The sequence below is a fragment of the Sebastes fasciatus genome, chromosome 7, assembly GCF_043250625.1.
Source record: "Sebastes fasciatus isolate fSebFas1 chromosome 7, fSebFas1.pri, whole genome shotgun sequence".
NCBI classification, from domain to species: Eukaryota; Metazoa; Chordata; class Actinopteri; order Perciformes; family Sebastidae; genus Sebastes; species Sebastes fasciatus.
This window is the reverse complement of record NC_133801.1, coordinates 28100432-28169577: the sequence shown is the minus strand read 5'-3', so window position 1 is coordinate 28169577 and position 69146 is coordinate 28100432. Positions and strand designations below refer to the sequence as shown.

The 69146-nt window shown below is 40.4% G+C and overlaps 2 protein-coding genes and 1 long non-coding RNA gene across 6 annotated transcripts in view; 1 reads left to right on the top strand and 2 right to left on the bottom strand.

Moving 5' to 3' along the window:
* Positions 1–32917: 32917 nt before the first annotated feature.
* Positions 32918–46240, bottom strand: LOC141770503 (interleukin-18-like). 4 transcript variants are annotated; one of them, XM_074640077.1, is made up of 8 exons: positions 46205–46240; positions 45565–46114; positions 45337–45405; positions 35160–35235; positions 35000–35014; positions 34735–34872; positions 34375–34514; positions 32918–33214 (listed from the first exon to the last, which is right to left on the bottom strand). In XM_074640077.1, the coding sequence occupies exons 4-8, from the start codon at positions 35224–35226 to the stop codon at positions 32993–32995; spliced, it is 582 nt and encodes a 193-aa protein (XP_074496178.1). In that variant the 5' UTR covers positions 35227–35235; positions 45337–45405; positions 45565–46114; positions 46205–46240; the 3' UTR covers positions 32918–32992. The 4 variants fall into 4 exon arrangements, with proteins under 4 accessions (XP_074496178.1, XP_074496177.1, XP_074496179.1 ...); XM_074640076.1 differs by having other exon boundaries at positions 45565–46216; XM_074640078.1 differs by lacking the exons at positions 45337–45405; positions 45565–46114; positions 46205–46240 and adding exons at positions 40468–40535; positions 40696–40874.
* Positions 46241–56367: 10127 nt separating this feature from the next.
* Positions 56368–58118, top strand: LOC141770509 (uncharacterized). Its single transcript, XR_012594574.1, has 4 exons — positions 56368–56507; positions 57612–57687; positions 57846–57860; positions 57985–58118. It is a non-coding gene; the product is annotated as an uncharacterized LOC141770509 (long non-coding RNA).
* A 2584-nt stretch (positions 58119–60702) lies between these two features.
* The window catches only part of sdhdb (succinate dehydrogenase complex, subunit D, integral membrane protein b), a 10347-nt gene continuing 1903 nt past the window's right edge, over positions 60703–69146 (bottom strand). Inside the window, exons 2-4 of the mRNA XM_074640080.1 lie at positions 68159–68269; positions 65279–65429; positions 60703–62191 (exon numbers count right to left, since the gene is read on the bottom strand). Of these exons, the coding sequence (XP_074496181.1) occupies positions 62026–62191; positions 65279–65429; positions 68159–68269 (428 nt within the window). The 3' untranslated portion in view covers positions 60703–62025. The remainder of the gene's footprint in view (positions 62192–65278; positions 65430–68158; positions 68270–69146) is intronic.

Here is a 69146-nt window from a genome sequence, read left to right as displayed (position 1 = left end):
CCTATTTTTTCTGTAAAGAATAATGCAAATTTGTAGACATCTGATTATGGGTATAAGAATAATGTATAATCTTCATATTTTATAGAAATAATAATATGCGCATATATGAAAAGATAACAACTAGTCAATATGATTAAGATAAACATGTAAGTAATGAATTTGTATTTTGATAAAGATACATTATAAGTAATGAATTGGTATTCTGGATTGATAATGAATTTATATTTTGATAAGGATAATTATATCAGTAATTAATTAATATTTCTGTATGACGGAGATAAAAGGTAATAAATATAGTTAGACAAGGTTAGGACAATTAATTAGTTTAGAGTATAATGTTTTGCTCAATAAAGAGGCTGGTTAATTATTAATGAATGACTTATGGAACAGAGGGTGGGACTAAATAAATGTGTACTTCTTCTCACTCCTTTTTCGAATATGTAAACCAATTAAGGCATCAATTGTTTGACAACTTCTTTTGCTTATGCTTTTCATTGTATGTTAATACTACTTTTTTTCTGGCTGTCCACTTGTTTGTATGATCATTCTCTTTTTTTTATTTTTTATGTTTTTTTTATTTTACAAAATACATTTTTAAATGAAATTAATCAAATTTAGGACTCGAGACCAAGTTACGTGACTCGAGTCCACACCTCTGACTCATGACGATATAAGGTATGAATTAATTAATGATGTATCATGAATTCTTGTTACTCATCATTAAACACAAATGACCATTTGATGATATTATTTGTACACTTATTATCAGTAGTAGTAGTTTTATCTTTGTTATTGCAAACTTCTATTTCTGGAATAATTACAGCATTTTCTTTTTCTGTGATTTTCCTTTTGGGTTTATGTGGAGCACTAGAACAATGAATGCCTGATATCTGCTAATCACACTGTACAACTCACCAATGTATATCACTCATAAAGAGATGTACTAAACATTTTATGGTTTCTGTGGGGGGGCACTGAAAGGTGGATCAGTGAACTGACAACAGGACGTATGCAAGGTTGATACCCTGTTCTTTGTGTTTCTTCTCAAAGGTCGCAGATGTGCAGGTCAGATTGACGGGAGGATCTAAATTGCCCATAGAGATTATAGTAATTGACATGTTCTTTTCTTATTGTATATGGTCTAAAAGCATACTGAAGGAGCTTTACCAGCTCTGACTTTGTGTTATCTATATCAACATGAATGGACAACGTTATGTGTGTATATATATATATATATGGGTGAAACAAAGGACGTGGGTTTTCTGGAGCAGGAGCAGAGGCAGTCAAGTGTAATTGCTCTCTTATACTCATTCACCTCTGTTGCATAGAAACGGTATATCCCTTTAAAACAAAGAGGCCAGCGCCCTGCTTGTGTAAAATCCGACCCAGGGCAGTAAAGTAAAGGACGGCTTCTTACCACACTAGTGGTACACTAACTTAAGATTCTTTAGATTCTTTTAGCAAAGACTCAGTAAATATCGTAAAATCTCACATTTTGTCCATGATTATTATTAAGTCCAATTTCATTATAATAATGCTGATAACAAACAAAGACCTCAAACATCATAAAAAATGAACACACTTTAATGAAATGTACAGTAACATTATAGACATATAATATATACACCCATTACCCTTTTACAGTGTGTTTTCTGTCTATGAAAGTTGATTATAACATATTGATCGCCTAAAAATGTCTTATTCAGACATGTACTGATGTACTGAGCTCCACCCTCTTGTGTCACCTCTGGTTGCAAAAAAACTAAGATGGGAATGGCCAAAAACCAAGATTGTGACGGCCAAAATGCCAAACTCAAGGCTTCAAAACGGCAGTCCACCTGTCATGTGGAGAGTTACAGAGGATGACCCAAACGCAGAGTACAAGCAGGACAGGAAGATCTTTTAAACAAAAGCGAGCTTTAATTAAGCTGACAACTCCAGAACTAACAAAACAAGGAGGGGAACAAAGTACAAATGAAAACACACCAAAAACAAACCGAGAACAAAACAAAACTACAAACCAGAGGGTGCGAGAGTCACGGGCAGGAGGAACACTAGGAACACTAGGAACACTAGGAACACGGAGGAACACTAGGAACACTAGGAACACGGAGGACAAGGGACTGGGAAGACAAGTACGAACCAACAAGGACAGAGGGGAACACACAGGCTTAAATACAGGACATGATACACACAGGTGAAACAAATCAGGGCGGGGCAGACAATCAACAAAAGGCGGGAAAACAAACAAAGGAGGGAAGTAAAACCAGACAAGACACAGGAGGAGTGAACTACCAAAATAAAACAGGAAACACCGGAAATATATACAAATAAACCAAATCCAAAATCACAAAAGTAAATAATAAGAGCTGGCACAGCCAGAACATGACACCACCAACCAAAGATAAAAAATATCTGCAATTAAGTGAATAAGCATATTTCTCCAAATTCCTGTAATGTATGTATGACAAGGAGAGAAACACCAGACGTTCGTGGCCAGTTTCAGGTCCTGTAACAGCACTTAACTCTACAACATAGTGAAGTAATTTTACCCCACTTAAACAGCTATTATGTAACTCATCTAGGAAATTCCCACAAAAACAATTCATGTCTTGCAGCAATCACGACAGTGAGTACAAATTGAACATGATTACTGAAGCATAACTAATTCATTTAAGTTAAGTTTCCATTGGCAAAGCTGTGTTGTGTCAACACAGGAAATTCACCCTATTAATCATCCAAGAAAGAGGAAATGTGAATGTGAAACGGAGGTATCAGCTCCTCTCACTTGAAACAAAAGAGGAACTATCCTGTCCTATTCTGTCCTTTCCATTTCAACCAATAGAATCCAGATGTCATGTCAGGGTCAACAACATGCTTTATATACAAATGAATGTACCAACAGCCGCCCGGGAAATCTCATATTTAATGTTTCAGATGACACCGCCACCCTCCTGTGTCCTGCTGCACAAGGACACAGATCCCTCATCGTATTTCACTGAGGTACAGAGTTTTTGTTCGGTGGTGTGATGCCAACCACCTCATATTAAATGTAAAGAAAACAGAGGAAGTGGTGCTGGACCTGAGGTCAGTGGGGGATCATACTCCAGTACTCATTCATAGAGAAAAAAATCAACCAGATTAGCTCCTACAGGTATATTGGTGTACACCTAGATAACCTGTTTAGTTGGAAAGTCCATGATGACAACTTGTGTTCTTGTTTACAGCAAAGACTGTATGTTTTACGCAGATTCAGGGTGTATGGGGTAGATCATGTTTTTATTTTACCAGGCTGTGTTGGAGAGCAACCTCAGGTATGGGATGTCAGCATGGTACGGCAACCTCTTTGCGCAGTTGAAATCTAAGCTTGCTCGTCTGGTTCAGACTGCCATGAAGGTTACAGGGAGGACTGAAAATCCCCTCCCTCCAGTCAATATACAGTATGAGCAGTCTGTTCTAAGGCAAGTGCAGAGAGTATTGTCCGACCCATCTCACATCCTTCACGCCGAGCATGAGCTCTTACCATCTGGCAGACGATACAGAGTCCCCCAATGCAAACTGAACCGTTTGAAAAACTCGTTTGTGCCCACCTCGATCAATCACCTTGAAATAATGTTTCTTGAGGCTGTAGGGTTGTGCAGTAGCATCATGGTCTTCTTATCGTTATCTCTTATTTATGCAGATCTTGTGCAATATGGGTAATGTGCAATATACAGAATCTTGTTTGTGGTTTACATTATGTATGTGTTTCCCTGTTTACATGTGGATTGTTGGTTGTTTTTAATGTTTTTATTTATCTATGCTGCTGTGGAGGCAGCTGATGGTGTTCGGCACTTGAGTCCAAGACAAATTTCCCCAAGGGGACAATAAAAGCGTATCGTATCGTTTATATTGTATCGTATCATATCGTATCCTATCGTACTGTATCGTACCGTATCGTATCGTATCGTATCGTATCGTATCGTATCGTATCGTATCGTATCGTATCGTATCGTATCATATCGTATCGTATCGGATCCTATCGTACCGTATCGTACCGTATCATATCGTATCGTATCGTATTGTATCGTATCGTATCGTATCCTGTCGGAACTACTGTGTTGCGGAAAATCATTCACAGACAAATGTATGTAACACTGTGTCCGTAATAAAGCAGATTTATTATACTGCATTGACTTTTCACTGATTCGGTCATCTCGAGTGTTAAAGACAGAAGAAACTTGTGTTTCCAAATTGTCCACTGCATTGCAGCAACTTTATTTTTATACTATTTACAAATATAAGCTATTTTGCTCTCATTGATTCGTTTAGGACATTATGGCTCAAAAATTCCCTCTTTGGCATGACAGGAACAAAGAGTAGCTTGTATCTGTTTATCAGAGCTGAAAATGACAGCTGAAACCACAGCACCAACATCAACGGTCAGCTCACTGTTGGTTTGTTGTTGTTTTTCTTTTTAAGAGAGGGGTATGACATGTATGACTCAGCCTTAATGGTATGCGGTCTACCCGGTGAGCTACCACAGTTGTTTGTTAATGATAATCTGGGATCAATGTTACTGCACATCACTGAAATAAAGGATATGCAGTGTCCACATGTTGTTCACCTATACTGTAGGACCCATCCAGCACAGGCTAGAAAAGTATCGTAGGAAAATAGGGAATTTAATAGCGCATGGACAGATTTGTTTGCTTTCACTGCCAACTCTTCTGGCTTACCGCTATGCTTGATCTGCAGCGAGAAATTAACAAACAACAAAAAAAGTAATTGAAAGACATTTCCAGAACAAGCATACTGCATTTGCTGAAAAGTCAGCAGGAGCTTCCAGCCAAGTCTCCTGAGACATTTCTTCAGTGTCCTGCCTCTCATTTGCATTTGGGTCCTCACTGCAGTAAACGTAAAAGGCTGTGTTACCTTCACTATAAGGGTCAAATATGTTTTGTGACTCCAGAGAGATTTATTTTATTTATAGTAAAGGTTGGTGACCCCTGGTCTATGCATTATGTACAGACGTGTAGTCAGGAGGCGATTAGCTTAGCTTAAAGGTATAATATAATGCAGGAATTTTCTAAAAAAATTAAATTTATAGACTGACACAGAAATAATTATTCTCAGTCATCACTTATGACCCATTATAAGTGTGTGGAGGTGTCTGTATTTGCTCTGTATAGACTCTGCCCTCTGCCTGTATTTTTTCTCTTCTTATTATTTTGCTGTGTTCGGGATGTTTCTGGGCTTCAGCAGTAACATTTAATTTCTCTGATTCACTGCTTTGTTCTCACTAACACCGCTCCCGCTCTTCATTCACTCTATAGCTCGTTGAGCCAAGGAGGAGTGGCGTGCGTTTACAAACAGCAACCAACAACTGTTACATATTATACCTTTAAGACCGAAAGGAGGTGGAAACAGCTGGCCTGGCTCTCTCCAAAGTTTAAAAATACACTCATTTTATCTTGTTTATTTAATCAGTGCACAAATGGAAACGTAAAATTGACAATTTGTGGTTTCTACGGGAGAATCTATTTTCACTATACAAGGCTAATGTGTGTAGTGACTTCCCTTGTGAAAATTAGCACTGTGGCCCAAGACGCTCTGTACAGAATTACTTGATGGATAAACTTTGTCAAGGAATAGTTCATTTATGTGAAGCTTTATGCCAAAATGAATTCTTAATTGATTATATATATGTGTTTTTGTATGTGTATATACTCTATGTGCGTATATGTATATATGTATATGTATGTGTATATATATATATTATTTTATTATTTTTCTTTTTTTTTTAACTCGTGTATATTCTCTCTATTTTATTTTTATTTATAAAAATGTTTTTGTATATGTATGTTTTTCCTGTATCTATACTGGCTTATTTTATATTAATATTATGTTTGTTAACTTTCTTTGTACCGAGAATGTTGTTATTGGGGACGTTGTTTGTTCTGTTGTTTTAAAATGAACAAAAAAACAATAAATATAGTTTCGAAAAACAATAATGTAATGAGTGCTATCAACATTACTATCAAATTGAAATGTTTTTTGTTTTTTTAAATCATTATATGGTGCTTCATGGGCAGTTGTTTCATCTTCTCATGTAAATGATTTTGTTATTGGCACAGACAAGTGAAGCAGAAAAGGAAAAAAAGGGAAAGGCCCGGCCACTTGCCCTAGTACATTGTATCCCAGAAATAGTGATTTGTGGCGGAAAGCCCTCTGGGATGTGTCTCACAAACATCCACATCACACAAACATCATGACTAGGGATATTTTGTTTGCTTGTCATCCTCAGCAGAGTGTTGCATGGGGTAGTTCTAGATCAGGGGTCACCAACGCGGTGCCCGCGGGCAACAGGTCGCCCGTAAGGACTAGATGAGTCGCGCGCTGGCCTGTTCTAAAAATAGCTCAAATAGCAGCACTTACCAGTGAGCTGCCTCTATTTTTTTTTAATTTTATTTATTTTATTTTTTTGCTATTGTTGTTTAAATCAGACTTGCATGTAACTTACAAATGACAACATATATATATAAAAACACTTAAAATTTAAAATGTTTTTTGTGTTTAATATAAATGAACTCTGACCTAGTATAGTTCAAAGGTCAGTATTGTGCGCATGACCAAAACGTAGCGTTTGTTGCGCTCATACAAACAAGCTAGCAGACGCAACGAAAATGAGGAGAAGAGTTACCCCAAAAAATGGCAGAAAAAAGAAAGAAAACATATCATTTTCACGACGAATGGGAGGTAGAGTTTTTTTTTACCACTGTGAAAGGATCCTGCGTGTGTCTCATTTGCGGGGCAACTGTGGCGATAGCAAAGCGGCACAATGTGGAGAGACATTTCACTACATGTCACACAAGCTACCATGCTAACTACCCACCGGGCAGCGCACTGCGAGCAGAAAAAGCCCGCGAGTTAAAGGCAGCTTTGTGCAAACAGCAGTCTTTTTTCACTAGACCGGTTAAAAACTCCCAAAAAGCAACCGAAGCCTCGTTTAGAGCTACGCAATTCTTGATGAAGAAAAAGAAGGCATTTACAGACGGGGAGGTTGTCAAAGAAGCAATGATGATAATTGCTAAAACTGTGCTTGAAGACGAGAAGTATGGAACCGATGTACTCTCCAGTCTCTCCAATGTTCAACTCGGGGCAACTACAATGGTAAGAAGAGTGTCGATGATGTCTGGGAACTTGGCCGACCAGCTGGACCGTGATCTGGCGAGGTGCCGGTGGTTCAGCATCCAGTGTGACGAGTCGGTGGACAGCAGCAGTACGGCTCAGCTGATGGTCTTTATCCGGATGGTGTTTGATGATTTCTCCACAAAAGAAGAACTTCTGACACTACTGCCCCTGAAGACAACTACGAGGGGAGTTGACATTTATAACGCAGTGAAGGAGTTTTTGGTGGAAAAAAAGGTGCCACTGGAAAAGCTGGTATCAGTGACTACGGATGGGGCTCCTGCTATGATCGGCCGACACACAGGATTCGTTGCTCACTGTAAAGCTGACCCAGAGTTCCCAAACTTTCTGCAGTACCACTGCATCATACACCAGCAGGCCTTATGTGCAAAAGTGATCTGCTTTGAGCACGTAATGACTCCCGTCGTGAAGATCATAAACAGCATCCGCTCCAGAGCTAAACAGCACAGAACATTCAAGGTACTTTTGGAGGAGCTGTCAGCTGAATATGATGACCTGCTACTACACACAGAAATCCGATGGCTCAGCAGGGGACGAATTTTGCAACGTTTTTTGTCACTTTTGGGTGAAATCAAAGAGTTCATGCAGTCCAGAGGTGAGGACACCGTGCTGCTGGAGGACACTGAGTGGATACTTGACCTTGCATTTTTAACGGACATTACTGGGAAACTGAACAGTTTGAACTGTGAGCTGCAAGGCAAAGGTAAAACTGTCGCCGATATGATAAGTGCTTTAAATGCATTTAAAGCTAAGATGAACCTTTTCTCTGTGCATTTACAGAGAAAAAAAGTGCTGCACTTTCCCTCTGTGCAGATGGTGCTGAAAGACAATGCTTCTGCATCTGAGGCTTTTGACAAAGTTGCAGAAAAGTACTCTCAGGTCATAAACAGAGTTGGGCAAGAGTTTGAGAACAGGTTTTGTGACCTGGATCAGCTTGAGCCATGTGTGTCGTTCATTTCTAATCCTTTCATGAACGTGGACATATCATGTATTGCTGAGCAGTTAAGTGCAACATTCAGCCTGGATGCTGAACAGGTGGAGATTGAAATTGTAACACTGCAAAATGACCTCCACCTCAAAGCCCATCAGGCTGCACCAAACTTTTGGTGCCTTCTTGACACAGAAAAGTACAGTGGTGTATGCGCAGCAGCTATGAAGGTTGCAAGCCTGTTTGGTTCAACTTATCTTTGTGAATCAGCCTTTTCTGACATGAACTTCATCAAGAACAAACACAGAACACGCCTCACTGATGCACATCTGCAAGACTCACTCAGAGTTGCAGTGTCAAGTTACACACCAGAGTACAACACACTGGTTAACAGCATGCAATGCCAGGCTTCCCACTAACTGACAAAGAAACAGATAACAGATTTGGTGTCCAGTTCAAAGTGTGACATGATTTATTTAAAAATTTGAGAGTTGATTTTTGTATTTTACATGAGTTATTATTTGTACAAACATGGTGCAAAGTAATTCATGATTTGTTAAAAAATGTTAGTGGCTAGCTAGTTAAAATGGGATATTGTGATTTCACAAGACTGTCGTAGAAGTGATCATTTTCAAATGTTTGAAAAATTTGAAAAACATGTGCACTTAGAGAAAATATAAAAATAAAGTGTTGCATATTGATATTTATCTGTTTCTATATATTTGTTGTGAGAAATCATTAACATGATCAGTGTTTTCACAAAGATAAATATCATTAATTATTAATAATAACATAGAGTTAAAGGTAAATTGAGCAAATTGGCTATTTCTGGCAATTTATTTAAGTGTGTATCAAACTGGTAGCCCTTCGCATTAATCAGTACCCAAGAAGTAGCTCTTGGTTTCAAAAAGGTTGGTGACCCCTGTTCTAGATAGACCTGCTAGGTGTGGTGTCTCCATGTGTCATTATCTTTAGGCAAACTTGCGTTCACCTCTAGGGTACAAAGGCTTTTCCCAACAGGGCTAAGATGTTTTTATGTCTCAGAAAGGTTACCTATACTGCCACTAGTGTTTGGGAGGGGTCAGGGGGTGAGTTGGGCTATCAAAGGGTGTGATTGGTTTGACTGGGGGCATGGCAAATGTGTTAGCAAATAATTGCACAGTTACACATTTACACATCCAGCTGATACGGAGCAATATTAGCATTCAATGGGAGTTCAGTTTTTGGCCACCTAACAAATCAAAGTCCAATATTTACTCTGCTTTTAGCCCCGTTTCGGGAAAGCAGCTAAATGCTCCACTTTGTTTACATCTAGTCTCTAACTTTGTCTGTCTGCCGCAGAGCCGACCCTGACCAACTTGATGCCCTAGTTAAGATTTTAGCTGGTGCCCCTTGAATCACAGCCAACCACCACCAATCATTGAGTTACACAATCATACACTCACACAGAAACTGCAGAGCTTCATGTCTTTGAGATTAAGCTGAGTAGATTACACTTAAAAGACTCTCTCATAGGAATGAACAATAGCCCGCCTCGGATTTTCATGTGACATGTGATCCCAATTATTCGCGTGATCTCCTAATATCGCGAGAATCCAGCTGCCGTGCAAGGTAAGTACTTTAAAGGCATGGATCCAAACTGAAATATATGGTTACTCTGCTGCTCACATTGCTTTCCATCTACTTCACCATACACTCATAACAAACATTTTTTGTTTTACAAATCCAACTGTCTCCACAATCTCCACTACAAAGTGGCAAGATACTATTTTACTGATAACCATGATTATGAGATAAACCCTACGGTGCACTGGGACACATCATGTAACCTGGGGTCATTGGGTTTTTCAACATCAGACACCTTCAGCCAGACTTGATTTTTGATGAGATCCTGACCAATAAAGATTTGTTTGAAAGGAGGTCTGTAGGCTACGGGTCACCATGTTAACAAGACAGAAACATGCTGCCTCGATCATCTGTGCCATCCTGTCTGCTGAAAAGTCTAAAAAAAAGGGGCAGCGGCGTAACGTTATATGGACTTGCAGGTGGCTTGGAAGACGTGGACAGTATGGCTGTTCTATTTTACAGAGAGAATTGGTGGTACGCTAGCTACATTTTACTGTATCTATTGTACATTGTTATCTTGATTGCTACGTTCTGATTACTGTAAAAAAGTAGAAATAAGGTGCTGACGTTGGGGAGTCGTCTCTTGGCTCTGCCTCAGCTATGCGAGAGCCTGTGGTCGGCCCACCAAAATTTCTGACATATCAGAATTTCGTTCGACTGTCCGACGGCCGGTTGGGAGGAGTTAATCGGTCCCCCCTGTACATTTCACAGAAACGGGTTAAAATCGTACAGTGTATACACATCTTAATTTGCTGACAACCCGTGGCCTCATGAAGCACCATTAGATAAGGAATAAAAACACATAAGCTCACTTATCCCTGTGACCTACATTGTAATTGTTATTTATGAAACAAGATGCAAGTAGCTGGTTTATTGATGCAGCCTCCTAATAAAGTATAATGTGCTCTGGTGTGCAACCAAGTACTATATCATCACTCCATACTGTATATGACCCCTTGTCTTGTCAATGACTGGCTTTATGCTTTTTTTTTATCTCTAATGACTGAAGTCAGGCAGAGTTTAACCACTGTTTGACAACCCTTCAGAGATCATAATGTTTCACGATAAGGAATTCTTCACTCTGAACCGAACAGATAAAGCGATATTTCATATTGATGCAAGGTCATCATCGTTACGTTAACACTAAGGATTTAGTTCCTGTTTTCTAATGTTCTCATCCAGTACTGGGTCTGAACTCCAGCTGCTTGCACCGTCATATCATGCCGCACCCAGCCCTGCCACCATCCACCAGAGCACTGTGGGGCAGATCCACCTGAACATATTCACGTTATGGAGTTGGCAGCTGACAAAGACAGATCTGTCAGCGCTCTGCGGCAGGAAAATATACCATATTTATTTACCCATTTGTGCTGGCATAAGTGTGAAAGATTTACTGGTGGTTCCGTTGTAGAGACCTGCTCAGTCCTTCCTAAAATCACAAAAAAATCCAGATAGGAAGCCTGATTGAACATTTCTGGTCACGTGGCAAATGTAAGTCCAACGTTTCACTCTCGTTTAGCTTCAAATGCTCCACTATGTTAATTTGCTAGACTCTAACTTTGTCTACTGTTTGGTGCTGAGCAGGTAATTTACTGTCAGTTTTTAAAACTTTTTCGCTGAAAACAGAGTCACACGTCAGAAAACCAAAACAATTATTTAAAAGATACTGTCAAGCGCCACAGAACTGAGGGGAATTGAAGACGACAACACTTTGATAGCCTTTCATGTAAAAGTAGTAATGTGATTGATTGATGATTGAGACCCGACTTTACTTACTTACTTACTTACTTACTTACAAACATTACAGATTCAGTATTAGAGCTAAAGTGACGGTACAGGATTCACATGAAACTAGAAAACCTAAGGAATCCATTGGAAGGAGGCTAAATTTTGGCAAGGAAAAACTGGCTTGGCAATTTCAAAGGGGTCCCTTGAACTCTGACCTCAAGATATGTGAATGAAAATGGGTTCTATGGGTACCCACGAGTCTCCCCTTTACAGACATGCCCACTTTAAGGTAATCACATGCAGTTTGGGGCAAAAAACATGCAGTATAAATGTATTATTTTGGCCTATTCTAAAATGGTGTATTTTAATATTTCTGCATACTGGGGACCCTGAACAGTCTTGGATTACATAAATAGCATTCATGTGTGATGATGTAAGTCCCCATAGTAGCCATTTCATTGTAGTGAGACCATTTTTTAAAGGTCACCTATTATGCAAAATGCACTTTTAAACATCAATATCGGTCCCCAGTGTGTCTACAGGTCACCATAGTATCATAAAAGACCATCCTCTCTCTTTTTCTCCTGCTCCGTTTGTCCGGAAATGGGTGTAGAAAATCACTTTGTTTTTTTTCCTTCTCTTCTGACATCATTAGAGAATTGCAAGCCATGTAAGGGTTTCCTGGTCGAACCAGAGAGAACCTTCAGTAGCTGACCCCGGCCCACAGCGCGTCACTGTCTCTCCTCCTCAACCGAACTTGAGCAAAGTCTGCAAGAACCAGCAGAACAGGCTTCATGTACTCCCATCATCTAAATATAACATGTTCTTTCACAAAGGCTTTCTGTAATTACACTGTTTAAACAGATGATATTTATATATTATATATATTTGATGTCATGCATGTAGCAGAGTACAGGTAGTAAATAGTGACTTGTAAGCAACACAACACATTTCTGTTTCACAGTCAAACTTTATTTGAGTAGACAGATGACAATATTAATTATTCACAGCATTTGTAATCATCTCACCTGTTAGTTAGTTATGTTAACATGGTACAGGAGAAAGTCTTCAGCTCTGGTAAACTATGGTAAGCTAAGCTCCGGTGGTCTGTAGTCATGGTAACACAGAGACAGCTACTACTGTAAATAATATACCATTACTCTGATCTTCCATACATTTATCTTTTAGCAGAAATAATGAACTGACTACTGTTTCACATCTTCTATTTTCCACCCTGATGGTCGCTGTGTTTACACACCGTGTCATAGCGGTAGCATGTAGCTAACCCGTTAGCATGTAGCTACATGCTAACGGGTTAGCTCTGTATCTCCCATCTGTGTGTGACAACCTGTGGGTTTACGGTTTACAGAGTTGATGCATGAGGTAAACACTGAGCTAACTAGGAGCTATAAATAGCATTATTTACCTGAGAGAAACCGTCAGGAAAACCTGGAGTCTGGACCGCAGACGTTGATCATTTGTTGCCGATTTCTGATCAGATTCCTCCGGTAACGTGCGCTGGGTGACGTTTCTGGTTTATAAACTTTATAAGCTCTATTCTAGCTCCTCTTTCTCCGTGGGCCAAAGCTGCTCCGTCCTCAACACAGTGACGCTGTGTTGACGTTTGATTGACAGAAACGCTGACCAATCAGAGCAGAGTGGGAGGAGACAGGCTGTAAATCAGGATCTCTCAGACAGAGGCTAAATGCAGGCTGAGTGAGAGAGACACTATGAGGAGAATAAAGGTTTTTTTGAACATTGCAGCATGTAAACATGTTCTAGTGAAACATTAAAATACATCTTTGAACCTGGAAATGAGCATAATATGAGACCTTTAAAACTTGACCTCACTGTATAAAATGACCTGTGGTGACCTCTAGGATAATCACAGCCTCATGAAACTTTACAGCCACAAAGTAGAGACCTAGAGCATTCAGAGGATGGATGACTTTCCTAGCTAGATTGACAATACGTTTTTTTTTTTTTTAGTTTCCAGAACAGAAGTGCTCGCCATCCGGTCACTGAAAAATACAATTCTTGTAAAAATGTCCAAAGTATTTGATACCAAATCACAGCATGGCTTTTTCTATGGTGTTTCTCAAGGTCTTGGTGTCTTAATGTGGTATTTTGGAGGGATTATTGATCATTTTGATCAATTATCGAGTGGTAAAAAATGGTTAAATTTAGCACTAAATCTGTGTAACAAATGGTATCAACCAACATATGAGATATAATAGAGCATGGGAATGGCCATCATATACTTTTATCATCATGTTCTAAACCCTTATACACTTCAACAATTTATTTTAACTAATTAATAAATCAATTCATGTTTATATCTGATTTATGACTAGAACAACTTGACACACAGTGCCTGTGACCTGCTATCTCCCCCTTAAAAAAACCCTGTACCTCCTTGAAAAAGACAAAAACAGGTCTATTGTGGGTCTTAGAGGGTTAAATGAAGTTACAGAGACTGAAATCATATTTGTTTCGAGTTCCCTCGCTGCACAATCACAAAATGAAACTAAAAAAAAACAACCGCAAAATGGAACAAATAAACTTTTCTCTTAGTACAACTGTTGCATTGTTTTTCTTAAAAGATAGTGCATTCATTGAAAGTTTTCACCATGCTGTCCTATAAAGTCCTATTCCTCCCTTTTTTACAATGCAACAGTCAGTCTATAAAGAATGCAAACACTTACGGCCTAATACCTTGTTTGTTTGATCTATCACTCAAGACAACTGACCCACATTTTAAAGCTTGAAGTTGTGTAGTTTGTGGTAAGGTAAACTGGCTAAACAGGAACTTGCATACATGTGCGTAGGTGGGCTATGTGGTTTCAACAAGTGTGAGAAAGTATAACCAGAATATACAACTTGTGCTGACAGATATATTGTTTACGGCAGTGGAAATCATTGAGTTAACTGACGACCCCTGACTAAGTGATCCATATTTTATGGATATTTCATATCATATCAGTGCATGACAATAAAAACTGAAAAAATGTACAATTAACTCAAAATAGTCAACGCAATAACTGCAGGATGTTGTGTAAAAGGAGCAATTTGGATGAATTTTGAGCAGATTATTTCCTGTGAATATTGCATCAGAAAATGAGTTTTCCTGTTTTTTTGGAACTTTTAATTAATTTTTTTTTTACAGTTTCAGTGTTTTCTGGCCATATTTCTATTAGCTCTTTGCTTGTTTTAACTGCGTACTTTTCCAATGCAGGACAAGGTTGGTAAGCAGAGAGGGAAGGCTCTGGGAATATAGCTTGTGTTCAGCCCTTCACCGTTATCGCCCTTATCCCGTTTATATCTTAAATAATAATCCAAACTTTTAAAAATAACAATTTTATTTAGTTTTCTTCACAGAAATGAATGAAATATATATATATTTTAAACATACACCTTACACCTCTCAAAAACAAGAAGGTCAACCCTTCCCCCCTGGAACCTTTTCTTAAACCTTCTGTAAAGAATCTAAGGGTTAATAATGGACAATTGTCTCGCCTGCAGATTGTTCAGAAGGTAAGTGGTATACGTAAACGTGAGCACATCTCACTCAGATCCACTGAGCAGTTGCTTCTGACTGCCCCGAGGTCAAAGTTGAAGCTCAGGGGTGACCGAGCCTTTTCAGTTGCAGCTCCAAACCTCTGGATCGCTCTGCCTCCACATGTTCGGCTGGTCTCGTGACCCCACCTGTGAAGCTTTAGCGACCCCTAGTGGGGGGTTCAGGACCCCAAGATTATGGACGAGTGGTTTGCGGCACAGTAAGTAGTTACAGTTTCCAGGATAAAAAGAAGGTGGTTATTCATAAAACACACTTGTGTTTGACTTCTCTGTAGAATTTCTGTCATTTTTTGCTCAGCTTGTGTTGGCCCTCTAGTGGCAGATCATGTCTTACATGTCTTACTTGTATTTGTGTTCTACTTGTTAACAGTCATCAGATGTTTTTATAAGCAATGTTAAAGTCACAATATTGATTGAAACACTATAAGTCAAATGTTACATCTGCCCCCAGGTGCAGGGGTGATTGTAACAGCATATGGGAGCAATTGAAACAATATAAGTAATACCTTCATAGATACTAAGGACCACAATAAACTTATAGTTAAAACAATTTAATGTCCATTGAAAAATCAAATACTTTCATACCTGAAAAACTGTGACAAGTATGAGACATCAGTTTGTCCTTTGGCAGGCATCATCACACACCATAATGAGTTTCATGGTTCTGTCTCGTTTCTGATTGGAGATATTTGAGATGTATCAAGTGCCCCCGGTCTCCCCTATTTCTTAAACATTAGAACTACCAAAACTGAAACACACAACTAGTTATAGACACATTCACAACTACTTTAAGATCATTTGTAGAAGTTCTTTTTTTTTTTCATAACGGGACATTTATGGAGAAACTGAAAAAGGAATCAAATTTTTAGTTTAGTGCTTGACTTCCTCATTTTAACTTCCGCCTAATGTCAGAATAGGAAGCGCGCGCCGGGTCCTCACCTCTATTTACCAAGAGAGCACATTTAGTCTCGAGCTCTTTCAGAGGGACATCAGGGAGTGACAAGTCTGGCATCAAGGTAACACACCAGAACATTATATTCTTCTCTATACTCCTGCAGGAAATACCTCAATTATTCTGCCTCACAGAGAACAAATAGAATAGAAACATATTATAAATGAGGAAGGGATATTAATGTTATTTTTTTATGTCTTCCTGTCTGTCGCCCTCATCTCAAAAGGGGATTGTGAATTCTGTGCTGTCTGAGGAAAGAGAAGCTCGCTGTTTACGCCGCATCTAAAGCTAAAGGTACGTTAAGATTCAACCTTTCATCACTCCAAACATACAGGAACGCTGGTTTAACTTTAATTTGAGAGTAATGTTACCTGCCACGTGTTATTATATGAGGCTACGACACACTGTGTTTATGCTGGAGACATTATTCGGACACTGCAGTTGACAAAAGGTCATTTTGCTACTCAACGCGTACAGCCAGTACCAGCAATTTATTTATTCATTCATCTATTTATTATTTCTTTAAAGGTCACCTATTATGCAAAATGCACTTTTCCATGTCTTTTAAACATCAATATCTGTCCCCAGTGTGTCTACAGGTCACCATAGTAGCATAAAAAAACATCCTCTCTCTTTTTCTCCTGCTCCATCTGTCCGAAAATGGGTCTGAAAAAACGCTGATCAGCACGTCCTCAAGCTGGTGACGTCGGTGACATTTTTCAGGCCAAATAAAGGTTTCCTGGTGGAACGGTTAGAACTAGGTAGAAAAACCTGCAGCTAGGTGACCCCGCCCACAGAGTGACTCTCTCGCCATCTGCCTCGTAACTATAAGCAAAGTCTGCTTCTACTTCTGTTAGTCTGCAAGAACCAGCAGAACAGTCTTCATGTACTCCCATCATCTAAATATAACATGTTCTTTCACAAAGGCTTTATGTAATTACACTGTTTGATATGAAAAAATTATTTCATGGAATGCATGTAGAACGGTACAGGTAATAAATAGTGACTGTAAGCAACACAACACATTTCTGTTTCACTGTCAAACTTTATTTGGTTAGACAGATGACAATATTAATCATACACAGCATTTTGAACGTGAACAGATAACCTGCAGCTTTGACAAACATTTCACAGCATAAATATGGCAATAACTGTCTGACAAGTAAAACCGTTACTCTGAATCATGGACGCAGTACCCTGTAAGTCCTCCCAGTAGCTGCTGATACTGTAGTTACTGAGCAGTTTTTATATAAGATCAGTAATTCCACCTTCACTAATGTTGACATGGTACAGGAGAAAGTCTATTTCAACATGGAAAGTGTTACATTAACCGGTCTGTAGTCATGATATCTGATTAATTTCATACATTTATCAGGTGTCTTTTACCAGAAATAATTAACTGACTACTGTTTCACATCTTCTATTTTCAACACTGATGTTCGCTGTGTTTACATGTTAGCTCTGTATCTCCCATGTAAATAGAACTATTTGCTCACAGCTCCTCTGGGATGAATCTGTCGGTCATTTCTCACAAATGGACCTCTAAAGACGCTGTGTTGAGGGCGTTTGATTGACAGCAGAGACCAGGAAACGCTGACCAATCAGAGCAGAGTGGGAGGAGACAGGCTCTAAATCAGAGTTTTTCAGACAGAGGGTGAAAGAGGCTTTATGCAGGCAGACCGAGGCAGACAGTATGAGAAGAATAAAGGGTTTTTTGAACATTACAGCATGTAAACATGTTCTAGTACAACATTAAAATACATCGAAGAACCTGGAAATGAGCATAATATGAGACCTTTAAGCATGTTATACTGTGTCAGTCATAATCAGTTGTTATTTTATTGTTATATAATACTTGGGCTATGCATCTTCTATAGTAGGCCTATAATACTAATAATAATATTCCAACTGAAACATTATAGGGTTAAGGTGGTATGTTTGTATATTTACCCACAGTGATAATTAGGGATGCACTGATACTGATACTGGATCGGGCCAATATTAAGTCAAATAGTCCTGTTAATTATTGCCAAGTTTCTGGTGTATGATTTATTGTTTTAATGATAAATAACAATTAAATAGATTTATATCCATGTATTTAGTTGTCACATTAAGTTTGACAAAGTTATAAGCAATGTTTAAGTCAAGCCTGATTTTGCCTTACATTACATTACATTACATTAATTACATTACCTTAATTAAACACTGGTATCAGATCGGTACTCGGTATTGGCCGATACCCAAAGCCCAGGTATCGGTATCGGGATTGAAAAAGTTGAATCGGTGCATCACTAGTGTTAATACTTAAAATGCTTTCCTATGTTATTTGTATCCTATATATCACACTGTAATATATTATATAGGATGCCTACTGGCTGAAAAAAAAAAAGCTTAAATAAAAAACTTACTATAGTTGAATAATTATTTTATTATCACACACATCACAGCCTTCGTCTGAACATTTAGTTTTTCTGGAAATGTTTACCCTTTAAAATCATATTCTATAAATCATAAGAGAAAATTCAGAAAACTTTGAAATAATGTTTCACTAATTATATTCACAACTAAAAAAAGTTATGACGAACAGCTCAGTAATTATTTTACAAAAGGGACGTGAAGGATGTAGGCCTCCCCTGTGCCTGATGGAGTTAAAATAATGTGAAAAGCTGATGACGCTGGGCTCCTTATTGGAAATATCTTGTAGTATTATGGACATGAAGACATCCTTATGTTTCCATACTTCATCTGTTGTCGTTTAAACTGACGTACATCTAAACTGTGGGTCTGTGGGAATGGGGCCGGACTCTCCGGTTCTGCAGGTCGATGAATCTCTCAGTGTACGTCATGTAGTCTATAACACCTCAATAAAGACTTGTTTGTTACCAGGTCGACCTGATGGCTACCGGTGGTTGCTCCACTGTTACATTTGTTGGTACATGTGCGAATAACTTCTACTTTCAAGGTAAAAGTGATGTCATATTTTTTTCCTTCTTAGTAGCTTATTATTACTATTATATGGTATAACTTATAGTATATATCATAATGTTGTCTATTCTTTTCTTTACTGTTTGTATATACATCCTGAAATCATCTCTTTTGTCCACTGCTCTCTGGTTAAAGTGGCAGCAGAGACAGGTAAGGCAATTCATGTATTGTCTTTTAAAAATACTCAGTCCTACATTTATAGTAGAATATACAAGTAGTGATTCCAGGTGTGTGACATTACTACTGTTATAACACGTATTTGTCTCAAAAATGCAGAAGTGGATGGAGACTGTTTCAAGATTACCAACCGGTGCCCCAATTATTGGGTCCGAAGCACGAAAAACAAATTCCTGCACTTATGTGACAAACAATTTCGAGTACAAAACTTAAGCAGCGATCAGCTAAGCCAGCAAGGTAAGATGCAGCCAAATACTTCAGCATGTATGAAATTCCCGCTGTTTGCCAGAAAGGTGTTCCACACACTGGATATATACAGTATATGCAGAAGTGCTGCGTTTTCCTCTTGCTTATCCTGTGTTTTCCTTTTAGACTGCAAATTCAAAATCCAGACTTACAAAGACATCCCAGGGGGAAAAGAGGGGATGGCAGCCATGCTATTTGTCAAAATAAATGAGAAGAACATGGTGGCATGCTGCAGTCAGAATGACATTTATCCTGAGGAAATGGTGAGTATGAACAAATAATTTACAGTTATTTACAGTGTGTGGCGTGAAGGTCCAGTCTGAGGCCAAAACGCCTCCGACACGGGCAGACTTGTGCCAACGGTGCGGCACACACCGCAAAAACTAGGGCAGCAGATGCTCACCAACCAATTCCAATTCCAAATATGTGCTAACTGGCCGTCGGCTGTAGGCTTTGCGATGTGTTCAAGTGCAAATTTTTGGCCAAATACACGCCTCACGTTGCCAATACGCAACGTGAGGCGACGCAACAGGCGACCTTCGTTACCGTTAGTTCCTTGATGCCTATATTTACCGGTAAAGTTGTTAATATGACATTTACGTGTGTTACTGACTGAATTTGCAAGTTGACGAGGATCACCTGAATGTTTATTAAACTAGTGATAAACATGCAATCATTTATGGGAAAATAAAAGCAGCCAAAGATGCACCAGTTTTATCTGCAAGTGCAAACAATCCCCTCATTTATTCTTATAACCATATACAGTATGTTAAGATTCATCCTGTACTGCTTAGGCTTTCCATTCGGTTGACTGCATCCTGTCCACTGTGCAGCAGTGTGACGGAACAGACAAGTAAATCAGGTTTGCCATGTGTTTTTCTATAGACTCCTCCAAGCAGTATTGAGGAAACCGAACACAAGGCAGTGTTCTACATGACCCATCTCACAGCATCTAACATGTATATGTTTGAGTCCTCTATGTACCCGTCCTATTTCCTGGGATTTCAGTCCGATGGGGACAATCCCTCTCTGCAAAAACTGGTCTTGCGTCATAAAGGTACAGATGAACCGGATGAATCTTTTGAGGTTATTTTAAACGAATGATTCTGAATGATTCAAAATGTCATAACAAAATCATCTTGTTTGTCTCATTAAGGATAAATTGCAATATGGACAAACTGCAGTATACAGTTTTTTTTTCTATGTGCAGCTACACAATACAGGACTGCTCTCACATACAGAAACAAGACTAGTGTAGTACCGCTGACACAGTATAGAGTATACATATGTTGTGTGTCAGTCAGCAGTGATCAGCTGTTTGTTTTGTTATTTTGAGGAAAAGATTTTCCTTCATTGTGTCATTTAGTAATTTCAATTTAATTAGTCACAACTTAACTGAAATCACAAGGAACCCCAGTGACGTGTTCAATATTAAATGACATAAATTGTATAAAATATCTAATTGAACCAACAATCTGTGAAATAATTGGAGAAAAAAAACCTATTAATTTTTATAAATAAGATATAGAAATAGAGTTTTATTTGTAATAATTTGTATTTAATCACATTTCGAAATGCCCTTTTTTAAAAGTGTTTATTTCATAACGACATTTGGTTTTATTCATATACATAACTACTTATTTATGTAATATTGAACACTTTGGGTTCCACAGAAGCACTTTTGGCTTTGAGAGAACTACATCACATACATTTATTACACCAGTGAAATTTAATGGACTGAATTACAATTGGATGGTGCACCTTGATACAACCAAAGTAGCCTCTTGTTTGTTTTCATATAGCAGGTCACACTATTTCAGCTATTAACAGTAACTTAGTGTTTCAAAAGTAAAGTTCACTGCCATATTTGTCCGCATCTTGCCTCTGTGGCAGCTTATTTTTTTCTGAAACAAAGGGGTGTTCAAGAATGAATGTACTTTTTTGTAGATGTGATTACATTTGTATAGTCGTATCACACATTTCAAATGTGCAGATAAATTGTGTGACTTTTTAATACAGTATATAAGCATTTATATATTTTATATATACCTTTTGTACTCTTCTGTCATTGTATACATTGTGTGTATTGTTAGGTATAAATGTCAATAAATGAAAAACGTCTATATCTATATATACTGTATTTAAAATCCTTTTTTCCTTTCCTGTTGGTCTTAACGCTTTGTGTTGTTTTATATTTTTTTATGTATAATTTTACAGCACTTTGGTCAACCTTTGTTGTTTTTAAATGTGCTTTATGTTTCAAATATTTGTATTAAGAAGCATGTGCATGTCAGTAATACAGACTTCTGTGGGGTTTGTATCATGCCTCATTTTTTAAATATATATCAACAAAAAACAGACAATACCAGGAACTAAGGGCAAACTGTCTGTCCCCTCTATAGAGGAGATCATCGGTCTCCAACTTTTCAAATACCTCCAGTCTGTCATTAAGGGTGTATCGGATTGGTGGAGGGTATCAGTCAGTGTCGTTATCCAGGATTTAAATGTCGGCACCGCTTTCCCTTTCCAGAACAAGAGAATCAGTTTCTTTGCACAAAGGAGACCATAGGACAGGAGATGATACTGTGTGTTCTGTAGGATTTTAAAGCTTTCAGAAGCTCCTAGTATAACCAAAAGTGGATCTGGTTTTATTTGGACTTTAAAAATCCTTGAAAAGAATGAAAATATTGCAACCCAAAAGTCCCGTATTTTAGGGCATAGTGCATAGCTATGGAGTAAATCTGCATCTGCTTGGACACATTTCTCACATATTGGTGACGTTTCTGGAAAGATTTTATGTAGCTTTACTTTATAGTAATGTAATCTGTGCAGAATCTTAAACTGTATCAACCAGTGTCTGGCATTCAAAGAACAGATGTGAACATACTTCAGAATCTTGTCCCAGATGTTCTCCGCTATTTCTATCCCTAGGTCTTTTTCCCAGCCCTTTTTTATACAGCTCACATCTACTTGCTGAAGGTCTTGCAATGTAAATGAAACTGGATGTTTATCTACTATACAGTCTCTCAGACACTGGTCTAGTTTATCAGGTGTTGCACTCTCAAAATTGTGAAGATGAGTTTTCACAAAGTATCTAATCTGGAGATATCTAAAAAAATCAGTTTGTGACAGCTGCTGAAAGGAAGCAAACGTACCCCAACACTACTCAGTCCTGATTCTTTCCATTGATCAAAGGCTCCATCTAGGGTTGAAGGAGTGAAAGACGGGTTTGCCGATATCGGAAGTGTAAAGGATAGAGCTCTAAGTTTAAAATGTTTGGTTATTTGTTTCCAAATTAGAGTAGTACTATGAATAATCGGATTGTAATTATAACATGCTTTTTTGAGTCGAATGGGAGACATTACAATAGCACTAAGTGAGCTGGGTAGACAGTCCTCTCGCTCCATATCCAGCCAGCTGTCGAGAACAATCGTCTCATCCAGCCAATAGGAAACACATCGAATGTTTGCTGCCCGATAATATCGCCTGAAATCTGGTAGAGCCAGCCCCCCATCCCTCTTACGCTTGCACAGATGATATTTCCTAATGCTATGGGATTTATAGCTCTAGATAAATGGCAGAATTATAGAGTCCAGTTTTTAAAAAAAGCTCTTAGTAAGATATTTAGGTGTGTTTTGAAAGAGGTATAACAGTTGAGGGAGACAGATCATTTTAACTGCGTTCACTCTGCCTATTAGAGAAATTGGAAGGGTTTTCCAAAACTCTAATTTGGTCTTTAACTTTTCTAACATAGTCATAAAATTTGCTTCAAATAGGGAGTTATATTTCTTCGTGATCTCTACCCCCAAATACGGCATTTTTCCAAAGCCAGTTTGAATGGAATCTGTTCGAGCATGCTTGGGTCTTTACACCGCACCGGCATCAGTTCGCGCTTGCTCCAATTTATCTTATATCCCGAAAAGGAACTAAATTAGTCAATCGTCTCCAATATGATAGGAATGGAAGTCAGTGGCCTTGTTATGTACATCAAAATATCGTCCGCATTCAGCAACATTTTATTTGAAGTATATTCCGTGTTGTAACCAAAAATCTCAGTGTGAGCCCTAATTGTTTCTGGAAGAGGCTCCAATGCTAGAGCAAACAGCAAGGGACTCAGAGCACATCCCTGCCTAGTGCCCCTGCAAAGGTTAAATGCATCTGAAACTGTCAACATTTGATCCAGCATGCTAGAAAACAGATAATTTGACACCAAGATCATTCAAATTGACCAACTGGATGAATTTCTGTGAGAGAAATCATTAGGTCACTTTGGCGGCCATCGTGAAAAATGGCCGCCATCTTGGATTTTCAAGTGGCCAGTCGTTTATATTTGCTGAGTGACCCCTCGGCAATCATCATGCCAAATTTGGTGCTTGTATCACTATTTGCGTAAAAGTGATGTTATCCGCTCCACTAATGGTCTGTGATGATGCCTGCCAAAGGACAAACTGATATCTCATACTTGTCACAGTTTTTTAGGTACGAAAGTATTTGATTTTTCAATGGATATTAAATTGTTTTAACTATAAGTATATTAATGGTAGTTTATTTTGGTCCTAGGTATCTATGAAGGTATTACTTGTATTGTTTCAATTGCCCCCATATGCTGTTACAATCGCCCCTGCACCTTGGGGCAGATGTAACATTTGACTTATAGTGTTTCAATCAATATTGTGACTCTAACATTGCTTGTAAAACCGACTGTTAACAAGTAGATCACAAATACAAGTAAGACATGTAAGACATGATCTAGCCACCAGAGGGCCAACACGAGCTGGGCAGAAAATGACAGAAATTCTATAGAGAAGTCAAACACAAAGTGTTTTATGAATAACCACCTTCTTTTTATTCTGGAAACTGGACTGTGCCGTAAACCACTCGTCCATAATCTTGGGATCCTGACCCCCCACTAGGGGTCGCTAAAGATTCACAGGTGGGGTCACGAGACCTTCCAATCCAATCCAATCCAAATTTATTAATAAAGCACATTTAAAAACATCAAAAGTTGACCAAAGTGCTGTACAATTATACATAAAAACAACACAAAGCGTTAAGACCAATAGGAAAGGAAAAAAGGATTTTAAAAAGGCAACTCTCGTGCCGAGCCAAAAGCCAAGGAAAAAAAGTGTGTTTTCAGGCTAGATTTAAAAACAGGCAGTGTAGGGCACGGCCGAACATGCGGAGGCACAACGATCCAGAGGTTTGGAACTGCAACTGAAAAGGCTAGGTGACCCCTGAGCTTCAACTTTGACCTCGGGGCAATCAGACGCAACTGCTCAGCGGATCTGAGTGTCTTTGATAACAGATGTGGTTTTAAAAAGTGTGAGAGATATAGATATAGATATAGATATAGACATAGATATAGATGTTTTTCATTTATTGACATTTTATACCTAACAATACACACAATGTATACAATGACAGAAGAGTACAACAGGTATATATAAAATATAAAAATGATTATATACTGTATTAAAAAGTCACACAAATTATCTGCACATTTTAAATGTGTGACACAACTATAAAAATGTAATCACATCTACAAAAAAGTACATTCATGACACTAAGTTACTGTTAATAGCTGAAATAGTGTGACCTGCTATATGAAAACAAACAAGAGGCTACTTTGGTTGTATCAAGGTGCACCATCCAATTGTAATTCAGTCCATTAAATTTCACTGGTTTAATAAATTTATGTGATGTAGTTCTCTCACAGCCAAAAGTGCTTCTAAAAGTGTTCAATATTACATAAATAAGTAGTTATGTATATGAATAAAACCAAATGCCGTTATGAAATAAATACTTTTAAAAAAGGGCATTTCGAAATAAAAATGTAATTAAAGCTGCAAGCATTTAAGCGATGAACTGGACTATTATCCAGCTTGTGAAATTTGGGGCAGATCGTACTATGTAAAGTCAAGTTACAACAGCTTCCTGTGTCAATGGCGAAACATCAAAATTCGCCGCGCCGCCACAAGAACGCTGTTTCACAAAAACACAAAAGCTTCGCAATTTAGCATCGTGAAGGTGTTGAGATTCTGCTGCCCGACTTTGAGATGGATCGCTTTAACCCTCCTATTATCTTTGGGGTCAATTTGACCCCATTCAATGTTTAACGGCTGAAAAATAAATGATTGACATAATTTTTTTGCTTCATATTTAATGACTTTTCCTAATTTAATGGGGACAACTGGGTAAACATAAAATTAACATGATGATATGTTTTCAATGTCCTGTACACATGCTGTACGCATCGGTGTTCTTTGGGGTCAATTTGACCCCAGGCTGTTTTAGCTGTATAAAACATATAAGAAATATCAACATTTTACACACATTTGTTTTGGTTGTTTTGGATGATATTGAGGTCACTATAACATGCAATTTTATAATCTTCAAAAAGCTTTAGGGCCCTAACCTAACATCACCATAACTGCAGTAGTGACAGTCTGATTCCCTCCCCCTATTACAGTCCCGCCACAAAGGCCACCTGTTCTCCTCTGCCTACTCCTAGCCCCCCCTCCCCGTACCCATTTGTCCGTGTGTATGAATGAGAGTGCACCTGTGTGTGTCGTCTGTCCCCTGTTTGTTTCACACCGTCTCCCCCGATATTGTAAAGCGTCTTTGAGTTCTCTAAAAGCGCTATATAAGTTTAATTTATTATTATTATTATTAGTGCGAGAACCACTGATAGTTCACACGACATGGGGGAGGGGAAACATCATTCTCGCGAGAACTTTGATATTTCCCGTGCTGCGGGGGCGGCAAAATATGGTTCCTGTGAAGATATTGATACTTCACACAACACAGGGGTGGAGCAAACATATACTGTAAAAGCTTGCACAGCAGCCTTCTAAACCAGCCTTTCTCAACCAGTGTGCCGCGGCACACCGGTGTGCCGCAGAGCGCCATCTAGTGTGCCGCGGAGGCAGTGGTACTAGATTATTTTTTTATTATTATTTAGCAAAGTGAACAGGTAAAACCTAAAGGAAGTAAGATGCCAGCTGCTGTAAAACCAAAGCCTATTGAAGGAGGCTGAGACACGGGCAGACACGGGTCTTGTATTGGGTATAACACATGCGCAGTGTAACTGGAGCTGCGGTCGTGCGTTGCGATCGGCTCAATTTCGGCGAGTGCAGAGCAGATATTACTGCGCATGTGCGGTACCCCGAAGACGCGTTGATTAAGTGTGACCCAACCTCCTTCAATAGGCCTTGTGTAAAAACACCAAACATCATCAGGTAGAGACAAACATGTTTGCCACTGTTAAATAGCTAACGTTCTCGGATGCAGTGAGACAAAATGGATCGGTTTTTAAAGCGAAAAAGTGATGTGGGAGACAACCCTGCGCCAGTAAAAGCTCCGAAGCGTGTGGTGAGGAAATATGACCCTGAATACATTAAATTAGGATTCGTGCTTAATCGCCTTTTTGAACTGAGAGAAGAAGTGCACATATTTCTGGAAGAGCAGCACTCCCCTCTTGCTGAGCATTACACTGATGGTAACTTTTGTGCAAAACTGGCCTACTTATCAGATATATTTGACCAGTTAAATCAGCTCAATATATCAATGCAAGGCAGAAACAGCACAGTGTTTTTGGTTTCAGACAAAATTGAGGGCTTCAAGAAAAAACTTATTCTGTGGAACAGAAGAGTCAAGGAGAGACGATTTGACGTGTTTTCACTCCTCAGTGAAACTTTGGAAGCCACTCCTCATGTCAACATATCCAGTGTTATAACCCAGCATTTGACTCAGTTGTCAGGAAAGTTTACAGACTACTTCCCAGAAGATGCACGAGATGGAAACTTTGGATTTTGGACCCTTTCTCTGTGGATCCTGCTTCAGAAGACATAGCTCTCTCCACTGTGTTGGAAAATGAACTGATGAAACTATCAGCAGACAGCAGCCTGAAGCTTCAGCTCACACAAGTAGACCTTGCTTCATTCTGGATACTGGCTGCCAGTCAATATCCCTCTCTGTCAAAACGGGCAATCAAATTTCTGTTGCCTTTCACCACCACCTATTTATGTGAGTCAGGGTTTTCCATTGTGACTGTCACAAAATCAAAGGCAAGGAACAAACTGAAAGCAACTTTGAATGCTACTCTGCGTGTCAGCCTCTCACCCATCCCACCACGACTTGATCTCATTATTTCCCAGAGGCAAGCCCAAGTGTCTCACAGAGGGTAAGCAGAATATGTATTTTGGTCATTACAGCTGACAGTGGCATAACACATATCTACAGCCCAGTTTATTATTTGTTGTATAAACATGTTAGGTTTTTTACTCATTTATTTGGGAAGGTGTGCCTCGGAAATGTTTTGACAATCACAAGTGTGCCTTCAGTTGCAAAAGGTTGAGAACCCCTGTTCTAAACCATTTCTCTTGGTGCTCTGTGTGCTCTCTCTTTCTGCTCTCTCTCAACTGAAAATGACTTCTAAGGAAAGGTTTTCTGTCAATGAGGTGTTGTCACATCTCTTTGACCATGAAAGTGACATAGAGGAGAATGTGTCTGAGACAGAGGATGATGTTGAGGAGGACCCTGATTATGAGGCATCCTCCTCTGATGAGAATGAGACCCTCAGTGTTGACCCTCCTGTTGTCTCTCAACCACCAGCAAACATACTACCTTCCAAAAATGGAAAGTTATTATGGTCCGTCTCCCCACTTGAACAACAGGCTAGACTTAGTGCTGCTAATGTCATCAAAATGGTTCCAGGCCAAATGGTTCAAAATTTACCATCACAGTCGTGGGAGGGTTATACTAGCCAAATTTGACGCGGATCCGATAAACTCTCTAGGAGGAGTTCGTAAAAGTATGCATAAAACCTGGAATAATGAGCAGGATGTACCTACCAAAGTTTATGAATATCGGATCAACTTTGACCAAACTATGGCCTTCCACGCGTTAGGGGGCGCTATAGAGCCGGCTAAACACGCTGAACCCAATAACTGTATATTCACGTGAAGTTCACAGGTGTCCATCTTTTTGCCAACTTTCATGAGTTTTCGAGTATACTAAGGGCGTCAAAGGCATGTTCAAAGGCTAAAAGACATAAGGTGGCGCTAGAGAGGCAACATGCCACGCCCAAGCAAAATGTCACCACTAAATCAAAGTAAATATTAGTTTGGATGTGTGTGTAAAGTTTCATGAGTTTTTGTGCATCCTAAAGTCCTCAAACATGTGTTCGTAAATTTAAAAAAAACGCAGGAAGTCCAAGATCGCTGACTTCCTGTTTGCCGAAAAAAATCTCAAAAATATTTAATCCAGGTATGAGGATGTTAGCAATGACATACTTGAATTTCGTGAAGATCGAAGAAACTTTCTCTGAAAAACTGCCTACATTAGGGGGAGCTATCTCGCCCCCTAGAGACACCCGAGCCGGGTCATTCCAGAACATTGAATTTCCCACCAGTTCTGACGCATATTCCACTTTTGGTGAGTTTTTGGGGATAGGAAAGGTCCCAAAAAGGCGATCTCCCGGCAGAAAAATAATAATACTTAAAACAATAGGTTTCCTTGCACTTCGTGCCAGGACCCCGTACTCTAAATTACCTCCAAATATATTTTAAAAATTTTGGGGGTAATTTAGAGTGTCCAGTTAGCCTCATGCATAACTACGAATTGTGGGAGAAACCTGAGCACCAGGAGAATCCCCTTACTGATATATGATAGATTGACTTTTTTTTAATAATACTTTAATCACCTCAAAATATATTTAAAAAATATTTGGGGGTAATTTAGAGTGTCCAGTTAGCCTCATGCATAACTAGTGTGACGGCCCCTGCCTCACTACTGAGATACCAGTTTGGATTTGCCATTCATTCTTTCCCTGTGTCCTTGAAGGTATCACGGGAGAGGATGCCTGATGCAGAGCACCTGATGCAGAGCACCTGATGCTGGCGCGTCCTGAGCATAAAAGCCCCAATCAAGCGCTGCTCTGGTCTCTTTTCCTTCACCTGGACTCATCCCTGTCAGACCCTGCCGGGCTGCCTTTGTTTGACTTTTCTTTAGTTTTCACTCACAACACATCACACTTCATCATGCTCACACATCCACATCTACATTACTGATGTTACTGACTGACACACTCCACATTTGTAGTTATTTCTGTATATCCTTAATTTATTTGTAATAAATATCTTTAATTTACAATCAATCACTGCGTCCTTTCCCGTATTTGTCATGGCCTAGGAGCCGGGCTATGACACTAGGAATTGTGGGAGAAACCTGAGCACCAGGAAAATCCCCCTACTGATATATGATGGATTGACATTTTTTTGAATACTCTAAATTACCACCAAATATATTTAAAAGTATTTGGGGGTAATTTAGAGTGTCCAGTTAGCCTCACGCATAACTAGGAATTGTGGGAGAAACCTGAGCACCAGGAGAAAACCCACGCAGACACAGGGAGAATATACAAACTCCCCACAGCCGGACAGGTGGAGGTGTCTCTGTGAGGCTGCAGTGCTAATCACTAATCACTGAGGAGGGATGTAGGGGTGGAGGGACGGTGATGAAGTAGAGGATGAGGGGGAGGTTGAGAGAGGAAGGTGAGGGTGGAGGGAAGACGGGAAGGCGAAGGGGGGAGGAAGAGGGATCTGCTGGTATCCAACCTGAGCTGCAGCCTCCTCTACCTGACTGTTGCCGCCACGCTTCAGGAAGAACCTGCGCATCCAGCGAAAACAACCTTTCTTCTTCTCTTTCTTCTCCACCCCCTCCCGCTCCGTCTCTTCCTTTTTCATCTTCTGTAATGTTGTCTCTCGATCCTCGGTCCTCCTGCGAGAAAAGACTCCTCTCATCTTCTTCTTCATTTTCAGGCAGATGTCCTCCAGGAGCTTCTTCTCAACCTCCATCTGTTGGACTGTGGTCTCCAGGCTCTGTTCTCTGTCCGTCAGGTCCTTGTTGACATCCTCCAACTGACTGACCTTAGTCTTCCAGATCTGGTCTTTTTCTGTCAGGACCTTTGTGACATTGTCCTTCAGAGCCTTGTATTTGGCCTGCCAGGCTTCCTCGCTCTGTCGGAGTTCATCTGCAGAGCTCAGCAGCTCGGTTCTGGTCTCCACGAGCTTTTCATTGAGACTCTTCTCCTCCTGGAAGAGACCAAGGATCACAGCGTCCTTATCGCGCTGCTCCTGGCGGAGACCAAGGATTACAGCGTCCTTATCGTGCTGCTTCTGGCGGAGATCAAGGATCACAGCGTCCTTATCATGCTGCTCCTGGCGGAGATCAAGGATTACAGCGTCCTTATCATGCTGCTCCTGGCGGAGATCAAGGATTACAGCGTCCTTATCGTGCTGCTTCTGGCGGAGATCAAGGATCACAGCGTCCTTATCGGGCTGCTCCTGGCGGAGACCAAGGATTACAGCGTCCTTATTGCGCTGCTCCTGGCTAAGATCAAGGATTACAGCGTCCTTATCGGGCTGCTCCTGGCGGAGACCAAGGATTACAGCGTCCTTATCGCGCTGCTCTTTGAGGAGACCAAGGATAACAGCGTCCTTATCGCGAATGTGCAACGTCAAATGGTTCACTCTGATCTGGAGTTGAGTCTGCTGCGTCTCCCAGCCTCGTTGCTTCTCGGCAAGATCCAAAGTAAAGTTGTCCTGCAGTTCCTTCTGCTGGGCTTCCAACAGTTGGACTTTTCTTTCCCAGCGCTGGTCTTTCTCTGACAGCAACTTGGCGATCGCCTTCAGAGCTTTGTTTTCTTCCTTGAAGGCTTTCAGTTCTTTGGTGAACCGCTCCGAAGAGCTCAGTAACAATGATGTTTGATCCATGGTGATGTAAATAATGTAGTCACCCTAGAGTCGACTGTCAACGTTAAACTGTTTAACCCGGACGGTAAATTAACCTGAATGTTAAATTAACCCGAATGTTAAATTAACCTGAATGTTAAATCAGCTTGTCAACAACTGTCTGGTTCACTAATCTTCTCCTATAAGTAAAATTTGAGATTAAAGCCAAATTCACCATCACAGGAATCACAGCCGATTCCAGAACATCACACTGTGATGTCATGAGACAGTTTGGAATACAGCCTTACCTGTGATGTCATCACATTCTCATGTCATCATGTCATCACATTCTCATGTCATCATGTCATGAGAATGTGATGACATCACAATGTGATGACATGACGGGTAAGGCTGTATTCTAAACCTCATAATATACTAGTAGTACGTACTGATTTGGCCAGAATGTAGCATGTAGTACGCAGTACGGAAATCTACAATATGCCAAAAATACCTGGATGTCGTACTGAAAACACTGTAACAGTAAAAGTTACTGTTACAGTGTAACAGTGTAATACAAGTATTGTAACAGTGTGGTATTAGTACTTTTACTGCAGTAATGGATCTGAATACTTACTAAATACGGCATCGTTGAGGCTCTCAGGGTAATATATATACTGTATATATATATATATATATATATATATATATATATATATATATATATAATTTCATCATATATAATTTTTTCATAAATAATGAAATCATCCTTTTTTCTTCTCTCCTCCTCTCTTTCCTCTCTCCTCCGCTTTATATACAGTATATATATATATATATACTGTATATAAATGCATATAAATTATACAAATATTCCTACATGTTAACTCTAAATCTTTGTTTCCTGACTCAAAATAGGTCATAGACCCCTAAAAAGTGTTCCCCGACAAAACATCCTGACATGTATTTATATTTTTTTATGTTTATTTTTTTAATGAATTGTATTTTTCTGCGTTATCTTTCCCAAAGCACAACAAACCAAACAGAAAACTGTAGTGTATTTTCTCTTTTAGTTAGTTAGTTAGATAGTTCGTTAGTTAGATAGTTCGTTAATTGGTGAACTCATCAGTCCCTAACAGAAATAATTAGTCCAAAAATGTAAAAACAAGTTCTATAAATATAAATATATTATGTAGTTAATGTTTCTTCCTGTATTGATAGTAGTTTGTAATAGATATTATAGTAGTTATATACTATATTCATGAGCAAAATATTAATAAATGTTAGTATTTATATGTTATATATATTTTATAGGGCAGTCGAACACAAATTCACTCAACTTGTTTCCTTCCACTTTGTGCCAGGACACCGTTGGGGTCCTGGCACTTTCGTGCTCGGGCCCTAATTAAGTACAAATTATTGCCAATAAAACTCTATTTCTATATCTTATTTATAAAAATTAATAGGTTTTTTTTCCAATTATTTCACAGATTGTTGGTTCAATTAGATATTTTTTACAATTGATGTCATTTAATATTGAACACGTCACTGGGGTTCTTTGTGATTCCAGTTAGGTTGTGATTAATTCAATTTAAATTACTAAATGACACAATGAAGGAAAATCTTTTCTTCAACTCAAAACTCCAGTTTCTTCAAAATAACAAAAGAACATATGTAAACTCTATACTGTGTCAGCGGTACTGCACTAGTCTTGTTTTTGTATGTGAGAGCAGTCCTGTTGTGAAGCTGCACATAGAAAAAAACAACTGTACACTGCAGGTTGTCCATATTGCAATTTATCCTTAATGAGACAAACAGGATGATTTTGTTAGGACATTTTGAAATCATTCAGAAGCATTAGATTAAAATAACCTCACAAGCTTCATCCGGTTCATCTGTACCTTTGTCTTTATGACGCAAGACCAGTTTTTGCAGAGAGGGATTGTCCCCATCGGACTGAAATCCCAGGAAATTGGACGGGTACATAGAGGACTCAAACATATACGTGTTAGATGCTGTGAGATGGGTCATGTAGAACACTGCCTTGTGTTTGGTTTCCTCAATACTGCTTGGAGGAGTCTATAGAAAAACACATGGCAAACCTGATTTACTTGTCTGTTCCGTCACACTGCTGCACAGTAGACAGGATGCAGTCAACAGAATGGAAAGCCTAAGCAGTACAGGATGAATCTTAACATACTGTATATGGTTATAACAATAAATGAGTGGATTGTTTGCACGTGCAGATAAAACTGGTGCATCTTTGGCTGCTTTTATTTTCCCATAAATGATTGCATGTTTATCACTAGTTTAATAAACATTCAGGTGATCCTCGTCAACTTGCAAATTCAGTCAGTAACACACGTAAATGTCATATTAACAACTTTACCGGTAAATATATATTATAAAGCCTCTGGCTCCATATTCCATTACATAATAAATATAATAACTATGTAACAGTCATATGTTGTTTGTGCCACAATCCTCTGAGCTAGCACAGATACAGGCATGTCATCAAACATATATTACATACAATTACACACACACATATATATACTGTGTATATATATATATACATATACAGTATATTCATTATTCACCCATTCATTATCTGTAACTGCTGGCTAAGGGCTGACTGACACACACACACACACACACACACAGATACACACACACACACACACACACACACACACACACACACAAAACTATAGTTGTCTGGGGGGTAGTTTTGCTGTGGTTATAGCTTGTAAAGCTAAAAGAAATTTAAATTTCTTCAACTTCTTTTGTGATGCTGTAAGTTATTCAAATTCAAGTAAGTCGCAATGAATATCACCTACTATTCCAGGTTGGATTTGTTTTCCTTTTTTTTCCTTTATTTTTTTTTTGCTTCCAAGAGAATGGAAAAAAATGTTTGTATGAACTTGATTGTATGATATGGTCACTGGTTCTTTCAAGAAATCAGATTAATGAAGATTCATCCCGTGTCGAATACTTTTTGGCCGATTCAGCATGTCGAATTGGCGGCGGAGAAATCACTCTGATTGGCTGTTCAGCTTAAGCGAATCAGTGCACGAGAAGAGAAACAGAAGTGAGGAAAGCAAGCAAATGAGTGGAGTCAACAGAGCACACACAGAAGGCACTTCTCATTTATAATTTTGATCTCATCAGATCATTCCAACAGCCTCACCCTCACGCCACACACTGTAAATAACTGTAAATTCTTTGTTTATACTCACCATTTCCTCAGCATAAACATCATTCTGCTGACTGCAACATGCCACCATGTTCTTCTCATTCATTATGACATATAGCATGGCTGCCATCCCCTCTTTTCCCCCTGGGATGTCTTTGTAAGTCTGGATTTTGAATTGGCAGTCTAAAAGGAAAACACATGATAAGCAAGAGGAAAACGCAGCACTTCACTGAAAAAACAAGAAATCTGACAATGATTTAAGTTTTGCATGACGGAAGCTTCGCCTGTTCACATGCAATAGCGTAAGACATCTGGCATATACTGTATATATCCAGTGTGTGGAACACCTTTCTGGCAAACAGCAGGAATTTCATACATGCTGAAGTATTTGGCTGCATCTTACCTTGCTGGCTTAGCTGATCGCTGCTCAAGTTTTGTACTCGAAATTGTTCGTCACATAAGTGCAGGAACTTGTTGTCCGTGCTTCGGACCCAATGATTGAGGCACCGTTCGGTAATCTTGAAACAGTCTCCATCCACTTCTGCATTTTTGAGACAAATACATGTTATGACAGTAGTAATGTCACACACCTGGAATCACTACTTGTATATTCTACTATAAATGTAGGATTGTGTATTTTTAAAAAAACAATACATGAATTGCCTTACCTGTCTCTGCTGCCACTTTAAACAGAGAGCAGTGGACAAAAGAGATATATACAAACAGTAAAGAAAAGAATAGACAACATTATGATATATACAATAAGTTATACCATATAATAGTAATAATAACCTACTAAGAAGGAAATAAATATGACATCACTTTTACCTTGAAAGTAGAAGTTATTCTCACATGTATCAACAAATGTAACAGTGGAGCAACCACCGGTAGCCATCAGGTCGACCTGGTAACAAACAAGTCTTTATTGAGGTGTTATAGACTACATGACGTACACTGAGAGATTCATCGACCTGCAGAACCGGAGAGTCCGGCCCCATTCCCACAGACCCGCAGTTTTAGATGTACGTCAGTTTAAACGACAACAGATGAACACCTGTGTGGAAACATAAGGATGTCTTAATGTCCATAATACTACATGCTATTTCCAATAAGGAGCCCAGCGTCATCAGCTATTCACACTATTTTAACTCCATCAGGTAAAATAGTGATGCTGCTTGTGAGATATTTGCTAAGTTTACGACTGACTAAAGACTCGCTGAAGATAGTCTACCGGTAAACTCTTTTTTTGCCCTCTCTATATCAGGTTCTCTGGGAGATCCGACGCACGGCACAGGGGAGGCCTACTTCCTTCACGGCCCTTTTGTAAAATAATTTCTGAGCTGTTCGTCATAACTTTTTTTAGTTGTGAATATAATTAGTGAAACATTATTTCAAAGTTTTCTGTATTTTCTCTTATGATTTATAGAATATGATTTTACAGGGCAAACATTTTCCAGAAAAACTAAATGTTCAGATGAAGGCTGTGATGTGTGTAATAATAAAATAATTATTCAACTATAGTAAATGTTGTATTTTTGAGTTGTCTATTGTAATAATAATGGTCTAAAATTATGTAAAAATTGCATAGTTTTATGTAAAAAAACATTGCATTTTCTTGGGGAGGACCCAAACCCAATATCTCCTGGTATCTTTTATTCACTGTAGAAATTCAGACTGTGTCTCTGTATAATATGTAGGAGCACCCTGACTGGGACACTGCTCCTAAAACCTGAATGAAGAGCTCAAACTGTTGTGTTCTGGCTGTGCCAGCTTGTTGTGGTGAACTGTTGTGGTTTTGGATGGGGTTTATTTGTATGTATTTCCGGTGTTTCCTGTTTTATTTTGGTGATTCACTCCTCCTGTGTCTTGTCTGGGTTTACTTCCTTCCTTTGTCTGTTTTCCCGCCTTGTGGTTACTTGTCTTCCCAGTCCCTTGTCCTCCGTGTTCCTAGTGTTCCTCCGTGTTCCTAGTGTTCCTAGTGTTCCTAGTGTTCCTCCTGCCCGTGACTCTCGCACCCTCTGGTTTGTAGTTTTTTTTGTTTTTGTTCTCAGTTTGTTTTTGGTGTGTTTTCATTTGTACTTTGTTCCCCTCCTTGTTTTGTTAGTTCTGGAGTTTGTCAGCTGAATTAAAGCTCGCTTTTATTTAAAAATCTTCCTGTCCTGCTTGTACTCTGCGTTTGGGTCATCTTAGTAACTCACCACACGACAGAACGAACCAACCTTAAATAATGACCCCAGCAGAGAGCTTTTATGCCCATTTGGGCATCCGGATTCGGTCCGAGCATCAGCCTCAGCCCCGGCCTGTTGGCTTCCTGAGCTTCCGGCCCATGCCCCAGCAGTCAGCTAGCTTTAGGCTAGCATCAGCCCCGGATCGGTTCTTGGGAACCCGTCTTGCCCTGGGAGGTCCACTAAGTTTACAGTCTGCTGCTCGCCATGCTGATATACAGGACACTAGCTTGGACCTGCTAGGGGTTGGAGCCCCTAGAAGGAAGCGTGGGTCTCGGAGGCGGCGTTCTCCTAAGCTGCTCAGTGTTCCATCCAAAACCAAGCCTACTCCTGTGTCGGAGGTCCGGCCGACCTCTGCTCCAAGTTTCCTGTCGGAGGTCAGGCCGACCCCTGCTTCAAGCGTCCTGTCGGAGGTCAGGTCGACCTCTGCTCCACGCGTCCTGTCGGAGGTCCGGTCGACCCCTGCTCCAAGTTTCCTGTCGGAGGTCAGGCCGACCCCTGCTCCAAGTTTCCTGTCGGAGGTCAGGTCGACCTCTGCTCCAAGCGTCCTGTCGGAGGTCTGGCAGACCTCTGCTCCAAGCGTCTTGTCGGAGGTCCGGTCGACCGCTGCTCCAAGCGTCCTGTCGGAGGTCCGGCCGACCTCTGCTCCAAGCGTCCTGTCGGAGGTCCGGCCGACTCCTGCTCCACGTGTCCTGTCGACGGTCCGGCCGACTCCTGCTCCACGTGTCCTGTCGGCGGTTCGGCCGACTCCTGCTCCACGTGTCCTGTCGGCGGTCCGGTCGACTCCTGTTCCACGTGTCCTGTCGGCGGTCCGGTCGACTCCTGCTCCACGTGTCCTGTCGGCGGTCCGGTCGACTCCTGTTCCACGTGTCCTGTCGGCGGTCCGGTCGACTCCTGTTCCACGTGTCCTGTCGGCGGTCCGGTCGACTCCTGTTCCACGTGTCCTGTCGGCGGTCCGGTCGACTCCTGTTCCACGTGTCCTGTCGGCGGTCCGGTCGACTCCTGTTCAACGTGTCCTGTCGGCGGTCCGGTCGACTCCTGTTCCACGTGTCCTGTCGGCGGTCCGGTCGACTCCTGTTCCACGTGTCCTGTCGGCGGTCCGGTCGACTCCTGTTCCACGTGTCCTGTCGGCGGTCCGGTCGACTCCTGTTCCACGTGTCCTGTCGGCGGTCCGGTCGACTCCTGTTCCACGTGTCCTGTCGGCGGTCCGGTCGACTCCTGTTCCACGTGTCCTGTCGGCGGTCCGGTCGACTCCTGTTCCACGTGTCCTGTCGGCGGTCCGGTCGACTCCTGTTCAACGTGTCCTGTCGGCGGTCCGGTCGACTCCTGTTCCACGTGTCCTGTCGGCGGTCCGGTCGACTCCTGTTCCACGTGTCCTGTCGGCGGTCCGGCTGACTCCGGTTCCACGTGTCCTGTCGGCGTTCCGGCCGACTCCTGTTCCACGTGTCCTGTCGGTGGTCCGGTCGACTTCCGCTCCACATCTCCTGTCGGGGGTCAGGTCGACCTCCGTTCCACGTCTCCTGTCGGGGGTCGGGTCGACCTCCGTTTCGGTTGGGCCGCAACCGCCACCTGCTGCTCCAGTTGGGTCGCAACCGCCACCTGCTTTACCGGTTGGGCCGCAATCGCCATCTGCTGTTCCGGTTGGGTCGCAACCGCCACCTGTTGTTCCGGTTGGGCCGCAACCTTCACCTGTTTTTCCGGTTGGGTCGCAACCTCCACCTGCTGTTCCGGTTGGGCCGCAACCTCCACCTGCTGTTCCGGTTGGGCCGCAACCGTCACCTGCTGTTCCGGTTGGGCCGCAACCGTCACCTGCTGTTCCGGTTGGGCCGCAACCTCCACCGTCTGATTCGCCGGTTGGTCCGCAACCACCACCGGCTGATTCGCCGGTTGGTCCGCAACCGCCACCTGCTGTTCCGTCTGGTTCGCCGGTTGGGTCGCAACCGTCACCTCCTGTTTCGCCTGGGTTTCAGCCCAAAAGCCTTGTTCCTGTGACTGCTGGGCCGCGGTTCCGGGACCCCGGGTTCCCCGGCTCTGGCTCTGCCTTGCCCCCGGGCCGTCCGCCCGAGTTTCCCGGCTCTGGCTCTGCCTTGCCCCCGGGTCATTTGCCGGAGTTTCTCGGTTCGGACTCTGCCCTGCCTCCGGGCCGTCCGCCCGAGTTCCCAGACTCTGTCCCGGTTCTGTCCCCGGGCCGTCCGCCCGAGTTCTCAGGCTCTGTCCCGGTTTTGCCCTCAGGCCGTCCGCCTGAGAGGGTCGGTGCCCAGGGTTCCTGGAGTCCCTCCTCCGGGCCCCCCTCCGCCCACCCGGTTCTGGTTGTGGAACGTCTGGGATCCGTCCCTTGAGGGGGGGGCTATGTTGTGTTCTGGCTGTGCCAGCTTGTTGTGGTGAACTGTTGTGGTTTTGGATGGGGTTTATTTGTATGTATTTCCGGTGTTTCCTGTTTTATTTTGGTGATTCACTCCTCCTGTGTCTTGTCTGGGTTTACTTCCTTCCTTTGTCTGTTTTCCCGCCTTGTGGTTACTTGTCTTCCCAGTCCCTTGTCCTCCGTGTTCCTAGTGTTCCTCCGTGTTCCTAGTGTTCCTAGTGTTCCTCCTGCCCGTGACTCTCGCACCCTCTGGTTTGTAGTTTTTTTGTTTTTGTTCTCAGTTTGTTTTTGGTGTGTTTTCATTTGTACTTTGTTCCCCTCCTTGTTTTGTTAGTTCTGGAGTTTGTCAGCTGAATTAAAGCTCGCTTTTATTTAAAAATCTTCCTGTCCTGCTTGTACTCTGCGTTTGGGTCATCTTAGTAACTCACCACACGACACAAACACCTCAGCTCTGCATACCTGTCTGTCTGGCTGGTGTTGATTCCAGCCAATGGGCATCCTATAATATATTACAGTGTGATATATAGGATACAAATAACATAGGAAAGCATTTGAAGTATTAACACTAGGGATGCACCGATTCAACTTTTTCACTCCCGATACCGATACCGATAGTGATACCTGGGCTACCAGTGTTTAATTAATAAGCTGTATGTCTCACTGTGTGGAAGTGACTGGGATCATTCCTGTATGTGTAAAAGGCAACATCAGGCGTGACTTAAATATTCCTTATAACTTTGTCAAACTAAATGTGAATCTATTTAATTGTTATTTATCATTAAAATAATAAATCATACACCAGCAACTTGGCAAAAAAAAAAATCTTCAAAATTAACAGGAATTCAGGTGTAAACCTTTTTAATGCAGCAACAAAATTGGTCAAAACTTAAAGTCAAGTCAATTTTATTTGCATAACCCCAAATCACAAATTTGCGTCCGTCTTTTACAGTGTGAGCCTCTCATCGGATAAGGAACCCCCCCTAAAAAAAAAACTTTTAACATGGACAAAAGAAAATTAAAAATTAAAATTCCTGTATATAATGTATATAGTATATAAACATAAAATTTAATTTATTAGATCGGCACCATTGTCACCGATATCCGATCCGGCTATATGAGTCAATATCGGCCCGATATCCGATCCAGTATCAGTATCAGTGCATCCCTAATTAACACTGTGGGTAAATATACAAACATAATGTTTCAGTTGGAATATTATTATTAGTAGTATTATAGGCCTACTATAGAAGATGCATAGCCAAAGTATTATATAACAATAAAATAACAACTGATTATGACTGACACAGTATAACATGCTTAAAGAAATAATAAATGAATGAATGAATGAATAGATTACTGGTACTGGCTGTACGCGTTGAGTAGCAAAATGACCTGTTGTCAGCTACAGTGTCCAAATAATGTCCCCAGCATAAACACAGTGTGTCGTAGCCTCATATAATAACACGTGGCAGGTAACATTACTCTGAAATTAAAGTTAAACTAGCGTTCCTGTATGTTTGGAGTGATGAAAGGTTGAACCTTAACGTACCTTTAGCTTTAGATGCGGCGTAAACAGCGAGCTTCTCTTTCCTCAGACAGCACAGATTTCACAATCCCCTTTTGAGATGAGGGCGACAGACAGGAAGACATAAAACAATAACATTAATATCCCTTCCTCATTTATAATATGTTTTCTATTCTATTTGTTCTCTGTGAGGCAGAATAATTGAGGTCTTTACTGCAGGAGTATAGAGAATATAATGTATTGGTGTGTTACCTTGATGCCAGATTTGACATTCCCTGATGTCCCTCTGAAAGAGCTCGAGACTAAATGTGCTCTCTTGGTAAATAGAGGTGAGGACCAGGTGCACGCTTCCTGTTCTGACATTAGGCGGATGTGAAAAAGAGGAAGTCAAGGACTAAACTAAAAAAATGCTATTCCTGTTTCAGTTTCTCCATATGTAACACCCACCACAAGTGCTGGCTAAGGAATGACAATCAGGGAGTATCTTAAAAGAGTAGAAGTTTTAATTACAGAAATTTAACTTTACAATTCATATCCCCCCACTGTAACCTACTCACTGTTTAAACCCCAGCTACACTAACAGGGCAGGGCTGAATTACACACTGGTATACACTGCAAATCAAGGCGTTTACACGCTAAGTGACACGTCTATAAGTCACACGTGATTGATTTCACTGCAAACGATTTGAAAACCACATCACACCTAATAAGCCTGCCCTGGCTGTCTAACTGGGAGTCGACCTGAGTGAGGTTATACACTGTGGGGAGGCAGGTAGATTGACGAACAAAACAAACAACAAAAATAAAGAAAAGAAACTAGTCCACCCCAAAGGCAACACCCATATTGTTTAGCCCGCTACCGGATCACTTGCCAGAGGCCTGTACTACGAAGCGAGTTCAACATACCCAGGGTATCTTCTCGTTATCTGGCTTCACTTACCCTAACAAACGAGATCTCACTAAACGGTACTACGAAGCTGGTTATCAACTCGATAAGTCAACCCAGGGTTTCTCAGTCTGGCTGTGAGCGCGTTCACATGAACGAGGAGGTGTTTGCAGCATCTGACCAATCACAGACATGGACAAGACTACTGACTACAGACAGACAGGCTGAGAGACAAATTTAACAAAGAGTAAACTATATTAGACAAATACGAAGAAATTAAACACATAATCCAGGCTAAAAGTAACACAGTTGAAGCTGCTAAATGCGTGAATGCGTAAAAAACAGACTTATTTATTTAACGGAATACTCAAAAGTCAGATATAGTCGTCTAAATATAAATAGTGTTGAAGAGTGTAATACATTTATGGATTACTCTTCTTTGTACTCTGTGCGTAGGCTACTGTGTGGCGTATACGACTATTTAAAAATCCTTTCAGCTGCGTCCCCCCTCTATGGTGGTGTGAAACTGACTCAAGAGGAAGTTAAAAAATATAAATACAAAAATATAAATCAAAGCGGTAAACACCCACAACATAAATCCAGCTGTCCTTCCTGCATTTTCAGTTTAAACTATGTTAATTTAAGCCTGGATTATGACGGTAACTTCTTCATATGTGTGTAATATTATCATATAATCACCACACTGAGCTCGGATTGCTCAGTAGGCGGTGCTTTTACACAAGTTGATCTCTTATCTGGAGCAGGTTAGCCGTTCAGCATCAGTTACCATGGTGATCTACCTCGATAAGAAGTGAACCAGCTTCGTAGTACGGAAAACCCAGAGTTAACCCTGAAGTTACCTCGATAACTGCAAATCCTGCTTCATAGTACAGGCCTTAGCTAATGGCCGACTGATGCTCTACAGAGAAACAGATATTAACAATCTTAAAACACTTTATTATCAAACATTAAAATACATACCAACTAAATATTAAAACACTACATCACTAAACCTTAACATACCTACGTCGATCTACGTTCCTACCGACTACCAGCCGCCTTCAACGCAGCAGGAAAACAGGTCTGAAATACATGAACACAAGACATGTCACACACATTCAAACCTGACAGCATAAAACAATACACAAAGACACCCGTCACAGGCCTACCAGTTGTTCCTGCTCTCTCGTTACCTCTCGATGCTCTGCAGAGAAACACGGAATGAGGTGTTCACCGGCCTGAATCACCACAATCGCTCCTCCTGCAGGTTCCTCCTGCAGGTAGATCTATATCGTCATCCCTCCCTCATGGTTTCCCCTCCCCTTTCCCGGTCTGTGTCACCTGCCACACATAAATGTCCCGTAATGAAAAAAAAAAAAAAAGCTTCTACAAATGATGTTAAAGTAGTTGTAAATGTGTCTATGAGTTGTGTGTTTCAGTTTTTGGTAGTTCTAATGTTGGAGAAATAGGGGAGACCGGGGGAACTTGTAACATCTCAAATATCTCCAATCAGAAACGAGACAGAACCATGAAACTCACTGTGCACATAGCGGAGCGGATAGTGGAAAAAAATCATGCAAATAGTGATACAAGCACCAAATTTGGCATGATGATGATTCCAGAGGGGACACTGAGCAAATATAAACGTTTGGCCACTTGAAAATCCAAGATGGCGGCCATTTTTCACGATGGCCGCCAAAGTGACCTAATGGTTTCTCTCATCGAAATTCATCCACTTGGTCGATTTGAGTGATCTTGGAGTCAAATTATGTGTTTTCTAGCATGCTGGATCTAATTGTAATAGTTTTAAAGGGACTATTTGTATCTTCTTACACGATAAATCACCCGGGTCGGTGTCCCATGCGCGCCAGCATATGCGCACGCCCGATATGCTCGCATATGTGATATGCGCTCTCGCATATTCAATATGCACGCTCGCATATGCGCGCTCACTTGTGGCTACGCTGTTCAGACAAGACTCCAACACAAACTACACGGAAGCACCAAAACCCAAAGTTATATCTAGTGAAGCCCGTCTTGCAAAACAGTGTTGGCTGCGGTTGTAGTACGCGGGGGAGACCGTAGCTTTGGTCTCCAGGGCCGGAGTGTCTGCTGTACTCTGCTCCTCTGAATGTTGTAAATGAAACTGGATGTTTATCTACTATACAGTCTCTCAGACACTGGTCTAGTTTATCAGGTGTTGCACTCTCAAAATTGTGAAGATGAGTTTTCACAAAGTGTCTAATCTGGAGATATCTAAAAAAAAATCTGTTTTTGACAGCCCATACTTCTCCCAAAGCTGCTGAAAGGAAGCAAACGTACCCTGAATGTACAAGTCCCCAACACTACTCAGTCCCGATTCTTTCCATTGATCAAAGGCTCCATCTAGGGTTAAAGGAGTAAAAGACGGGTTTGCCGATATCGGAAGTGTAAAGGATAGAGCTCTAAGTTTAAAATGTTTGGTTATTTGTTTTCCAAATTAGAGTAGTACTATGAATAATCGGATTGTAATTTTAACATGCTTTTTGAGACGAATGGGAGACATTACAATAGCACTAAGTGAGCTGGGTAGACAGTCCTCTCGCTCCATATCCAGCCAGCTGTCGAGAACAATCGTCTCATCCAGCCAATAGGAAACACATCGAATGTTTGCTGCCCAATAATATAGCCTGAAATCTGGTAGAGCCAGCCCCCCATCCCTCTTACGCTTGCACAGATGATATTTCCTAATGCTATGGGATTTATAGCTCTAGATAAATGGTAGAATTATAGAGTCCAGTTTTTTAAAAAAGCGATTAGTAAGATATATAGGTATGTTTTGAAAGAGGTATAACAGTTGAGGGAGACAGATCATTTTAACTGCGTTCACTCTGCCTATTAGAGAAATTGGGAGGGTTTTCCAAAACTCTAATTTGGTCTTTAACTTTTCTAACATAGTCATAAAATTTGCTTCAAATAGGGAGTTATATTTCTTCGTGATCTCTACCCCCAAATACGAAAATTTTTCCAAAGCCAGTTTGAATGGATAGCAATACCTGGGCTACCAGTGTTTCATTAATAAGCTGTATGGCTCACTGTGTGGCAGTGACTGGGATCATTCCTGTATGTGTAGAAGGCAACATCAGGCTTGACTTAAATATTGCTTATAACTTTGTCAAACTAAATGTGAATCTATTTAATTTTTATTTATCATTAAAATAATAAATCATACACCGGCAACTTGGCAAACAAAAAATCTTCAAAATTAACAGGAATTCAGGTGTAAACCTTTTTAATGCAGCAACAAAATTGGACAAAACTTAAAGTCAAGTCAATTTTATTTGCATAACCCCAAATCACAAATTTGCGTCCGTCTTTTACAGTGTGAGCCTCTCATCGGATAAGGAACCCCCCCCCCCTCCTAAAAAAAAACGTTTAACATGGTAAAAAGAAAATTTAAAATTAAAATTCCTGTATATAATGTATATAGTATATAAACATAAAATGTAATTTATTATATCAGCACCATTGTCACAGATATCCAATTCGGCTATTTGAGTCAATATCGGCCCGATATCCGATCCAGTATCAGTATCAGTGCATCCCTAATTAACACTGTGGGTAAATATACAAACATAATGTTTCAGTTGGAATATTATTATTAGTAGTATTATAGGACTACTATAGAAGATGCATAGCCAAAGTATTATATAACAATAAAATCACAACTGATTATGACTGACACAGTATAACATGCTTAAAGAAATAATAAATAGATGAATGAAGGAATAGATTGCTGATACAATACACATGTGACTAAGGGGAGTATACTGGTACTGGCTGTAGCCTACATGTTGAGTAGCAAAATGACCTTTTGTCAACTACAGTGTCCAAATAATGTCCCCAGCATAAACACAGTGTGTCGTAGCCTCATATAATAACACGTGGCAGGTAACATTACTCTGAAATTAAAGTTAAACTAGCGTTCCTGTATGTTTGGAGTGATGAAAGGTTGAACCTTAACGTACCTTTAACTTTAGGTTGCGGCGTAAACAGCGAGCTTCTCTTTCCTCAGACAGCACAGATTTCACAATCCCCTTTTGAGATGAGGGCGACAGACAGGAAGACATAAAACAATAACATTAATATCCCTTCCTCATTTATAATATGTTTCTATTCTATTTGTTCTCTGTGAGGCAGAATAATTGAGGTCTTTACTGCAGGAGTATAGAGAATATAATGTATTGGTGTGTTACCTTGATGCCAGATTTGACACTCCCTGATGTCCCTCTGAAAGAGCTCGAGACTAAATGTGCTCTCTTGGTAAATAGAGGTGAGGACCCGGCGCGCGCTTCCTATTCTGACATTAGGCGGAAGTTAAAATGAGGAAGTCAAGGACTAAACTAAAAATACGGGAGTCAACCTGAGTGAGGCTATACACTGTGCAGAAGCAGGCGGATTGACGAACAAAACAAACAACAGAAATAAAGAAGAGAAACAAGTCCGCCCCCAAGGGCGACACCCATATATTTTAGCCCGCTACCGGTTCACTTGCCAGGGCGGACTAGACAGCAAATAAACCCTAAAGCAAAACAAACACAAACAGTCCCACAGCAAGAGCAGCTAATGACCGACTGATGCTCTGCAGAGAAACAAATATTAACAATCTTAAAACACGTTATTATCAAACATTAAAATACATACCAACTAAATATTAAAACACTACATCACTAAACCTTAACATACCTACGTCGATCTACGTTCCTACCGACTACCAGCCGCCTTCAACGCAGCAGGAAAACAGGTCTGAAATACATGAACACAAGACATGTCACACACATTCAAACCTGACAGCATAAAACAATACACAAAGACACCATCATGTCTTAGACCTACCAGTTGTTCCTGCTCTCTCGTTCCCTGCCTGCCACACTCCACCGGCCTGAATCAATGCCACAATCAAAGTTCCTCCTCCAGGTTCCTCGTGGTTCCTCCTGCAGGTATGCAGCCCTATATCGTTAACCCTCCCTCCCGGTTGCCCCTCCCTTTTCCCGGTCTGTGTCACCTGCCACACATAAATGTCTAAATGATGTTAAAGTAGTTGTAAATGTGTCTATGAGTTGTGTGTTTCAGTTTTTGGTAGTTCTAATGTTGGAGAAATAGGGGAGACCGGGGGAACTTGTAACATCTCAAATATCTCCAATCAGAAACGAGACAGAACCATGAAACTCACTGTGCACATAGCGGAGCGGATAGTGGAAACAAATCATGCAAATAGTGATACAAGCACCAAATTTGGCATGATGATGATTCCAGAGGGGACACTGAGCAAATATAAACGTTTGGCCACTTGAAAATCCAAGATGGCGGCCATTTTTCATGATGGCCGCCAAAGTGACCTAATGGTTTCTCTCATCGAAATTCATCCACTTGGTCGATTTGAGTGATCTTGGGGTAAAATTATGTGTTTTCTAGCATGCTGGATCTAATTTTAATAGTTTTAAAGGGACTGTTTGTAACTTCTTACACGATAAATCACCCGGGTCGGTGTCCCATGCGCGCCCGCATATGCGCACGCCCGATATGCGATATGCGCGCTCGCATATTCAATATGCACGCTCGCATATGCGCGCTCACTTGTGGCTACGCTGTTCAGACAAGACTCCAACACAAACTACACGGAAGCACCAAAACCCAAAGTTATATCTAGTGAAGCCCGTCTTGCAAAACAGTGTTGGCTGCGGTCGTAGTACGCGGGGGAGACCGTAGCTTTGGTTTCCAGGGCCGGAGTCTCTGCTGTACTCTGCTCCTCTGTCCTCTGCCTGCTTGCCTTCACTCAGCTCGCTCCACCTCACGTGCATGCGCGCTCACTCCACACTGCAGAAGACTTCATAGCTCTGAGAATATCTAGTGAATGTTCAGTGGACGTTTGTGCAGAAATAACTGCTGCAGCTCCTCCAGACCAACAGAGGTTTCCCGTGTCTTGTGAAGTGACGGGGCTCCGCAGCGAGAAACGTTATCGTCTCTGACCGGGTGCCGGTGTCTCCCTGTTCCTTCCGGCCGCGGTCGGGAGGCTGAAGCAGGAAAAGCCAACACTAGGATCAGCAGTGATTCATGGAGAGACCTTCGTCTGGTCAGCTAACATTACTGCCAGGCAGGTGAAATATAGAGTGATATTTTGGTTTTAGCTGACGTGTGTCGACTCACTGTTTTGAGCGATGATATTTCATGTCTATATAAAGCGAGCAAGTGCGAGCCCGACGCTGACTTTCATTGACTTAGCGGCCACAGGTGTCGCTGTTAACAAGCAATTCTGATTCTTACAAACAGTGTCTGTTTAGTGTCTGCTTCTTCATGAGAGCACGGGGGTCACAGCATCCAGGGACTTCCTATTGTTGCTGATGGCTTTGTCTCCTTGTGTTGCAATGACCGTGCAAGATATTTCAGCTTCACACACACTTTCTTGGCGGGAAAATTAAACAAGTGGGTCTTGATGCTTGATTCCCTGGCCGCCATATTGCAGTTAAATTTTTTTAAAACTATCAAAATTAGATCCAGCATGCTAGAAAACATATAATTTGACACCAAGATCACTCAAATCGACCAACTGGATGAATTTCTGTGAGAGAAATCATTATCAGCAGGTCAATTTGGTGGCCATCTTGAAAAATGGCTGCCATCTTGGATTTTCAAGTGGCCGAACGTTTATATTTTCTCAGTGTCCCCTCTGGAATCATCATCATGCCAAATTTTGTGCTTGTATCACTATTTGCATGATTTTTCCACTATCCGTTCCGCTATATGCACAGTGAGTTTCATGGTTCTGTCTCGTTTCTGATTGGAGATATTTGAGATGTTACAAGTTCCCCCGGTCTCCCCTATTTCTCCAACATTAGAACTACCAAAAACTGAAATACACAACTCATAGACACATTTACATCTACTTTAAGATCATTTGTAGATTTTTTTTTCATGAAGGGACATTTATGGAGAAAATGAAACAGGAATGGCATTTTTTTAGTTTAGTGCTTGACTTCCTCATTTTCACTTCCGCCTAATGTCAGAATAGGAAGCGCGCGCCGGGTCCTCACCTCTATTTATCAAGAGAGCACATTTAGTCTCGAGCTCTTTCAGAGGGACATCAGGGAGTGACAAGTCTGGCATCAAGGTAACACACCAGAACACACATGTTCATTTTGAAGATTTTTTGTTTGCCAAGTTGCTGCTGTATGATTTATTGTTTTAATGATAAATAACAATTAAATAGATTCACATTTAGTTTGACAAAGTTATAAGCAATGTTTAAGTCAAGCCTGATGTTGCCTTTTACACATACAGGAATGATCCCAGTCACTTCCACACAGTGAGCCATACAGCTTATTAATGAAACACTGGTAGCCCAGGTATCGCTATCGGTATCGGTACCGGGAGTGAAAAAGTTGAATCGGTGCATCCCTAGTGTTAATACTTAAAATGCTTTCCTATGTTATTTGTATCCTATATATCACACTGTAATATATTATAGGATGCCCATTGGCTGGAATCAACACCAGCCAGACAGACAGGTATGCAGAGTTGAGGTGTTTGAGCTCTTCATTCAGGTTTTAGGAGCAGTGTCCCAGTCAGGGTGCTCAAAAATAGAACATTTACTATAGTTGAATAATTATTTTATTATCACACACATCACAGCTTTCGTCTGAACATTTAGTTTTTCTGGAAAATGTTTGCCCTGTAAAATCATATTCTATAAATCATAAGAGAAAATTCAGAAAACTTTGAAATAATGTTTCACTAATTATATTCACAACTAAAAAAAGTTATGATGAACAGCTCAGAAATTATTTTACAAAAGGGCCGTGAAGGAAGTAGGCCTCCCCTGTGCTGTGCGTCGGATCTCCCAGAGAACCTGATATAGAGAGGGCAAAAAAAGAGTTTACCGGTAGACTATCTTCAGCGAGTCTTTAGTCAGTCGTAAACTTAGCAAATATCTCACAAGCAGCATCACTATTTTACCTGATGGAGTTAAAATAATGTGAAAAGCTGATGACGCTGGGCTCCTTATTGGAAATATCATGTAGTATTATGGACATGAAGACATCCTTATGTTTCCATACAGGTGTTCATCTATTGTCGTTTAAACTGACTTACGTCTAAAACTGTGGGTCTGTGGGAATGGGGCCGGACTCTCCGGTTCTGCAGGTCGATGAATCTCTCAGTGTACGTCATGTAGTCTATAACACCTCAATAAAGACTTGTTTGTTACCAGGTCGACCTGATGGCTACCGGTGGTTGCTCCACTGTTACATTTGTTGATACATGTGAGAATAACTTCTACTTTCAAGGTAAAAGTGATGTCATATTTTTCCCTTCTTCGTAGGTTATTATTACTATTATATGGTATAACTTATTGTATATATCATAATGTTGTCTATTCTTTTCTTTACTGTTTGTATATACATCCTGAAATCATCTCCTTTGTCCACTGCTCTCTGTTTAAAGTGGCAGCAGAGACAGGTAAGGCAATTCATGTATTGTCTTTTAAAAATACACAGTCCTACATTTATAGTAGAATATACAAGTAGTGATTCCAGGTGTGTGACATTACTACTGTTATAACACGTATTTGTCTCAAAAATGCAGAAGTGGATGGAGACGGTTTCAAGATTACCAAACGGTGCCTCAATCATTGGGTCCAAAGCAAGGACAACAAATTCCTGCACTTATGTGGAAATCAATTTCAAGTACAAAACTTAAGTAGCGATCAGCTAAGCCAGCAAGGTAAGATGAAGCCGAACACTTCAGCATGTATGAAATTCCTGCTGTTTGCCAGAAAGGTGTACCACACACTGGATATATACAGTATATGCCAGATGTCTAACGTTATTGCATGTGAACAGGCGAAGCTTCCGTCATGCAAAACTTAAATCATTGTCAGATTTCTTGTTTTATGAGTGAAGTGCTGCGTTTTCCTCTTGCTTATCATGTGTTTTTCTTTTAGACTGCCAATTCAAAATCCAAACTTACAAAGACATCCCAGGGGGAAAAGAGGGGATGGCAGCCATGCTATTTGTCATAATGAATGAGAAGAACATGGTGGCATGTTGCAGTCAGCAGAATGATGTTTATCCTGAGGAAATGGTGAGTATGAACAAAGAATTTACAGTTATTTACAGTGTGTGGCGTGAAGGTCCAGTCTGAGTACTGATAAGAGTTTAGGACCTCTTCCTTGTCTGTGATCTGGTTTCATTTGCTGGCAAGCGGAAGCGTGGGCCTACTTCATACGTCTGTCAAACATGCAGTAGAATAGGGGGGTTCAAAGTCTGACACTATGCCCCCCCCTTCCCCTTAAAGGCCCAGACACTAGCGGCGACGAAGGCCAACCGTTTCGTTGCCTCACGTCACCCACGTCTTGGTCAAAAATTTGTTCTCGAACACAGCACAAAGACTACAGCCAATGACCAACTACCACGTATGTTCTGCGCCTGCATGAGATGAAACAACTCTCCACACCAGCAGGTGGCGGTAGTCTGTATTTGTCATTCAAAAAGGGAAACCGGACAACCGAGGACTGTGGATATACAAGCCGATTGGTGAAATAAAACAGCGTCTGTCGACCATTTTCACACCACTTTCACTCACCACTTAGCTTCATTCCAGATGGCCACAATTGGCTGTGAAAATATTGGTGTTTTGGAATGATCAGATGAGATGAAGATGAAAAATGAGAGGAGCCTTCTGTGTGTGCTCTGTTGACTCCACTCGTTTGCTTGCTTTTCTCACTTATGTTTCTCTTCTTGTGCACTGATTCGCTTAAGCTGAACAGCCAATCAGAGTGATTTCTCCGCCGCCAATTCGACATGCTGAATCGGCCAAAACGCCTCCGACACGGGCAGACTAGTGCCAACGGTGCGGCACACACCGGAAAAACTAGGGTGCTAGTGATGCTAGTGATGCTCACTAGGGATGCTCACCAACCAATTCCAATTCCAAATATGTGCCAACTGGCCGTCGGCTGTAGTCTTTGCGGTGTGTTCAAGTGCAAATTTGTTGCCAAATACAATACAATACAATACGCAACAGGCGACGTGAGGCGACGCAACAGGCGACCTTCGTCCCCGTTAGTTCCTTGATGCCTATATTTACCGGTAAAGTTCTTAATATGACATTCACGGGTGTTACTGACTGAATTTGCAAGTTGACGTGGATCACCTGAATGTTTATTAAACTAGTGATAAACATGCATTATGGGAAAATAAAAGCAGCCAAAGATGCACCAGTTTTATCTGCATGTGCAAACAATCCACTCATTTATTGTTATAACCATATACAGTATGTTAAGATTCATCCTGTACTGCTTAGGCTTTCCATTCTGTTGACTGCATCCTGTCCACTGTGCAGCAGTGTGACGGAACAGACAAGTAAATCAGGTTTGCCATGTGTTTTTCTATAGACTCTTCCAAGCAGTATTGAGGAAACCGAACACAAGGCAGTGTTCTACATGACCCATCTCACAGCATCTAACACGTATATGTTTGAGTCCTCTATGTACCCGTCCAATTTCCTGGGATTTCAGTCCGATGGGGACAATCCCTCTCTGCAAAAACTGGTCTTGCGTCATAAAGGTACAGATGAACCGAATGAAGCTTGTGAGGTTACGCTTCTGAATGATTTCAAAATGTCCTAACAAAATCATCCTGTTTGTCTCATTAAGGATAAATTGCAATATGGACAACCTGCAGTGTACAGTTGTTTTTTTCTATGTGCAGCTTCACAATACAGGACTGCTCTCACATACAGAAACAAGACTAGTGCAGTACCGCTGACACAGTATAGAGTTTACATATGTTGTGTGTCAGTCAGCAGAGTTCAGCTGTTTTTTTGTTATTTTGAAGAAACTGGAGTTTTGAGTTGAAGAAAAGATTTTCCTTCATTGTGTCATTTAGTAATTTAAATTTAATTAATCATAACCTAACTGGAATCACAAAGAACCCCAGTGACGTGTTCAATATTAAATGACATAAATTGTATAAAATATCTAATTGAACCAACAATCTATGAAATAATTGGGAAAAAAACTATTAATTTTTATAAATAAGATATAGAAATAGTTTTATTTGCAATAATTTGTATTTAATTAAATTTTTATTTCAAAATGCCCTTTTTTAAAAGTATTTATTTCATAACGTCATTTTGTTTTATTCATATACATAACTACTTATTTATGTAATATTGAACACTTTGAGTTCCACAGAAGCACTTTTGGCTTTGAGAGAACTACATCACATACATTTATTACACCAGTGAAATTTAATGGACTGAATTACAATTGGATGGTGCACCTTGATACAACCAAAGTAGCCTGTTTGTTTTCATATAGAAGGTCACACTATTTCAGCTATTAACAGTAACTTAGTGTTTCAAAAGTAAAGTTCACTGCCATATTTGTCCGCATCTTTCCTCTGTGGCAGCTTATTTTTTTTTTCTGAAACAAAGGGGTATTCAAGAATTTTGAATTTAGATGTGATTACATTTGTATAGTCGTATCACACATTTCAAATGTGCAGATAATTTGTGTGACTTTTTAATACAGTATATAAGCATTTTTATATTTTATATATACCTTTTGTACTCTTGTCATTGTATACATTGTGTGTATCGTTAGGTATAAAATGTCAATAAATGAAAAACATCTATAAAGCCAACTTTATTCCGCTGAGGCAGGAACAGTGCATTTTTCTTGCCTCGTCTCGTTTTGTGCGTAAAAGCTGAAAAGACATTAACTGAACAGAAATTACAATTTCAGCAATGACAATTGCTGAAAGAAGCCAACAGGCCCAACACCGAACTTGTAGGCTGTCATAAACATTTACTGCGTGAGCATTGCGACAAAGAACAGAATCCAGAACTCAGATTTTACAGCGGTCAACTCGACCTGTAACGCCGGTTCCAACGGTACACAAATAATTGCTGCTATTAATAGATGCATGCAAGGACTGTGTGTGTATACCAATTATATGCTATGAGTAAAAGTTAGTGTGTAGGGTGATTGCTCAAATCCGTAGTGCTGCCCTGTTATTCCTGATGGGTTTATGAGCAAAAGGTAGTATGTACACATTGTGAGTGAAACAAAATAGATTTTAAGAAATCAGTCACAAGAAGGACCCGAACATGAAAAAAATAAATTACATGTCAAACAGCATTACTCTGTAAAACTAGATAGAAGAGCTGTTTTGTTGAAAACATGTATGTCTCCAGTAAATATAACAGTTACATGCGAGGATATTGCATATTTGTAGAATTGGTTAAGTAACTAGACATAGATCTACATGGGAACTTAGCTTAAATGTAGTCCACATGGAACATAAACAGAAGCTAATCTCCCACATATCACAAGAGAAAAAATGGATGCCAGTTGACTTAATAAAGAGACCGGGTCTGAACTGATGACATTAACTACAATTACACACTTGTGAATCAGTTATATTGTCAAAAATGATATATTTATAAGAATTTACATAGAACACCTTGAATTTTTACAATCAGCCAGGACGAGATTGCTCCCATCCCAGTGTCTAGGTCCTCCCAAGCTTCCCAGTCCAGTTATATTCATTTGCTCCAGAGCAGGGCGATGGCTTTGCAGATGCCCACGTCGTTGTAGTTGAAGTAGCAAAGACCAGCGAAGGTGACTGTGGACAGGAGGAAGAGGCCTGCATTGGCCATCTTGATCTTTGTGTCCCCATGAACGTAGTCTGTCAACACCTGCCCGATACCCCTACAAGACAAAAACATACGCAAACACAGAAAAGGTGGGCAATCAGTGAGAAACCTTTTTTTTTTTAGAGTGAAAGCCTCAGTATGCTCTAGAAATGATCGATTCACCTATGTATCGCAGTTTCTTTTTTTTTGAACAAATTTGAAATAGATTTTTTAATGCCAGAGTTGATATATTTGCTTCATTTGAGTCTATGCGGAGGTAGAAGGAAGTGACCGCTTTTATTGTTGTAGTCTGAGTAACGTGACATCATTTCCGTTCCGTATGCTTCAACCAAAACAAACAGCAGCGTCCGCTGCGAGCCGAAACGAAAAAGTAGAAAAACGGCGGAGGGTCCGCGTGGATACGACCTGCACCCTCACATGTTAAATCCAAAGTCGTAAACACTACACATACAGCAAAGTATGGAAACACTTTGGGTTTCAAACATTGCAGGAAAAGCAGAGCTAGACATGATAGCTAAAGCGGCATGATAACTCTGTCATGGACAGGAAACGTTATCGTAAATAAACCCTAAAATAGTGATACAAGCACCAAATTTGGCATGATGATGATTCCAGAGTGGACACTGAGCAAATATAAACGTTTGGCCACTTGAAAATCCAAGATGGCGGCCATTTTTCACGATGGCCGCCAAAGTGACCTAATGGTTTCTCTCATCGAAATTCATCCACTTGGTCGATTTGAGTGATCTTGGGGTAAAATTATGTGTTTTCTAGCATGCTGGATCTAATTTTAATAGTTTTAAAGGGACTGTTTGTAACTTCTTACACGATAAATCACCCGGGTCGGTGTCCCATGCGCGCCCGCATATGCGCACGCCCGATATGCTCGCATATGCGATATGCGCGCTCGCATATTCAATATGCACGCTCGCATATGCGCGCTCACTTGTGGCTACGCTGTTCAGACAAGACTCCAACACAAACTACACGGAAGCACCAAAACCCAAAGTTATATCTAGTGAAGCCCGTCTTGCAAAACAGTGTTGGCTGCGGTCGTAGTACGCGGGGGAGACCGTAGCTTTGGTTTCCAGGGCCGGAGTCTCTGCTGTACTCTGCTCCTCTGTCCTCTGCCTGCTTGCCTTCACTCAGCTCGCTCCACCTCACGTGCATGCGCGCTCACTCCACACTGCAGAAGACTTCATAGCTCTGAGAATATCTAGTGAATGTTCAGTGGACGTTTGTGCAGAAATAACTGCTGCAGCTCCTCCAGACCAACAGAGGTTTCCCGTGTCTTGTGAAGTGACGGGGCTCCGCAGCGAGAAACGTTATCGTCTCTGACCGGGTGCCGGTGTCTCCCCTGTTCCTTCCGGCCGCGGTCGGGAGGCTGAAGCAGGAAAAGCCAACACTAGGATCAGCAGTGATTCATGGAGAGACCTTCGTCTGGTCAGCTAACATTACTGCCAGGCAGGTGAAATATAGAGTGATATTTTGGTTTTAGCTGACGTGTGTCGACTCACTGTTTTGAGCGATGATATTTCATGTCTATATAAAGCGAGCAAGTGCGAGCCCGACGCTGGCTTTCATTGACTTAGCGGCCACAGGTGTCGCTGTTAACAAGCAATTCTGATTCTTACAAACAGTGTCTGTTTAGTGTCTGCTTCTTCATGAGAGCATGGGGGTCACAGCATCCAGGGACTTCCTATTGTTGCTGATGGCTTTGTCTCCTTGTGTTGCAATGACCGTGCAAGATATTTCAGCTTCACACACACTTTCTTGGCGGGAAAATTAAACAAGTGGGTCTTGATGCTTGATTCCCTGGCCGCCATATTGCAGTTAAATTTTTTTAAAACTATCAAAATTAGATCCAGCATGCTAGAAAACACATAATTTGACACCAAGATCACTCAAATTGACCAACTGGATGAATTTCTATGAGAGAAACCATTAGGTCACTTTGGCGGCGATCCTGAAAAATGGCCACCATCTTGGATTTTCAAGTGGCCGAACGTTTATATTTGCTCAGTGTCCCCTCTGGAATCATCATCATGCCAAATTTTGAGCTTGTATTACTATTTGCATGATTTTCCACTATCCGCTCCGCTATGTGCACAGTGAGTTTCATGGTTCTGTCTCGTTTCTGATTGGAGATATTTGAGATGTTACAAGTTCCCCCGGTCTCCCCTATTTCTTCAAAATTAGAACTATCAAAAACTGAAATACACAACTCATAAGACACATTTACAACTACTTTAAGTTCATTTGTAGAAGCTTTTTTTTTTTTTTTTCATCACCGGACATTTATGGAGAAAATGAAACAGGAATAGCATTTTTTTAGTTTAGTCCTTGACTTCCTCATTTTCACATCCGCCTAATGTCAAAATAGGAAGCGCGCGCCGGGTCCTCACCTCTATTTATCAAGAGAGCACATTTAGTCTCGAGCTCTTTCAGAGGGACATCAGGGAGTGTCAAGTCTGGCATCAAGGTAACACACCAGAACACACATGTTAATTTTGAAGATTTTTTTTCTGCCAAGTTGCTGCTGTATGATTTATTGTTTTAATGATAAATAACAATTAAATAGATTCACATTTAGTTTGACAAAGTTATAAGCAATGTTTAAGTCAAGCCTGATGTTGCCTTTTACACATACAGGAATGATCCCAGTCACTTCCACACAGTGAGCCATACAGCTTATTAATGAAACACTGGTAGCCCAGGTATTGCTATCGGTATCGGTATCGGTATCGGGACTTAAAAAGTTGAATCGGTGCATCCCTAGTGTTAATACTTAAAATGCTTTCCTATGTTATTTGTATCCTATATATCACACTGTAATATATTATAGGATGCCCATTGGCTGGAATCAACACCAGCCAGACAGACAGGTATGCAGAGTTGAGGTGTTTGAGCTCTTCATTCAGGTTTTAGGAGCAGTGTCCCAGTCAGGGTGCTCAAAAATAGAACATTTACTATAGTTGAATAATTATTTTATTATCACACACATCACAGCTTTCGTCTGAACATTTAGTTTTTCTGGAAAATGTTTGCCCTGTAAAATCATATTCTATAAATCATAAGAGAAAATTCAGAAAACTTTGAAATAATGTTTCACTAATTATATTCACAACTAAAAAAAGTTATGATGAACAGCTCAGAAATTATTTTACAAAAGGGCCGTGAAGGAAGTAGGCCTCCCCTGTGCTGTGCGTCGGATCTCCCAGAGAACCTGATATAGAGAGGGCAAAAAAAGAGTTTACCGGTAGACTATCTTCAGCGAGTCTTTAGTCAGTCGTAAACTTAGCAAATATCTCACAAGCAGCATCACTATTTTACCTGATGGAGTTAAAATAATGTGAAAAGCTGATGACGCTGGGCTCCTTATTGGAAATATCATGTAGTATTATGGACATGAAGACATCCTTATGTTTCCATACAGGTGTTCATCTATTGTCGTTTAAACTGACTTACGTCTAAAACTGTGGGTCTGTGGGAATGGGGCCGGACTCTCCGGTTCTGCAGGTCGATGAATCTCTCAGTGTACGTCATGTAGTCTATAACACCTCAATAAAGACTTGTTTGTTACCAGGTCGACCTGATGGCTACCGGTGGTTGCTCCACTGTTACATTTGTTGGTACATGTGCGAATAACTTCTACTTTCAAGGTAAAAGTGATGTCATATTTTTTTCCTTCTTAGTAGCTTATTATTACTATTATATGGTATAACTTATTGTATACATCATAATGTTGTCTATTCTTTTCTTTACTGTTTGCATATACATCCTGAAATCATCTCCTTTGTCCACTGCTCTCTGTTTAAAGTGGCAGCAGAGACAGGTAAGGCAATTTATGTGTTTTTTTAAAAACACACAGTCCTACATTTATAGTAGAATATACAAGTAGTGATTCCAGGTGTGTGACATTACTACTGTTATAACACGTATTTGTCTCAAAAATGCAGAAGTGGATGGAGACAGTTTCAAGATTACCGAACGGTGCCTCAATCATTGGGTCCAAAGCACGGGCAACAAATTCCTGCATGTGACGAACAATTTCAAGTACAAAACTTAAGCAGCGATCAGCTAAGCCAGCAAGGTAAGATGAAGTCAAATACTTTAGCATGTATGAAATTCCTGCTGTTTGCCAGAAAGGTGTACCACACACTGGATATATACAGTATATGCCAGATGTCTAACGTTATTGCATGTGAACAGGCGAAGCTTCCGTCATGCAAAACTTAAATCATTGTCAGATTTCTTGTTTTATGAGTGAAGTGCTGCGTTTTCCTCTTGCTTATCATGTGTTTTCCTTTTAGACTGCCAATTCAAAATCCAGATTTACAAAGACATCCCAGGGGGAAAAGAGGGGATGGCAGCCATGCTATTTGTCATAATGAATGAGAAGAACATGGTGGCATGTTGCAGTCAGCAGAATGATGTTTATCCTGAGGAAATGGTGAGTATGAACAAAGAATTTACAGTTATTTACAGTGTGTGGCGTGAAGGTCCAGTCTGAGTACTGATAAGAGTTTAGGACCTCTTCCTTGTCTGTGATCTGGTTTCATTTGTTAGCTAGCGGAAGCGTGGGCCTACTTCATACGTCTGTCAAACATGCAGTAGAATAGGGGGGTTCAAAGTCTGACACTATGCCCCCCCCTTCCCCTTAAAGGCCCAGACACTAGCGGCGACGAAGGCCAACCGTTTCGTTGCCTTACGTCACCCACGTCTTGGCCAAAAATTTGTTCTCGAACACACCGCAAAGACTACAGCCAATGACCAACTACCACGTATGTTCTGAGCCTACGTGAGATGAAATAACTCTCCACACCAGCAGGTGGCGGTAGTCTGTATTTGTCATTCAAAAAGGGAAACCGGACGACCGAGGACTATTAATATACAAGCCGATAGGTGAAATAAAGCAGCGTTTGATATACAGCCTTCTGTGTGTGCTCTGTTGACTCCACTCGTTTGCTTGCTTTTCTCACTTCTGTTTCTCTTCTTGTGCACTGATTCGCTTAAGCTGAACAGCCAATCAGAGTGATTTCTCCGCCGCCAATTCGACATGCTGAATCGGCCAAAACGCCTCCGACACGGGCAGACTAGTGCCAACGGTGCGGCACACACCGGAAAAACTAGGGCAGCAGATGCTCACCAACCAATTCCAAATATGTGCCAACTGGCCGTCGGCTGTAGTCTTTGCGGTGTGTTCAAGTGCAAATTTTTGGTTAAATACAATACAATACAATAAGCAACAGGCGACGTGAGGCGACGCAACAGGCGACCTTCATCACCGTTAGTTCCTTGATGCCTATATTTACCGGTAAAGTTGTTAATATGACATTCACGGGTTTTACTGACTGAATTTGCAAGTTGACGTGGATCACCTGAATGTTTATTAAACTAGTGATAAACATGCATTATGGGAAAATAAAAGCAGCCAAAGATGCACCAGTTTTATCTGCATGTGCAAACAATCCACTCATTTATTGTTATAACCATATACAGTATGTTAAGATTCATCCTGTACTGCTTAGGCTTTCCATTCTGTTGACTGCATCCTGTCCACTGTGCAGCAGTGTGACGGAACAGACAAGTAAATCAGGTTTGCCATGTGTTTTTCTATAGACTCTTCCAAGCAGTATTGAGGAAACCGAACACAAGGCAGTGTTCTACATGACCCATCTCACAGCATCTAACACGTATATGTTTGAGTCCTCTATGTACCCGTCCTATTTCCTGGGATTTCAGTCCGATGGGGACAATCCCTCTCTGCAAAAACTGGTCTTGTGTCATAAAGGTGCAGATGAACCGGATGAATCTTGTGAGGTTATTTTAATCTAATGCTTCTGAATGATTTCAAAATGTCATAACAAAATCATCCTGTTTGTCTCATTAAGGATAAATTGCAATATGGACAACCTGCAGTAAAGTTTTTTTTTCTATGTGCAGCTTCACAATACAGGACTGCTCTCACATACAAAAACAAGACTAGTGCAGTACCGCTGACACAGTATAGAGTTTACATATGTTGTGTGTCAGTCAGCAGAGTTCAGCTGTTTTTTTGTTATTTTGAAGAAACTGGAGTTTTGAGTTGAAGAAAAGATTTTCCTTCATTGTGTCATTTAGTAATTTAAATCTAATTAATTAATTTTTAAAAGTATTTATTTCATAACGTCATTTTGTTTTATTCATATACATAACTACTTATTTATGTAATATTGAACACTTTGGGTTCCACAGAAGCACTTTTGGCTTTGAGAGAACTACATCACATACATTTATTACACCAGTGAAATTTAATGGACTGAATTACAATTGGATGGTGCACCTTGATACAACCAAAGTAGCCTGTTTGTTTTCATATAGAAGGTCACACTATTTCAGCTATTAACAGTAACTTAGTGTTTCAAAAGTAAAGTTCACTGCCATATTTGTCCGCATCTTTCCTCTGTGGCAGCTTATTTTTTTTTTCTGAAACAAAGGGGTATTCAAGAATTTTGAATTTAGATGTGATTACATTTGTATAGTCGTATCACACATTTCAAATGTGCAGATAATTTGTGTGACTTTTTAATACAGTATATAAGCATTTTTATATTTTATATATACCTTTTGTACTCTTGTCATTGTATGCATTGTGTGTATCGTTAGGTATAAAATGTCAATAAATGAAAAACATCTATAAAGCCAACTTTATTCCGCTGAGGCAGGAACAGTGCATTTTTCTTGCCTCGTCTCGTTTTGTGCGTAAAAGCTGAAAAGACATTAACTGAACAGAAATTACAAGTTGACAATTGCTGTAAGAAGCCAACAGGCCCAACACCGAACTTGTAGGCTGCCATAAACATTTACTGCGTGAGCATTGCGACAAAGAACAGAATCCAGAACTCAGATTTTACAGCGGTCAACTCGACCTGTAACGCCGGTTCCAACGGTACACAAATAATTGCTGCTATTAATTGATGCATGCAAGGACTGTGTGTGTATACCAATTATATGCTATGAGTAAAAGTTCCAAAATTACATGATAACCTCAACAGTTTTTGAATATGGAACAGGGCCTGAAATTAAGTTTTTGATTTATTTGCCAAGAGGTAATAAACTGCCAAGAATTTTTTGGGCAGAGGACGGCATTTTGCAGATGTTAATTTCAGACCCTGCTGTGGACTGTTAGCTGACAAAAGTTTGTACGCTGCCAGACCTCATTTGCTACTGTGCTCGTGATGCGCAGGCAGGTCGAGTACAGCTGGATGGCTTGAATTTACGATGCTCTTCAGATCTCGCCTACCTTACCTTCGATAGAGCTGCAGAGCAGATCTCCTTCTGGATTAAACAAAGCAACACTTAAGAGTAGAGGTTTCACAATGAAGCCCGTCAGTCAAGTTAAGTGGACCTTGTGAATCATTTGTGCACGGGGGGGGGGGGGGTTAGTGTGGAGGGTGATTGCTCAAATCCGTAGTGCTGCCCTGTTATTCCTGATGGGTTTATGAGCAAAAGGTAGTATGTACACATTGTGAGTGAAACAAAATAGATTTTAAGAAATCAGTCACAAGAAGGACCCGAACATGAAAAAAATAAATTACATGTCAAACAGCATTACTCTGTAAAACTAGATAGAAGAGCTGTTTTGTTGAAAACATGTATGTCTCCAGTAAATATAACGGTTACATGCCAGGATATTGGATATTTGTAGAATTGGTTAAGTAACTGGACATAGATCTACATGGGAACTTAGCTTAAATGTAGTCCACATGGAACATAAACAGAAGCTAATCTCCCACATATCACAAGAGAAAAATGGATGACAGTTGACTTAATAAAGAGGCCGGGTCTGAACTGATGACATTAACTACAATTACACACTTGTGAATCAGTTATATTGTCAAAAATGATATATTTATAAGAATTTACATAGAACACCTTGAAATTTTTACAATCAGCCAGGACGAGATTGCTCCCATCCCAGTGTCTAGGTCCTCCCAAGCTTCCCAGTCCAGTATTATTCATTTGCTCCAGAGCAGGGCGATGGCTTTGCAGATGCCCACGTCGTTGTAGTTGAAGTAGCAAAGACCAGCGAAGGTGACCGTGGACAGGAGGAAGAGGCCTGCATTGGCCATCTTGATCTTTGTGTCCCCATGAACGTAGTCTGTCAACACCTGCCCGATACCCCTACAAGACAAAAACATACGCAAACACAGAAAAGGTGGGCAATCAGTGAGAAACCTTTTTTTTTTTAGAGTGAAAGCCTCGGTATGCTCTAGAAATGATCGATTCACCTATGTATCGCGGGGTTATTTTTTTAAACAAATTTGAAATAGATTTTTTAATGCCAGAGTTGATATATTTGCTTCATTTGAGTCTATGCGGAGGTAGAAGGAAGTGACCGCTTTTATTGTTGTAGTCTGAGTAACGTGACGTCATTTCCGTTCCGTATGCTTCAACCAAAACAAACAGCAGCGTCCGCTGCGAGCCGAAACGAAAAAGTAGGAAACGGCGGACGGTCCGCGTGGATACGACCTGCACCCTCACATGTTAAATCCAAAGTCGTAAACACTACACATACAGCAAAGTATGGAAACACTTTGGGTTTCACACATTGCAGGAAAAGCAGAGCTAGACGTCATGGCTGAAGCGGCATGCTAACTCTGTCATGGACAGGAAACGTTATCGTATCGCTGTAACGTGCGGTCAAGCCGTTACTCTCATCTCCGTGGTCAAATCGTCCGTCGCTACGACTGTAGAGCACCCATATACTGACATTTATGTTAGATGCATTCAAACAGCCCTGATGGAGCTGACCATGGATGTATAAAGAGAACGGAGCTGACGGGAGATCTAGAGATGACCTTGGAGAAGTGAGAGGAAGTATACACGTCAGACTTTGTTCGCTTTTCAAAATAAGGTGTTAACAAAGGGAACTGTATATACAAAATAAATATATGGAAATAAGATTGATTGGATTATATTCACCAGAAGTATAAAACATTACATGTCCCTTATAAATTTAAAAGAAAATACCACTAATTTGTGAGGGAAATATCTTTAGTCTTTGATTTTTGTGTTGCTGGAAAACATATAATAAACAACGACTGATATATTTGACTTCAGGACATCTCTGACTACACACATGCTGAAAATCAAACATTCTTACAGGATTAATTTAGATATTTTCCAAAGTAAAAGTCCCTAGAAATGTATGATTCAACTTTTTCCCATGGTCTAGTGTTTAAAAAGTTAACAAAAATCGCAATGTCAAATCGCAATACATAAAATTCACAATACATATCCAATCGGCACCCAAGTATCGTGATAGTATCGAATCGGGAGATAGGTGAATCGTCCCAGCCCTAAAAATTAGGCCACACTCCAAATTTGGCACCTCATCCATCTGGCCAATCTGTGCGTAAAGAGAGAGCTGGCTAACGGGGAAAAAAAAATCCTCAGATATTTTCTATTTGCGCATTCCTTATCCCCAGTACCAGCTGAAAAGAAGGGAGCTTTCCAGCCTTCTCATGCTTCAACCCATGCAGATGACAACGCCAAATGACATGGGAGCATTCATCTAACTGGTTTTGGTCAAAGAGGACACGGCTTGACCCTTTGAGATACACACCTGCCCCGAAAGCCATTGCTTAAGAAGACTTATCACTACTCATGACTGGGATTTGTGGCCTACACCTGCCATGCCCTTTAGTCTGCGCTCTAACTGATGGAAGAACACATCGCTGTGACGCTAAGCTAAAGCCACCTTCTCAAGTCTGCAAACAAAGCCGGAGCTGAATTAATAGCTGCCGACAGCTACGGCGAATGACTGAACAGCCCCCCCCATCCCACCCCACCCACCACCAAAGCCCCATGGCACAAAGTTTGCCTTTTGTCCCGTAAGGGTCAGTGAACAAGCTAAATCTTTGTACTGGGCAGAGAAATAAGTTTGAGGAGGGTTCAAAGAACTTTCATTCATATGCTCTTGATCTGTTAAATCTCAATCTGCTGGTGTATGACCACAGAGGTGAGGATGAATGTATTTGACCTGAATGCTGACAAGTTAAAATCCACTCGCACTAGACTACAACTCCCTGTGGACCTCGAGATGAAGGATTTAACCCACCACGTTTGTGTTTTTCCCAGGATAAGGAAAGTCTGTGAAGAACTCAAATTTTGCTGGTCATTTTGGAGGCTGTAGTTTGTGGTATTGTTGAATTGAATTTATACTGACCCTCTTTGATGTGAGCAGGGTGGAAGGAGAAACACCTCTCAGCCCCCAAAATGACCATAAAGTTGTTCAACTTTACCTCTCTAAAACAGTTCTTTGAGGTAGGATCTATGTACCTAATAAGTCATATGGTGGTGATTCAATGTTAAATGTAACAGAAAAGAAGAATTATTAAGCCCCTTTCCCACAAGACAAAAAACCCCACCAACATCCACCAACATCCACTAACATCTGGCTTTTGTCTTTTGTGGGAAAGGATACAATCAGTATCCATTCACAGGACAAATGACTCTGCAGTAGTCACGTTTATTTATCGGCTTCAGCTCCGATCGGCAGTGATGGAAACATGACAACCGAGTGGACACGCTAATTTTAGTGAATTAAATGAATTAATTAAATTAAAGTGAATATATCAAAAATTAAATGGGGCCGTCAATCGATTCAAATATTTAATTGAAATTAAATCACATGATAGTCCATACTTAATCACGATTAATCGCACATTTTTTATCTGTTCAAATGCACCTTAAAGGGAGATTTGTCAAGTATTTAATACTCTTATCAACATCGGAGTGGACCAATATGCTTGCTTTATGCAAATGTATGTGTATATTTATTATTTCTGTAAATGGGAGACTCGTGGGTACCCATAGAACCCATTTTCATTCACATATCTTGAGGTCAGAGTTCATATATATATATATATATATATATATATATATATATATATAAAAAAGAAGTAACCACTGTAACATTTTCACTGTTTACTAACCCTGCTTCCAGTACCGCCTATGTGACATTGAAGGTGTCACAGCAGGGAAAAAAAAGAAAGGCCACTGGCATACTTGCAATGTGAAAGGAGTCTTTTTAGGGTGTTTTACGCATATACGCACTAATTTTGGTGGGAAAATGGTATCAGAGAGATCTGTTTTAGAGCTAGAATATGGGTATGAATATGAAACCTTCGTATGTACGCAGGAACAAAACTTTCATCCTCAGAACTAATGCAACCAGGGTTCAGGTTAGTGTTTGCATCATCTTACCAGTGTCCGTGCAGGGTCAGGGCAGCAGCCAGGGAGTAGTCAATGACAGGACTGGGGCTAAAATAGGCTACAGGTCCTATGGCCAGGAGCAGGATGCTAACCACTCGCTCTGCTGTCCAGTGCAGGGAGGCGGCTTTGGAGCCAGAGCCAGCTGTGGAGCAAGAGAAACAGCAGATAATCAGCAGATGGTAAAAGTAAAAACAGTCGTGTCCCCAAACAAAAAGCTGGATATTAATCTGATTCCCTTTACCTGGCTTAATGACACTCAAGAGTTGATACACGCACATTTAGAATTTTAAAGGAATAGGCCAACATGTTGGGAAATACGCTTTCTTGCCGAGTGTTAGACGGTCGATACCTCTCTCATGTCTTTAGTGTCAGCCATGGAAGGATCATGAGACAATGGGCTCCTGAGCACAGACATATAAAAGCCCCCCCACCCCTCCTATAGTACATAGAAATGGCACCATGCAGCCGTGCCATTTTCAGTAATGTTGTGTCTATTTCAGTAAGATTTTGCAGGTGAACAGGAACTCTGACACACAAATGCCTCAGAGGAGATGTTTGTGGTTGTTTTGCGTCTCTTTGTAGTTGTTTGACCTTCAAACAGGAAATGATGGGGCCCGGTATGTCCCTTCAGTAATCTATCTATGCCGTCAGCAGCTGATTAGCTTAGCTTAGCACAAAGAAAATGGAAATGGACTATGTCCAAAGGTAACAAAGTCCAAGAAGAACACCACAACGTGCTGGACTATTTGTAAACCGGGCTGTTGACTGTAGCTTCGTATTTAACAGAAAGATATGCGAGTGCTAACAATCTTATCAACTAACTCTCGACATGGAAGTGAATAAACATATTTCCCAAAATGTCAACCTATTCCTTTAACATATGATTGCTAAGAGTTAGACACAGCGAGGCAATACTTTTAACTTCATACATTTTCTTTTCTTCCTGGAAAACAATGTCAAATGGTGACCTCGTACTGCACTCGCAGATGCTTATATAATCTAGCCAGTTAGACAATCATCGAAACCATTAAGCCCGGATAACCCTGATGACGTCATCAGGGTTATCTAACGCTTGGTTATGAAGATTTAAAGTTTTTATGCAATTTATGGAAGTGCAATACTGAATAATTAATTCAGTAATTAACTGCTCAATGCATCCATCACCAAGATACTGGATTAATGAGCTTGTGTCTTACTGCTCACCAGAAAAGATATTACATAGTATGATGTAAGAAAGAAACCTGCACCCTTTCAGAAAATTTGTGGGGCCGACATTCTGCCTTCATTGAAATTAGATGACCCTATTAATGTATGACTCTTCCTGGACCGACTCCAACTTAATCTTTTGAAATATATAGACTCTATTATTAGATTTAGTTCAATGATGTGTATGTGTACATACTGTATATGTATGTATAAATGAAAGGAAAATAAAGAACCATACAAGGGAGATGGGTGGGGGCGGATGGGAAGAATTTGATGCTGTATTTCCAATGCTTCCACACCTGTTTATGTCTGGTGCATTCACTGCTATCTATCCATCTATCCATCTGTCGGAGGGGGGGTGGGGGGGATGCTACGCTTATGAGAGCAGTGCAGATCGGCAGCCGTGAGCTAGCCAGTGGGGCACCCTCACATGACAACATCATACAGGCATAACAAAGCAAGGAGAAGCTCAGATTACAACACACACAGAGGGAGAGCGACTTCAGGTAGACATTACTCCACTATATCTTTACATAACAAATAGTTGTTTGATGCTATATGAATGCTATGGCTATCGTAGAGAGAACCTATAACAACAATAAATGTAATCTAACAATATAAGTCTCTTGGTTTAGATTAGGAAATATTTGATCAAAGACTTTATTCGATGCTCCACACACATTTCAGTCGGTCCTCAAAAAGTATTGAGGTTTGGTAACATTGGTTTATTATTCTCAATTAACTATTTATTTTATAAATTGTTGTTTTAACAAATCAATAAAACTTCAGTATCTTGGTGTTTTAGTATAATCAAGTTTTCTACAAAGGACATTTTTTTGTTTTGTTCCTCAAAACAAGCCAACGATGTCTTAAATCAACAAAATGATGATATCAATCAGGAAAGATAAAGACTCAGTAAAAAACAAAACTAAGAATGTGACTAAGCTGGGCCAACCTTTGGTATTTGACATTTGGCTTTCCAGAGAACGCCTCCACCCTTTTGTGACTCACTAACCTGAATACTGGGTCACAGCGGGTGAAACCTACTAGCATATTAGGTAGACCTTACATGAACCGAGGTGTCAAAATACTGCCACCACTCTAGCATTTAGGGTGCTAAATCTGGATCACAAAACACCAACCCTACACCACAAAGGCCGTCGGCCACCTGCTTTCATGTCAAACCGGAAAAACTGCTCCTTGCAAACTGAGAGGTACATACACTATTCACTCTACAGAAAAGCAACTGAACTGAATCAATCACAATAATGGCAGAAAAAATAATCAAGAGAGGATTCAAAATGATCTATTCTCTTCAACCAGAGTATAGTACACTGCACTTTGACCATTTTAACAGATCACAAGCATTACCCAATGCATTATCCTATAATACTTGGATTGAGCATTACTTGGTTTAATGAGATCTCTTTTACAATATTTTGAAGTAATAATTGAGTCCAGTTCAGTCAAAGGTGGACAAAGTGTAGGTTATAATGTTTACTTGTTGATGAAATTGTGTCACAGGTGTTGATTCAACTCATTTCTGGTGGCTGTGGTATGTCACGCTGTTGGTTTGCTAAATATAAATAAGGTTTTCCTGTTGTTCTGTATACTCCCTGTACATACTGTGTGTATTACTAGGTACTTAAATTTGTCAACACGTACCGTACAGAGCCTGTGACGCATGAATCCTTGCTGTCAACTGGTAGGGCTGCTCCTGGTATTTGTGAGGTACAACCAGCGGCCTGGCCAACAAAGTGTTTTGGTAGAACAGAGCTGAAGAGAAAAGACAAAAACAAAAAAATCCTGTTTCCAAAAGGGCACAAATGATGATATTCAACCACAGCATGAACTGTAAACCACGAAATAAACTATATAATACACTCTTATAAATTGTAGCACATCTCAACTCAGCACACAACAAATCTTTTAAGGTAAAAGATGAAGACAAGTTATGTTAACAACATATTCTTTCACATCATAATATATTAAATGAATGAATGAATGAATGAAAGACTTTATTTCTAACATAAAAATAAATAAAAAACAGATACAAAATAATAACAAACAAAACAAGAGTAATAGTGTCCAAAAAGGAGTAGGTAGAAGTAAAACTTATATTTCCCTACCCCTTTCTCACTTCTCCTCTAATAACTCATACATCATAGAATGATAATATAATATATAAACTATTCCAGATTTATTTACATCACAAATTAAATATATGAACAGCACCCCAAGTTTATTTACAACCCACATATCCATCCGGAGTTAAAAAGTAGATATAAACCAACCCTTATCACAACTCTTCCTCAACCATATACCTCCCAAAAATATCTTTTTTGTATAGCTTTTTAAAGTGATTTATATTTTCTGCTCCGCTTCTTAAAACTAACAAAAATGTGTGAGTCATGTTTTCCCCCTATGTTGATTATATTGAAGTCAACTATCTTTTTTTCTGTCTTGAAAATAATATTTACCCAAGTAATACCAGGCACTAGCAGCATTAAAATAGATTAAGGTCCCACAAGGTCAAAACATTTTTTTCTTGTTTTGGTGCAAATACAGCATTAAAAATTGCATACATAATCAATATCTGACTTTCATTTCAGCTGGATGGAGAAAAAAAAAAGTCTTTCTAAAATGGTATGGG

What these genes read in the sequence shown, in the direction of transcription:
- LOC141770503 (XM_074640075.1), bottom strand. Translation starts at nt 45,438, where the DNA reads ATGTCTTCCTGTCTGTCGCCCTCATCTCAAAAGGGGATTGTGAAATCT. An exon ending in GCCGCAACCTAAAGTTAAAG is followed by an intron (nt 35,236 to 45,336) that starts GTACGTTAAGGT and finishes GTTTGTTACCAG; the next exon opens with GTCGACCTGATGGCTACCGG. An exon ending in CGATCAGCTAAGCCAGCAAG is followed by an intron (nt 34,515 to 34,734) that starts GTAAGATGCAGC and finishes TTTTCCTTTTAG; the next exon opens with ACTGCCAATTCAAAATCCAG.